Below are 70,030 nucleotides of genomic sequence, written 5' to 3'. Positions count from 1 at the left end.
ACTGGGGCACAGCATGTGAGACCTGTATGCCAACCAGAGATAGTTCCAGAGATAGACACGTGTGAATGACTTGAGAAATAATACCCAGCAGAGGCACTGGTATATTTATTGAGTGAGGGAGTGGGTGAGGGAGTGAATGAACAGATTTGAATCCTCTTGTAGCTCTTCCTGTGAGGACGGACCCAGGACATCTCCCCAGGCTCCTTCCTAGGGGCCTCCATAGGCCCAAGCTCTGGGTAACGGCCCCAGGGGGAGGGGCAGAGACCAGCTGCTGTCCCCCAGCAGGGAGGGCTGGCAGTGGGGCCAGGAGCTCGCCGGACCAACACTCACACAGCACCCCACAATCAGCATGCCAGGACCCTTTGTTCCCTCTGCCCTCTGTGCATACCCCACGCTTCCCCAGGGCTGCCTGTGCCCGTGCTGTTGCTAAGGAACCATCTCTTGGGGCACCTAGGGGAGGGGAGCTGTGCTCACCAGGGCTCCGGAGCCTGTGCCTGCACCCATCTCCAGGGCTTTGTGGTGGGACCAGATGAGGCCACACCTAGACCATCACCTGCACTCACTGGGTGATGCAGCTCCCTTCCCGAAGGGGAGAGAGAGGAGGTGGGCACTCCAGCCTGTCCAGTGAGGCAAGAGGATGATGGCGAGGCCACAAGCTCTGAAACGCTAGGAGAAGTTTGGGGGGCATAAGTTCTTTGGTGGGACGTCCCCGAGGGGGGCAGAGAAATGCCAGTGCTGCGGGCAAGGGGACAGGCCTGCTGTGTCTGGCATGCCCTCTCCTCTCTCCTCTCTGTGTCCAGCCTCCCTGCTTCTCCCACAGCACCCATCTTCCCCCTGCCTACAAGGCTCTTCCTTCTTTGTTAATTGCTGCTCATTCTTAGGATTTCCTCTTGCCCAGGAAGGCTTCCCAGACCTCCACGCTGGGTCAGTTGCCACCCCACTCCCTTCTTACTCTCTCGGGACACCCTGCACTCAGCAGCCGTCTTATTCATGGCGTAACCCCCAGTCCCCAGAACGGACAGACTGATGAGGAGCACATTATGTTCGGCATCCTACTCTCCTTCAAATCTCTCATTTCTTAGCACGGTTGTCCTGCCTTTTTAGACAAATGCCAAATGCCTCAAAGGTGCTTACTGAGACTCTGTGAGTCTCCATGCCCTCCCCCTCCCCACCCCTCAGCCCTTGGTCTAATGTCAGGCACAAGAGGGGGCAATCGAAAGCAGTTTGCTGAGTGCCTGCTGACTGCTCACTGCCGGGCCTGGGCCTCCAGGACACCCCTGCCAGGAAACAGTGAAGGATTCTTGGGTGTCTGTCTATAGAGACTGAGGGCCAGGAGCCTGGCCTCGGCCCCCAGGCAGCAAGGAAGGAATTAGCTCCAATTGCATTAACGTGCTTCTCAGGAAACGCTGCTGAATCAGAGGTTACAGCCACCACCAGCTGCCTCTGTTTTAATAGGACACTAATGCTCATTCTGAGCAATTACTCTATTTGCAATGGCTTCTTAATGTTCAGCCTCTGGAGCCCTGAGAGGAAGGCGTCTTGTGTTTCCAGTAACCAGCTCTCCACTGGGCAACACAGGAAAATGAGCTGGAGGAAATGCCCTTCCTGGCCAGTCCAGTGGACCCAGGCTCCAGACAGCCTGACAAAGGGGCGGGATGCTGGCTTCCCTACCCAGCTCACACTCCCGGGGCCTCAAAGAGGGTCGGCCTATATAGGCAGAGGCAGGCAGGTCTCTGTGCACAAAAAAGCCTCCCTGAGCCTTCTCTGGGGCTCCCTGCACAGTTGCACCGCTGTTGAAGGCGAGCCCCTGCTAAGTGCTCTAATAGCATCCAGCACCTCTCACAGTGTAATGCTTATCATGCTTAACATTTTGATTTTAATAGCATTTCCCATCTTGATTATTAGAGTAATTAAGGTTGGTTGGGGAGGGGAAAAAAAAGCAGGAAACAGATTCTATTACCACAGCACTCAAAGATCACACCTCTAATACATTTTCTATGCATAGGCACACATAAAGATCTGAAAATACCATTTAAAAAAAAATAGGGCTAATCATACCATCCACCCTGTCTTTTAACAACAGGATGGCCATACTTTATTGTAATTGCTTATGTAATCTCCTTGCCTTTTCAGTAAGTTTTTGGGGCAATGTGGACAGCACCTACTTGGGAGGAAAAAATTTTCCTCTGTCCCTCAAGATTCCTCTGGTTGACCTAAGAATTAAATTGACATAAGGACAGATTAACCAAGGAAAATAAAATTTAATTATGTACATACAGGGAATCCACATAAATATTAGATTCCAAAGACAGGCAAAATGGGGTATATTTGTCATTCTGGAATAAGGAGCAGGGGGGCAGGGGTCTGGGGCTACAAATGGAAGAAAAGCTATTCACAGGAAGAATGGAAATGGTGAATGTTTGGTAAACAAATGTTTGCTGGGCCATTGAAACAGGATTTTGATCACACCAGTCTTCCCAGTCTACCATACCTACGTCCATATTACACTAAAGTATTCTATGGTGAGAACTCCCTTCCCTGAGCAGGTCTTTCATCCGAATTCTTTTTTTTTTTTTTTTTTAAGATTTTATTTATTTATTTATTTGACAGGCAGAGATCACAAGGAGGCAGAGAGGCACGCAGAGAGAGAGAGAGAGAGAGGGAAGCAGGCTCCCTGCTGAGCAGAGAACCCGATGCGGAACTCGATCCCAGGACCCTGAGATCATGACCTGAGCCGAAGGCAGCGGCCCAACCCACTGAGCCACCCAGGCGCCCTTCCATCCGAATTCTTTTAGGCACTTAAGGGGAGGGGGAAAAACAGTCTTCTGTGTTTTCAAAATAGCCTAAAAAAATCTGCATACCAAAAAGATACATTTTGGGGAAGGAAATTTTGTTCCTCTTCATACCCAATTCCACCAAGTTCACTTGTGTTTACTGGGAAGAGAACCTAGCACATTGCAGTCACTCCATAAATGCTAACTGGTGAAGTGGTGTGTCATTCAGGAATCTCTGGGTTGCAAGCAACCCAATTAAAGTACCTAATTAAGCAACCAATTAAAACTGGCTAAAGCAAAAAAAAAATAAAAAAATAAAAAAATAAAAACCATTTTAGCTAAAAAAATCTTGGATGTTCAGAAAGAATTCTAACCTTAAATGAGACTTGATCAAGTAACTCATCGAAGACCTAATCAATCTCAGTCACCATGTCTCTCTCTCCTATCTTGTGTGGGATTAGTGTCATCTTTAGTTTCCTCATGGTGGTCCAGAAACTCTGGCTAGACAGCATGCCATGTCCTCATACCACATGGTCCAGGAGAAAGCAAATTACTTCCAATAATGGTAGCATATGCTCTCACTCCCAATAGCCCGTATCAGGGCACACACCTTTCTCTGAATTCACTCCTGTGGTCAAGGGGATGACTAGAGCGCTGGGTGGTGTCTCTTGTCACCCAATCCCCATGGGGGAGAAGAGAGAATAAATGAATTTGACAAAGGAAAATCCCAGTATTGAACAGGAAGAGAAAGGAATATACCCACACATACACACACTAGAAATGAATGATGGATAGATGGATGCACATGTAAGCAAGTATAAGAATGAATCAGCTACTGAGAAGAGCATTACGGTTCCCACTCAGAGAAAGGAGTTTGTGAGGCAGATGGAGTTCATGGGGAAGGTAGGTTCCTGCCCCATTGCATGAAGATGTTAGCACAGAGCTGGGCCATCATGTCCAGAAGCAGTCCAGCTGTCATCCAGTCACACAGTGACTTGTCAGGCATTTCCTCCTTTTAGGTCTTGGTTTCTCCATTTGAAAATGAACTGGGGTTTGGGGATGGACTAGGCTTTATCTCTTCCAGTTTTAAAATCCTATAGTTGAATCGTGTCAGACATCACTAGCTGGCTTCAGCACCCCACCCCGGGGTCAGGCAACCCCTGGGAAAGAGTGAGGGTTAGCTGAGTGGAAGGGCCCTGACCATCACTAATCGCCAAGAAACCTGAGTAACACAAGGGGAACCTGTAGATGCAGAAAAAGTGTGCTTGGGCCCTCTACCCCAGAGTTCTCTGGAACTTTGGTGATTTGTGTCTGAAACTGACGACTTTGGCTGACTCTGAGTGGAGTGGGAAGCCTCTGGAGGGTTCCAGGCAAATAAGGATGGGACGGTCTATTCTCAACACAGCAGAGTGAGTGACTCTTAAAAGGGAAGTCCAACCACATCAGTCCCTTGCCCCAAACCCTCCTGTGGTTTCCTATCCACTCAGAGTCAAGCCAAAGTCCTTGCAATGAGGTATGGAAACCATCTGTGTTTCTTACTTATCGAGTTTATTGTCTGTTTCCCCACTGGCATGTGTTCCTTCCATGGGGGCTGAGTCTTTTCTCTGTTTTGTTCACGACGCTAGTCTACCTCCAGTCCTGACACCCAGAAGATTCTAAAAAACTGTTTGCTGCCATCTGTTAAGTGCACCCTTCTCTCTGACCCTTCTTTTGGAGTGGGAGGCAGATGGTGGAGCCTTCGCGTGTGTACAGCAGTCCGAGGTAGGTATTTCCAAGCAGGGAGCAGGAGGAGGCAAAGTGGAAATGCAAAAAGTGGCTACAAAAAGCTTGCCTGGGTGATCTCATTATTTATAGAATTAATTCATGCAATTTTGTGTATGCTGAGGTCAAACTTTTTAGTTCATTTATTTCATTCTTTTACCATACTATCAAAATGGAGGCACTCAGGAATGAATAGAAAAACATTTAGCTGGTGCAAGAACTTGGGAATTTTGTTTCCTCAGAGATCTGTCTTGGGTAACTGGTTTCCTTCTATGTCAAGAAAGAAAGTGGAATGACGCCTCACTGAGCCATCAAATGTCTGGGTTTGCAAAACTCGCACTCAGGGCCATTTCATTTCCGCCAGAGCACCTGGCTTGGCTTGAAGTGAAGTCATGAGGTTGCTCATTGAGAGGAGGTGCCTTAGAGGCAGCAAGAGATTCGGACAGGAATCTGTCCCTAGAAGGAGACCTATAGACCTTCCCACTTCATTACCCTTAATAATAAAGGCAATTTTGCATTACGGAAGTCAGTCACAGGGGCGGGGGGCGTGGCTACCCCGCAGATGGTGTAAGGACAAGTGCCCCACCCACAGCTCTGGCTGATTGCTATGCCTGCAGGTTTGGTTCCAGGTGGCTTCCATCCTCCCTTCCCCACACCCCCCAACATCCCAGCTCTGCCAAAGCTGACTGGACAATGGTGGTCAGGTGGCCCACAAACAGCCGATCCTGGGCAGGCAAGCTACCTATGGTGTGGCCTGGGATGGCAAAAGGAGCTAGACAGATGTGCTCTCTTAGGAATGTGATGGGGGTGATGATGCTGTTAGCTATGGGAAAAGAGCAAAAAAAAAAAAAGAGAGAGAGAGTGGGGGTGGGGGTTGTGGGGTCGGGAGATGGGCAGAATGATATAGCAGAGAAGAAACAGAGTGGCTGAGTGAGTAAGCCAGCAGGGGCATGAGAACGAATGGACAGCAAAGTAGCTGAGCCCCGTTAAGGATGGGCCATTACTGCCAAACCCAACCCTGAAGTGGATGTGGATCCAGACCCATGTTCCACCTCCAGGTTCTGGGAATCATACCATAGTGACCTCGTCCAGGTTCAAGAATCCACCCGGATCCCACTCTGGGATCTGCTTTTCTCTTTTTGCCTGTGCCATTCTTAAAATAACCACTCTACCCCATCCCATTCTTATCTCTTGAACTAGCCATTGTGTTTTGTCTCTCTTCCAACAGAAAGAGCTCATTCAATCCAATGTCTTCATTAACTTGACCAAGCATCAGTATTAAAGGATGAAGTGGTTATGTTGGGAGAACTAGTCATTAAAGGGAATTCTGACTTCCCGATTGATGAGCAGTTAGCAACAGCTGCTTAATCTAACATGGGTTCCCCATCTCAGAGTTAAAAACAACTATCATTTATCGGGGTCTGACACAGAATGTGCCTTTTCTGTGTGCTTTACATATTCCCATTTGCTTAACATGCTATAGGGTCCTACTGCTTTCATATAGCCCTTTTACAGACAAGGACATAAACTGGTAGGAGGTAGAGCTGGGATTTGACCCACGTAGCCCAGCTCCAGAATCTGTGTTCTGATGTCTTCTAGTTTTCAGTCTGTCAGTGCACATGACCCTTTCTAATGCACCCTACACCAGCAGTTGTTTTAAACCTCTTTTCTCAGTCCGTATATTCCACAGTATAGAGAACAAAACTGGGTGGAGCTGCTCTGATTACAGATGGGGTGAGGCAGCTGGAGTCACAGCCACCTGACCCCCTGCCGCGCCCCCACCCTTTCACAGTGGTCCCCGGAGAATCACCACCTCCCTCCTCCCCAACATCAAGTACGGTTTGAAAATCTCCAGTGTGCGTGTTTCTGGGCAGGAGGAGGGAAGCCAAGCATCTGGGACCTAGGCTTCCAGGGGGGCTCTGCCCCCAACACACTCCATGACCGGACAAGTCACTTCACCTCTCAGATTTCAGGGTAACACCTGTAACTCACAAGGGGACCTGACTTTCTGCCCATCCCAAGCTGCTGCTTGATAGTTGGGCCAGACTGCTGCCAAAGCCTCTCTAGCAAATTGTGTTCTTCCCAGACCAGCTGGAAGCCAAAGACAAGAAAATGAAGGAAGGAAAGGGCAAGGCTTACTGTGCCCTTAACTCTCAGCTCACCAACCAGATGCAGAAGGAACTAGACCTCCCGTATTAGTCATCAACTTGAAACTTTGGGATTACTCCTTCTCAAATGGGAGGGGTTAACTCCCTCCCTTCCCCTTGGCCCACCTAGCCCCTGTATGTGTGTGTTTCTCAACCTCCCCTCTTTGTTTCCCGGCTTTCTATCAGGCATTTGGACTTTAATCAAACGCAAGTACTACATTATCAACCAGGAAAGCACTCAGTAACTATTTGATTGTAGAACTTAAAATGTCCTTTCTGATAAATGAATCCTGCTTCTTTCCATAGACTATGATGTCTTAAAAACACATTTACACAGAACATAATTCAATTTTTAAAGGAGCTATAAAGCAGGTTTCCCCACAGAGATCAAAGGCCCCACTTCCTGCAGGTTGTATGCAGGCCTGTATCTATTTGCAGAGATAAGAAGGGCCAACATCCAAGCTGAACTAATTTCAGAGCAGGACCAGCAGATCAGTGATAAATGTTTTTTAAGAGACTCTGTTGAAAAGTGCAATTGCACTGTCTTGCAGACACAAGAAAGCCATATGCTCTGTCTGGGGTGTAATTACTGAGTGGTGGTATGTTAGGATCATTTCAAAGAAATGTTCTCCAGGCAGAAACAGGGTTTGGGGCGCTAAATGAGCAAGGGGCTTAGGTAGGAGGACATAACTATTTACCAGAAAGGGGGTGGCAGTAATTTCTGGGTCATGTGACACACCAGCCTCCAGGTCAACAAAGCAACTTGTGACTCACACCGACAGTGAAACTGCCCAAGGGATTCAGGTATTTTCCACTCAGGTCTCATTTGGGACCAGAATCAGGTTTTCCCCCATTAATTCTGTACTTTTTCTCCATAAAGGGCCATAATCATAAAGGGCCTCGTAAAGGGCCATAATGAAAATTATTTTCTGAAAGCATTTTCTAGGCCAACACTGAGTTAGGTGTTTGTTCACTCGTTCATCCATCTTACAAATCTTTACTGTCAAGCCTACTGTGTGCCAGGCTCTATTTGGGGTGTTAGGGATACAGGGATGGGTAGAAAACAGAAAGTCTATCTTCTCATGGCTCACATTCAAGTGGGAAGAGTATTTTTAAATGAGCAAATAAAGGGGCGCCTGGGTGGCTCAGTTGCTTAGGCATCTGATTCTTGGTCTCAGCTTAGGTCTTGATCTCAGGGTTGTTGGTTCAAGCCATGGGTTGGGCTCCACACTGGGCACGGAATCTACTTAATAAAAAAATTTTTTTTAAAGAGAGAGCAAATAAATATACAATGTTAAGCAATGAGAAGTGCTTAGGAGAAAAATAAAGCAGGCTAAAGGGGTAGAAAGTGAAGAGAGGTACTATGTCAGATAGCAAGGTATAGTCTTCAGGATAGGATATCATCTGAGAGTAACCTAAAGGAAGTAAGACATCAAGTAACAGAGAGAGAAAGTAGTCCAAGTAGAAGAAATACCACTGGGAAAAACTACAGCAGGCATGTTTGGTATGTTGGAAGAACAGCTGGAAAGTCAGTAGGTATGGTATAGATGAGCAAAGGAGAGAGAGGTAGGACATGAAATCGGAGAGGTCATGGACCTTGTAGGAAGGATACAGACATGGGACTTTATTTTGGCACCAACGGAGAATCTTGATTTTTTTTTTCTTTACAACAGTTCTGGCTGCTAGGAGGAAAACAGAATTTAAGAGGACAATGGTGGAAGATGAGAAGTCATTTAGACAACAAATGGAACATTCCAGGTAAGAGACTTCTGTGCTAACCACAAGGGTGGAGAAGAATGGTCTCACAGTGAACATATTTCAAAAGTGGCAGCAACAGATCTGTTGCTGAATTGACTGTGGAAGAGAAAAATAGGTCAAAGATGATTTTAAGGATTTTGGCTTGAGCAAATGGGAGAACTGATGGTGCCATTTACAAAATGAAGATTTGAAGGGGGAGCTGGTGGGGAGAGATAAAAAATTTGCTTTACCACAGGTGGGCCCCATCCCCAGTGCTCTTTCTTGGCCTCACTAAAGCCAAGAGTGTGCATTGTCCTAGCACTCACACCTTGCATCAATAAAACTGTGGACAGGGGCGCGTGGGTAGCTCACTAGTTGAGTGTCTGCCACTAGCTCAGGTCATGATCCAAGTGTCCTGGGATCAAGCACTACATAGGGCTCCCTGCTCATCAGGGTAGTCTGCTTCTCCCTCTCCCACTCTCCCTGCTTGTGTTTCCTCTCACGCTGTGTCTCTGTCAAATAAATAAATAAAATCTAAATAAATAAAAATAAAGCTGTGGGCATGTCTCACCCTCAACACTCTCCCAGAACCTTGCTAAAGCTGGTGGGAAACTGCGTTCATTCAGGAAACACCTAGTGCTTGTCTGTCTCTGGTGGCCAGAGGAGGATTGTACAATCAGAAAGACAGGTTAGAGCACACTCAGGGCACTCACACACAGAGACTGAAACACACGCCCATTCTGCCTGTGAAAAAGGTCCATTTCTTTGTGGATAGGCTTTAGGTTTGCCACATATATAGAGGTTACAAAGGAACTCCCAGGGAATGTAGGCAGAAAGACATCATTTTTACAGTCTCCCGTGATCTTGCCAGCTTGCTGGCCCCTCCCAGAAAAGAGCTATGTGTTTGTCTGAAGTCCTGATTCTTTCAACTGTCATCCAGGGGATACCTCCAGACTTCCAGAGGTCAACAACTGCAGTTCCACAGGACTGTGTATGCCTACATATGTTAAAAGTGGCTGCCTGAGGACCTGGCTTCCAATCAGCCTGAAGCTATGTGCTTACTGAGATCACTCCCTCTGGAAAACACTTGACAGCCCCTCAACAATTAGAAGCTACTGGAACTGATCAAGAATAAATCAGACTACGTTGACCATAATGAAGGTACAAGAGACAACTAAGAGCTAGGGCAAGGTTGAAAGATAAGTTTCCCCTCCTACACAAGCCACTCCTTCAAGACTGGGAGAGGCATCTGTTTTGCATAATACACAGAAACAAACACAGAGAGTTGAGCAAAATTAGAAAACAAAGGAATATGTTCCAAGAAAAAGAACAAGACAAAATCTCAGGGGAAAAGAAAAAAAACCACAAACCCTTAATAAAACAGAGATAAGTAATCTGTCTGATGAAGAGGTCAAAGTAATAGAAGCTCGCTAAACTCAGAAGGATGGATGCACACAGTGAGAACTTCAACAAAGAGACAGAAGATATAAGAAAGTACCAAACAGAAGTCACAGAGCTAAAGAACACATTAACTGAAATGAAAAATAAACTAGAGGGGTTCATCAGAAGAAAAAATGAACAACCTGGAAGACAGGGCAATGGACCTCCCCAAATAGAGCTGCAAAAAGAAAAAGCTTTTTGAAAAGTGAAGATATCTTGGGGTGCCTGGGTGGCTTAGTAGGTTAAGTGTATGCCTCCGGCTCAGGTCATGATCTCAGGATCCTGGGATTGAGCCCCCCATCAGGCTCTCTGCTCAGCAGGAATTCTGCTTCTCCCTCTGTCTACCACTCCCCCCAACTGTTATCTCTATCTCTCTAATAAATAAACAAAATCTTTTTTTAAAAAAAGTAAAGCAACCTTAAGAGAATAATAAATAAAATCTTTAAAAAAAAGTGAAGATATCTTAAGAGACACCATTAAGCAGAATAACATTCACATGATAAATGTCCCAGAAGGAGAAGAGAAAGGGACAGAAAACTTACTAGGAGAAATAATGGCTGAAAACTTCTCTCATCTAGGGAAGGAAAGTCTCAGGGAAGGAAAGAGACATCCAAATTCAGGAAGCCAAGAGAGTTCCAGATTAGATGAGCTCAAAGATGTCCACACCAAAACACATTATAATTAAAATGTCAAAAATTAAAGATAAAGAATCTTGAAAGTTGCAAGAGAAAAACAACTTGTTATATACAAAGGGGTCACCATAAAACTAACAACTAATTTTTCAGTAGAAACTCTGCAGGCCAGAAGAAATTGGCTTGATATAGTCAAAGTGCTAAAAGTAAAAAACTTTCAACCAAGAATATCCTAACCATCAAGACTATCATTTAGAATTGAAGGAAAGATAAAGAGTTTTTCAGACAAGCAAAACCTAAAGAAGTTCATCACCACCACACTGGTCTTATAAGAAATGTTAAAGAGACTTTTTTTAAGCAGAAAAGAAGACATTGACAAGAAAACATATTAAAATAAAAATGTCACTGGTAAAGGTGAATATAAAATAAAGGTATGAACAACTTACAAAGATAGGATTAAGGTTGAAGGAAAAAAAGTAGTAAAATTAACTATAGCTATAAAAATTAGTTAAGGGTTACACAAAATAAAAAGATGTAAATACAACATCAAAAACATAAAACATGTGAGGGGAAATAAAAATGTAGAGGTTTTAAAAATGTATTAATATTCAAACTGCAATTAACTTAAGATACCATATAAATAAATAATATGTAATACCAACTTATTATTCATAGGCTGCTCTTTGTGAACTTCATGTTTCTTAAAAAACAAACAAAACAAAAACAAAAAAACCCCACAAAGCAAAAACCTACACAAAAGATCATCAGAAAGGAATATAATAAGCATAATACAAAAAAAAATGTCATCAAACCACAAAGGAAGAGAACAGGAAAAGAAGAAAGGAAGAGAGAGGAACTATAAATAAATGTAAATGGACTAGAATCTCCAATCAAATGATACAGAGCAAAAACAAAACAAAACAAACAAAAGACTCATCTACATATTGCCTATAAGAGACTCACTTCAGATCTAAGGACGCACATAGACCAAAAGTGAAGGGACAGAAAAAGATATTCCCTGAAATAGAAAGGTAAAGAAAGCTTGTGCAGCTTTACCTGTGTCAGACAAAATAGACTTTAAAACAAAGACTGTGATAAAAGACAAGGGCATCCCATAAAGATAAAAAGGTCAATCCAATGAGGGGATTTAGTTGTAAATATTGATACATCTAATACAGGAGGACTTAAATATATAAAGCAAATATTAACAGACCTAAAGGGAGAAATTCACAGCAATACAATAATGTAGGGGACTTTAATACTCCACTTACATCAATGAATAGATCATCCAAAGAAAAAATCAACAGGAAAACACTATACTAGATGGAATTAATAGTTTTATATAGAACATTCCATCCAAAAGCAGTAAAATATACATTCTTGTCAAGTGCACATGGAACATTCCCTAGGATAGAGCACATGTTAGGCCACGAAACAAATGTCCATAAACTGAAAAAAACTGAAATCATATCAAGCACCTTTTCCAACTACAATGGTATAAAAGAGAAGTCAATTACATAAAAACTGAAGAAATCACAGACATGTAGGGGTTAAACAACATGCTACTGAAAAACGAATGAGTCAATGAAGAAATCACAAGGAAAATTCAAAGAAAATCCCTGAGACAGATGGAAATGGAAATAATCCAAAATTAATGGGATGCGGCAAGAGCAGTTCTAACAAGGAAATTTATAGCCATACAGACCTACCTTCTGAAACAAGGAAAACTCAAACCATCTAGCTTTACACCTAAAGGAACTAGAAAAAGAACAAACTAAACCCAGAGTTAGTAGAGGGAAGGAAATCATAAAGAGTAGAGCAAAAATAACTGAAATAGAGACTTTAAAAAAAAAATAGAAAGGATCAATGAAACTAAGACCTGGTTCTTTGAAAGAATAAACAAAGCAGACAATCTTTTAGCTAGATTCACCAAGAAAAAAAGAGAGAAGGCTCAAATAAATACAATGAAATGAAAGAGGAGAAATTACAACAGATACCACAGAAATATGAAGGAAAGATCGTAAGAGACTAATATGGACAATTACATACCAACAACTAGATAACATAGAACACATGATAAACTCCCAGAAATATACAATCTTCCAAGACTGAACCATGAAGAAAGAGAAGATCTAAATAGACTAATTACCAGTAAGGAGGTTCGATCACTAATCGATATTACCCAAGTGCCCCAATCTGTCATTTTTTTAATGAGTTTCAAGTAAGATGCAGACATTAGGACCCTTCACCTGTAAACACTTCAGTGTGTGTATCATTAACTAGAGTTTAATATTTGCTTACTGCTTTCCTTTTCTGAGATAAAGTTTGCAAACAGAGAAATTAACAAATCTCAAGCTTTTGTATGCTGAGTCTGAACAAATACATACACACCCGGGAACTGAAACCTCCATCAAGATATAGAGCATTGTCATCACCCCCAGAAAGTTCCCTCCTGCCCTTTGCCCCCTTCACCCTATAGACAACTGCTGATCTAATGTTTTTCCCCATAGATGATTTTGTCTATTCCAGAATTTCCCGTAAATGGAATCCTCCAGCATGCGCTCTTCTGTGCCTGGCTTCCTTGGCTCAGCACAACGCTTTTGCAATTCACTAACGCTATAGTGTGTTATTAGTAGTTCATTTCTTGGTTTTTTTTTTTTTTTTTTTTTTTTTTGCTAGTAACATTCCATTATGTGCATATTATCACAAGCTGTTTATCCATTCTCCTGTTCACAGCAGTGATTATTTTGATAAAGGAAATGATTCTTTAACGATTTTCTAGTTGGAATGCTTCTGCTTTTCTGTTAAGAATTCTCTCATTATTTAAAGCAAACTGGGTCCGAGTCATGGCTTTTAGGAGCCATGTCTCTGACATCAGAAAGCTGTGGGTTCCGATTTACTAACAAGGTGATCTCTTGCCAGTCACCTCGCCACCCTGTGCTTTGTTTTTCCCAATTCTGGGCATGAAAATATCTAAAGGATGTGAGAGCTTATCCAGATGAGAGCAGCTAGTTCATTCCTTGTAACAATGTAACCATAAGTAACAGGTGCCTGCTCTGTTCTGACTAGGCTAAGCCAGCAGGAAACAAAAGGAGGCAGGTCTTCAGGAGGCTATCAGACCATGGGTTACACAGAACACCAGACAGCTAGCTGCACAGTTAATGATTTAATTGTCATTGTTACCAGCGCTGCAGGGGGAGAAGAGGCAGCTGGGGGGAGCCTGTAACAGGGTTACTCAAGGGCAGAGCTAAGTAGGGAAAGGAAGGGGAAGCCTTCCAGGCAGAAGGAGCCACAGAGCTACAGGCTCTCTGGAGGGATGGAGCAGCGCATATTGGGAGAACTGGAGAAGGCTGTGTCAGAGGAGAGCACAGGCAGGTATGGGAGGTGGAGGAGAAGCCAGAAGGGCCATGGATGAGGGAAGGCTGGCCAGACTGAGTTTTGTAGACAGTGTTCAGAGCTCAGAGCCCTAGGCAGTGAGGACAGGCTGGATTGGATCCTTCACATGAAACTATTAGCTGGGCGCTGTCTGCTTTGTTCACTGTTACAGCCCCAGTGCTCAGAACAATGTCTGGATGGATCTGGGGAAGGGAGGGAGGGAGAGTGGGAGGCTTGATTTGAAGCCAAGGTTTGGGATTTGTGTCTGACACAGGTCGCTGGCTGCAGTGCAGAGACTGAGTGGGAGGAAGCTGGCAATGTGCTTGCATTTGCTGGGGGGCCATTAACAAAAGAGCATGGGCTGGGTGGCTGTAGCCACAGAAATCTATTTTCTCACACGTCTGTAGATGGGAAGACTGAGACCAGGGTACCATCAGGGTGGCTTTCTGGAGAGATCTCTCCTCCTGGCTTGTAGGTGGCCAGCCTCTCACTGTGTCCTTACGTGGCTTTCCACCGTTCCTGCCGAGAGAGATCTCTGTATCTGTTCTTACAAGGATGTCAGTCCTATCAGATTAGCGCCCTACCCTTGTGATTTCACTTAACTTTATCTCACGAGAGCCCCTGGTATCCCAAAGCAATCACCTCTGGGGTCAGAGCTAAGATACAGGAGTTGGGGGGGGGGCGGGGCCACAGTTCCATCCACAGCAGGATCATCACAGGGAAACCAGGTAGGAGGTTAGGGAAGAAATGCTGATGGCTGGAGTTAGGTGTTGGCATTGAGCCAAAAAGTCTGCTAGCGTCAGTGGTGGACTTTCACAGGGAAGGAGGAGTTGGAAGTGTCCAGGAGAACATGGAGGTTTCTGCAGTGAGTGTTAGTGAATTGAATGGTGGCCCCCGAAAAGATCTGTCCCCGTCCTAACCCCTGGAAACTATGAATGTGACCTTATTTAGAAAAAGGGTCTTTCCAGATCTCTAGGTGAGATCATCCCAGATTACCCGGGGTGGGTGGGGGGGGCATACATCCAACAAGCCAGTCCATCTGTCTCTATATAAGAGAAAAAAGAATGAAGTCAGGGACCAAAGAAGGTGCTGTGAAGGGACAGTCATGTGACCACAAGGAGCCCCACCCCCCCAAAAGCTGAAAGAGGCAAGAAAGGAGTCTCCCCAGAGCCTTCAGAGGGGAGTGCATCCCTGCTGTCACCTTAATTTTGGACTTCTGGTCTCCAGATGGTGGGAGAATGCATTTCTGTGGGTTTAAGTCACCAGTTTGGTGATAACTACTAAGGCAACCCTTGGCAGCTAACCCTAAAGAGTCAAACTGAGTCTCGGGTGAAGAGGTCACCTGGGAGAGCCGGGGCCTGTAGAATGGGAGGGAGGGTTTAGATGAGGAAACGGCTGCTCTGTGGTGACTATAGGGTGCGAAGGACATCCAAGGGCAGAAGCCCGGCTCATTGTGAATTCTCAACATCTGACCGCTAGTATCATTATTATTTACTTTCATTGTGCCCTGGTGTTCGAAGAAGTGATTTCTCCCCTTGGACATACCTGATCTGCCCGGAATCTCAGAGTGGCAAACAATCTGAGTTTCTGCCAGGACACGGTGGAGCTCAGGTCTTCCCCTGCAACACTCCCCTTTGGACACCAGTATTTCCGGGTACAAAGTTCTGTTTGTACCTCTTCGCCTTGGGCTGAGCCCGGCTCCGCACCCTCCAAGAAAGTCTAGGGCACAACCAGGCAGGCGGAGCCAATGGAAACAGCTGGCCTGCCCCGCCCTCCTTCCCTTCTTCCTCCCACAGAACAGCCGCCAAGCCCTGTGGACTCCATTGGTAGCAGGAGTCCGCCATCTTGTGGACACCCACCGTCCTAACAGCCTGGTCCTAAATCAGGTCAGGATGAGAGAGAAGGGGGCTCCAAAGTCCCTTCACTTTTCTCACCTCCAAGTACAGCTTCATGGAACCAGCCTCCAAAGGCCAAGGGTTTGGGTGAAACCATCTTTCTGGTCGTTAAAAGAGCTAAGATGCAAGCACAACGGCATCGAAGCAAGCCATGAAAGACTGTCCCTTTGGCATCTGGTGGGTCTGCAGCAGGCTCTCCTTTAGGCCCCTGGCTCTCCAGTTAATGGGGCAGGAGCGGCTGTTTGGTGGTAGAGAGAGAGTGATGGGCTTACTCGCCTCTCCGCTTTCACAAACCTACAGGAGGCCTCTCTATGCCCCTGGAGAGGTCCAATTCTGAGTCACAGGTCAGACAAGCTGGGGTCTTTCTCAAGGACTGTACTTAAGAGCTGGCACATGTCTCACTGTCTTCATCCATTAAATGGGGATCATAACCCACTTGCCTGATTGATGTGTTGTTGGCATGAAATGGGTTCCTCTACACACGTGCTTAGAATATTGCCTAACCCTGCAGGCTCAGTACATGTTAACTATCACAGTCCACACACACACACACACATACACACACACACACCCCAAACCCAACCTTCCAGCAACTTCCTGGATGATGGCTACAAGGTCAAAATTAAGTCATGCTTTAAAGCAATAAGAGTAAAGTATAAGGAGAAGCAGGAGAAGCTAGGTTCCACCTGAAGAGGCACTGTCCCACGCCTTCTCCACCAGCACTCACCCTTCCCTCTCCAGGAAGCTTCTCGAAGCCCTTGGATAAAACCCGATCCCCCTTGTTGCAGACATCCCCATGGTGGTCCACGCTTACCCACAGTTCCCTGCTGGGGTCACATGCCTGTGTATGTGATTACTGTTCGGTCTTCCCATGCCACAGGGCAAGGACCATGTCTGTCCTGTGCACAGTCACAACCTTGGTTATCAGCAGAGTGTCTGACACATAGGAAGTCCTGAATAAATATTTAGTGACTGTGTGATGGGGAGCAGAGTGATGCACAGAAATACATGTGGAGGGTACACTGAGCTGTACATATTCCCCCTCTGGAGGTATAAGGGAACATCCAGGATTTCAAGGAACACTATTTGAGCCTAGCATCTTTCATTGTCAATCAGGATGATTAAGCCTTAAGGCTTTCACAACATGGTCTGAGTTTTGCTAACAGTAGAAACCAAGTCCTTTACGGAGACCAGATGGGTTTTGCAAAAGCAAATCAGTCCTCGTCACAGTGAGATGCATGTCTGATTTCAGAGAGCCTGGGAGGGAGCAGTCTTCATAGCTGGGAATAGGATCCTTTCCTTGTCCCATTCTAACCCCACCCCCTGCCAACAACAGGAGATTCCTGACACAGACTCGGCAGACTGGAGGGAAGGGTGGACATCCAGCGTGGTGGATGGAGAAAGGTGGATGGGACAGTCTCTGGCACAGGACAGGACTCCTGTTCCCTGTCATCTCAGTCCCCAACACGTCATCCAGGGAGCATCACCAACACCCACATTTAGGACACTCTGCAGAGCGAGGGTCCCCTCACTGATGAGGATCTGGCCGCAGACCCTGTCTCTCCCGCTCCATCCCACTCCAGAGTGGTTGACCCCCCTTGCAGGAATGATGAGGGGGACGGCTACAAGGTCAGCGAGTCTAGACAAGAGAATGGCGCTGTCAGGATCACACCTGAACACTCAGAAACCAACCGATGGTTGGCGCCGCACGTCATCTCCTTCTCTACTCTGTAGGCCGGGTGGGTGTGAGGCCGTTCTCTCTGGATCTAGAGCTCTGGAACCACAGCAACAGGAGGAACAGAGCTTGTGAATCGCCTCTTGGTCCACACCAGCCCCCACAAGGATGGCTTGAATGGGGAAGTGTGAGCGTCCACGGCCAGGGGAGAAAACCACCTCTCTGGCCTGGGCCGGGATGGGCGGTGCCTGCCCTTGCCCCCCGGGCAGACAGGACTCTGTGGATTTCCACAGCCACCAATTCCCCTCTGCTGACGCTCTTCTTTTAGATTTGTTTGAGCCTTCCCCAGCCCTCCTTCGCTCCCATGGCCGCGGAAGTGGGTTTACCAGTGTCTGCTTGGTCCCTTGGTGAATTCATAACCTCACTTGCAGAGAACAAGCAAGCCCCTCTATTTGCAAGCCCTCTGAGGACAGATCCCTGTCTGCTGCCCAGTCCCCTTCACTCGACACTGGGGGCTCTCGCTGATCTCACGACGCTGTCGCTGACCTGGTAGCTGGGGGCCAGCCTAGCAAGATGAAGGCCTTTGGAGCCGGTTCTGCAGAAGCCAGCGGAACAGGCCCCTGCGGCGGTGTGACACGGCAATTTAAAAGGATAGCTCTCTGGGAGACTGGATTCATTTAGACTTGTTTCTCATCACTTTTCAGACCAGGCCTTCTCTTCCTATCTTTGCAAAATTGGACTAAAGGATTTCAAGCATCAGCTTAACTACTGAATCATGATTTTGCAAGTCGCCATTTGGTGTCACGGGGGACAAAAACCCAACTCACACAGGTTTATACATAAAAGCGGGACTTCATTGGCTGACAAAACTGAAAGGTGGAGAGGCCGTTCCCAGCGACCCAAGGGGATGGTTCTGGAACCTCAAGGGATGGCATCAGGTACCCACCTGCCTTCTTCATCTCGGAGCTCAGATTCTTCTATGTCAGTATACCCTCAGGAAAGGCTTGCTTCTGGTAGCGTCGGCCCATAAGCCATCAGCCCATCATAATCAGCAGAAAAAGAAAGCCCTTCACTAATAGTCTAGCTAGGGTTACCAGTCTTTGCAAATACTGGGCACAGGCTTATACTAAAAAAACATTCCCTGTTGATCCGAAATGCAAATTCTGTACTTTGTCTGGCAACCTCAGTCCAGCACAGGTCCCAGGACCTGTCTGAACCACTTGGCCAGTTTGAACCACATACTATCCCAGACCCCAGTCACTGTGGTCAGGGGGATGGGTTACGCCAAGCGGCAGGCCAGGGTCACCTCCTTATCTTTGGAAAGGGGGCAGCATGGTCAGCCCTCTGAGTATCTATGCCCCAATAGCGGGAGGTGGATCCCTTCCCAAATAACTGGGATGCCAACCCTAGAAGAAGGGGAATGAAGCTGGTACAAGTGAAAAGAACCCATGTCCACATAGTGATCCGGAAGGTCCCAGACAACAGGGAAAAGTAAAAAACTCCACAGTGGCTTTATGGCACACCATTTTCACACCGTTCCTTCCTTGCCACGCACACTCCTATCTGGTTGGCCGAGCAGGTATTAGAATCCCTCCCTGCATGAGTTTGCTACGGCTGCCATGACAATGCACCACAGACTGGTGAGCCTAAACAACAGACAGCTATTTTCAGATTATAATTCTGGAGGCGGGAAGTCCACGGTCAAGGTGTCAACAGGGCGGCTTTCTTCCAAGGCCTCCCTCTTGGCTTTGCGGATGGCCATCTTCTCGCCGTGTCTTCACGTGGTCCTTCTGCTGTGTGTGTTGTGTGTCTGTGTCCTAATCTCCACTTCTTAGAAGGACACGGGTCATATCAGATTAGGACGCACCCTATTGGCCTCATTTTAACTTAATTACTTCTTTAAAGACCCTCACTCCCAGTGGAAGGTGAAATAAAATGGAGTCACTTATGGCAAGGGGTTTTATAAAGGGAGCCAGGGGACCATTAAGGAGGTGGGCATTACACACATTCTCACTGGGTAGAACTTAGGCACTGGGCCAGACCACAGATATCCCAAGGACTCTGCGTGAACACCTGCAGCGGGCTACAGTAACAGACTTTTGCTTAGTGATAGCCTTGGCAACCAATTATATCTCGCCAACATTTGCTTTCTGCCACCAATGCCAATCCAGATTCTTTGTAAATGACCTATGCAAGCATTTCCTTTTGTCTTTAGGAACCCAACTCCTATTCTCTCGTGAGACACAATTTGGGATGCTACCTAAAACTGTGCCCCCCAAATTGCAATTAGGGTCAAGACTTCAACGTAGGAATTGGCATGGGGATGCTACCTTCTCCTTCATTTATTACTATTTTTTTCCAGGTAAGGAATAGGGCAGTGAGGGTGGTCACGACTTGTCCCCAGTCCCAGGGCTGGCTGAGCAGTGGAACTCACTAAGAAGCCATGTCTTCTGACTGGCCTTTTTCCCCAACACGTAGCCAGCCCTCCACTGGCCTGCTTGATCTCTTCCAGAAAAACACTGGGCAAATCCACCCTCCTGGGCTTGGCACTCAGCACAGGGCCAGGGCCCAGCAGGTGATGTTCTTGAAATAAGCATTCCTTAGGAGGACTGAAACTGAAAAAAAAAAAAAATCCTTAAAGCATTTTAGGAGATTAGCTAAAAGGAGAGGAGGACAGGAGCACGTGCTCATGATTTGAAGTGATAAAGACTCCTTAGAACAGCAAAAATGATGAGGCCTATGGATGTGTAAATGAGCCTGGGGAAGACTAATCAGAGGATAAATTACAAAACAAAACAAAACAAAAAAAGACTGTAAAACAAGTAAGAGGGAGAACAGTGAATATTTCAGTGTCTTTTAGTTCATAAGAAATTCATGAGCAATGTGTGTGGAAATTTTGTTGCTTTTGGTAGTGGGAAAGAATTGTAAATATGTATAATATGTAAATACCTTTTATAATAAAAGCCCATGAAGATAAATGAGGCTGTCTGCAGAAAAGCTGTGAGCTGTGTAAGATGCCAGAATTAACCGTCATCACTAAGAAATTACCATAATGCTTACAGGGCACTGAAAGTTCTTCCCGCTCTGGAAAGATATGCATAAATACTAATCAGAAAATGCGCACAGACCCAGCGCCTCTTTCTTTCTCCACCCCGCTCTGGCTCTCCATCTCTCTCTCTCTCTTTCTCTCTCTCTCTCTCTTTTTTTTTTTTCAAGTGAGGAATGCAGTTTTGGTGACCAGGCAGCAGAGATGGACCTATAGAGTTCAAGTATGACCTCCTTCCGCCACCCATGACCTGCGCTGAAAGTGGACCCTAACCACCTCGAAGACCACCTCAAACTTTCTGACTCTTTTCCAGCTTATCTCTCAACTGGGGCAAAAGACCCTGCTGGCAAAGCACCCCCTGATGGGAACCAGACCTCCCCTTCAACCAGTAAGGATTTCCCCGCAGCCAGCAAGACCCCACCCATGACTGACCCCAAGACAGTGACACACCCGACCTGCACGCCCACCTGCACCGCCAGCAGAGCGCACACACGCATCCCTGTCCCTCATTTTCCTCATGGAAATCTGGAAGTATTTTCAGCACTTTGGAGACAGTCTTTGAGCAGCCGTCTGCGTTCTTCCCTGGTATCCGCCTCCCTGAAATAAATTCCTTTCTTGTTTCCCCACCACTCCTCTCCCTGCCTGCGGAGTTTGTCAGCGGAGCAGTGACCAGATCTGGTCTGTTTGGGGCGCGCGGAGCCAGGTGCTCTGCGCCTCTAGGCACTGCAATCTTGGCCAAGCCATCCAATCGCTCTGGGACCCGCTTCCCTCATCTGTGAAATGGGGACACCACGCCTTCCTTCCTCACGTTTTGGGGAGAACCTAACAGAACTAGTAAGGCTCTAGTAGTGCCACCTCCTTATCCGGCGAGCGGCAGCCAGCGGCCACTCAGCACCTGGGGATCAGAGAAAACGGCGCAGGACAGGTCGGTCCCAGGGGAAGCAAAGAGCACTGCGGGTGGGCCCAGTCCCCGCCCAGCCCCCGCCCCTACGCCACGCCCCGCTCAGGGCCTTGTCCCGCCCAATCCACCCGCCTCCAAGCCATCGCCACGCCCGGTCCCCGCCCCACGCACCTCCCCCCACCCCCCTGCTCTGCGCCGATGCCTCGCCCGCGCCAAGCCCCACCCCGAGCTGGCGGAGCCCATGGCGCCTACGACGGGCCGCTGGGCCCCGGTCCTGTGGCGGGCCTGCAACTGGCTCATGGCCGCGTTCTTCGCGCTGGCGGCTTTGGTGCAGGTCAGCGCCCCGGCCCCGGGAGGCAGGAGGTGGGAGGCGGGCGAGGGGCTCCGCGGCCTCTGCAGGACGCGGGACTAAGAGCTCCGCCCCCGGCCTGGTGCGCTGTGTAGACTTATGGGGCGGGCAGTGTACACCGACAGAGATTGGGGATTACGTCCCGGGGCCCCTACCCAGTTCCCTCCCCGAGAGGCAGGCGTGTCCACGTGACAGCCCGACCCCTCTGCCGTGCCACGTGCTGGGAGCCAGAGGAGCCTGGGATGGGACCCAGCGTGGTTCCGGCGAAGGCGAGGAAGCAGACAGAACCCGCTGTGGGACCCCCTTCATAGGAGCTGTCTTTGTTCCTTAAGACTGGAGGCCCGTACTGTACTTCGGTCAGCCTGTGCAGTTCTGTGCCCAGTCGTGTGTGTGCTCAGCCAGAGCCCCCTCAACCGCTGTGACCTGCCAGACTAGGTCTTAGTCCCATTTTGTACCCTCGCTGCCTAGTGCAGCGTCTGGCACAAAACACATCGCTGCGGTGGATCCCAGAGCAGGCCAAAGGGAGGGCGGGAGCACCACAGAATGACTGCTAATGCCGCATGTTTTGGCGTTCCAGGTCAATGATCCCGATGCAGAACTGTGGATGGTGAGTATAAGCTGCTTTCCAACGTTTCCAGGAAATGCGCAAGGACACAAAACACGGTTTTCTCTATTTGTTCAGCCTCCCTGCCTTATATACCTAAAAACTTAGAAACCAAATCATTTCCCTAAAATATCAGGGGAGAGGAATCAGAGTGGTGGGTAAGGTAAGGAGTGTGAGCATTCAGAATTTTCCAGAGACATTAGGGGCATTTCAGCAGTACTCCCTTTGAATAAAAATGGGCCAAACAACGACACATTTCTGAAGACACACAGTAGACCTCCGAAGGTCAACTGAGCCCTTCCTCATGAGTTTCTACCCAGAAACTCCTACAAACATTCGACCATAAAAATGGTAGGCTTAGGGTGTGCGGTTCTTGTAATTCAGTGAGTTATGTTTATAAAAAGTAATTAAAGCCCATAAAATCTACAGAATACATTTAACCAATGTTCTTGGTTGAGTTATTTGGAGAAGAGGGAGATCATTCCACACATTTTCTGAAATGTGTGGATTTTGTCTGGTTTCTTTCAAAACAGATACATAAGACTGTGTGGGATCACCAATGAGATGATTTTCGGCTTTGGAATAATATTGACGATACAGATTAGCAACAAATGAAAGCATTTGGATCTGTAATGTAAAGTTCTGGTCAGTGTTTTTAGTGCAGTAGAACTCATTCCGACATTGCTTCTTGTCCAGACTCACATGCCCTTGCACTGAATCAAATTGCCTATTCCTCAGCACTCTGGTCTATATCCTGGGTTCCAAATGTTATTTCCCTGCAGACAAGTCTCCAATACCCAGCTTAATGTTGAATTTCCAACACTGACTTCTCGAACACACCAAGGTCCTACAGCATCTTTCCCTCCTAAACCGCCACCTCCTCCTGACTCAGTCATTTCTGTCAACAGCAGAATCATCCCCAGGGTCATCCTCGTTCCAGACCACAGGCATCCCTAACGTCTCTTGGTTCCTTATTACCACCTTAGAGATCCTTTTAAAAAATAAAATGAAGAACAAAGCAATCCAGCAAAGTCCAGTCTAGGTCTAGCTACTTATCTGTGAGGTACGCGTGTACTTGATCTCCCACTCCATGCTCAGGTGTCACAGCATGAATAATAATAGACACTGTGTCCCCACAGACATCCTCCCTCCTCACCAGTTTAACCCTCTGTCACCTCCCACATGGACTTCTGTAGTAGCTTCCTAATTCTTGGAGCTGCCTCTTTCCAGAATGGTCTTGGAAGCCCAATCCACCTATAATACTGTGTCTTGCCCCTAGAATTCCTGTATGTCATACCCACACTTTGAAGTCTGTCTCAAATGCTCTGTCCCTCAAAAAGTCCCTCTACCTCTGTACCATAGGTTCCAACCGTCCTTCCTTTGAACCTTCTAATGCTAACACATTCTATTGTGTATTTGATTTGGTTCTGCACACTCCAGCTCCTTGGAGAACAGGGACCACTTCTTCTTGGTGGTACTTAGGCAACCTAACACTGAGCCTCCCTAGGGCAGCCCTTCTGTATTGACTCTTGAATGAAAGCATGCACATATGAGCCAGTAGAATGTCATGGGGCTTGGGGACTTGAGCCATGCCTGACTCATTTTCATGTCCCCTACTTCCATCTTGCTCATGAAGAATGCCTGTATCAGGATGCATATGGGAGCAAAATACAGAAAATCTGACTAGCATCAGGTTAGAATAGAGTCACTTAACAAGAAGTCCAAAGACAGCTGCTTAATGCTGACATCATCAAAGACTTGGGCTTCCTGGGTTTCTTCTCTGCCACATCCAGTGTGTGAGTGATATATCCCCTCATGTCTAAAGAATGGCTGCTGCAGCTCCATACATCATGTCCAGACAAGAGCATCCCAAGTAGGAAGGAACAGGACAGGAGCAAAACGGTTTTTCCTCCTGAGCTTTCTCCCCTTTTATCAGGGCGGAAATGTTACCCAAAAAAGGCCTTCAGACAGTGTGTGCGTACCAATATGGTTTATGGTCTAGGACCCATCCTGCTTGGTCAGTGTCCACATATTGGCTGTTAAAATGTTCTGAATATCAGCCTTGCCCCTGTAAGACTTCTTATATTTCATGGCCAGAGCATGATCACCCCTAGCTGAAGACACTGGGAAAAAAATATTGGCTTTTTCAGTTTTTATAATGGCAGGTAGACAAAGGAGAGAGACGTTAAGAATGAATGCCATGGCGGGGGTGCCTGCCTGCCTCAGTGGGTAGAGCCTGTGACTCTTGATCTCAGGGTATGAGTCTGAGCCCCAGGTTGGGTGTAGAGATGACTTAATAAAGTCTTGGGATGCCTGGTGGCTTAGTCAGTTAAGCATCTACCTTAGGCCCCTACATCATGAACCCAGGATCCTGGGATCGATCCCCCCATCAGACTCCTTGCTCAGCAGGGACCTGCTTGTCCCTTGTCCACACTGCCTGTCATTCCCCCTGCTTGTGCACACCCTCTCACACTTGCTCTCTCTCACAAATAAAATCTTAAAAATTAAAACAAAATCTTTACAAACAAAACAACAACTACAAAACAAATGCCATTGTACTCAAGAACTATATAGTGAATGAAATATTGTAAAATGATACCTGGGTTTAAAAAAAATACACCAACATAAAAATAAAAGATCATGATAAGTGGGTTCTACTGAGTTCATTATTGAATATGTTGTGTATTATTTTACCTTATATACTAGAAACCATTATTTTCAGTCTCTTGGTCCTCAAAAAAATTTATCTTATTTGAGATAGAGAAAAGCATTTAGGGATTAACATGGCACAACTCCCATGAGAAACCACTGTTTAGTTCAAAGGGTTATTTTGTTCATGTGGTTATAACATAAAAGATTTAAGAAAGTCTCAGATCCCTTAATCTGCTAATGACAGATATCTGATACATTTGAGTACACACTTTTAAAAATCTCTGCCAAACCTTTCTTACAGAGAGCACAGTTAAATGTTGTATGGTGTGTGTGTAACTTCTCTCTCTCTCTTTTTCTCTCTCTCCCTCCTCTTTCTCAGTGGCTAGTCATGTAGGTTTTCATTAGGAGAAAACTACCCCCTTCCTGCTCCAGCTGTGGCCCTCAGAACAACGGCAGCAGCGCCCCGTGGGAGCTTGTTAGAAAAGCAGAATTTGGGCCTTACCCCAGACCTCTAGAATCAGATCTACATTTTGGGGGTATAGCTCAGTGGAAGAGCATTTGACTGCAGATCTACATTTTAACAAGGTTTCCAGGCAATTCACATACATACTGAACTTTGGGAAGCCCTTGTCTTACCCCTCAGTAGCATGAACGCCTTCCTGTAAGAGATGACCAGACTTAGCAAATGTCAGTCCTGGCCCTCATTAGGGATGGAGCAGGAAAGATGGACACAGCATCTGTAATCCAGAAGCCCTCTCCCCGGGATCCAGACAGACATGTTTCTGGAGTGAAAACCAATCATGTAACGTGTGTAGCTCTGACAATTCCCAAATAAGGGAAGACATCATATGTGCGTGTCACCGTGGATACAGTGAAGCGACTGCGTTTCTTGGAAACCCACCACGTCTCTTACTCTGTTTGCTCTCGACCCACAACATGCTCGCCACAGCAGGTCTGGCTGGAGCCCATCTGCCGAGCATGAGGCTTGAAAACGGCCTCCACAGGGCCCGTCTTCCCAACTCCAAAACAGCTTGTTGGCAGTTCCAGAATGAAGAGCCCAATCTAATCTAATGCAGACACTGTCGGTCAGTGAGTCTGGGGTCTCACCATCATTCTGGGCTTCCTGGATCCCTCTGCACACCCCCCAGATCGGGCATACTTCTAACCCGTCGTCTCCCTCTTCGCTAACAGGTGGTGTACATGATACCCGCGCTGCTGAGCCTGCTTGTGGGACTTAATCCTCTTGTCACGGGTATGGACCCTGGATTCTGCACGGACACCGAGCAAATCCAATTTCTGACAATAAGGACAGAGTCCGGGAGCAAAACGGGGCCCTCCAGGTCTCCTCATTGCTGATACCAAGAGGCACTAATCCTATATTTAGATCACCCTCACCCATCTTCAGGCAAACTTCACAAGGACCTGTCACACCAAGACAGCCTTTTTAGCAGCTCAGAACCTGAGATCACTTGTGCTGGAGTGGAGCGGGGGTTTTGCAGTGTAGCCCACGAGAGAGAAGGGCTCTGGTCACCACGCTGATTTCTCACGCTAAGGGAAAATCAGCAGCAGAGCGCAGACCATGTGTCTCTCTAGTCAGTGGCCATCAGGGTCCAATACCACTCCCAGGGACCACTTTCTTATTTTGAATCCATTCAATACGTGCGTATATGGCCTGCTACTTACTTAGAAAAGCAGTTTATAATGTCCATCACAAATGTCTAGGTTTTTCATTCGTCCCTTTGCTCTCCCTAACCTCCCTCTGTACCGTCATAGTACATACAGTGATTTACTGCATGCTTTTGTGTGTGTTTCCCCTGCGAGGCTGTAAGCCTCTTAAAAGGGGGTCCATGTCTAGCCCATCTTTGCCCAAGCCTTGCTGAAATACAGCCAGGAAGATGGTAGGTACTTAATGCTTGTTGAACGTGAATGAACGGCTATAAGAGGCTTTATCACATATTTTCCTGCTCCTTGGAATGAATATATTTATCTCCATCCATCCATCCATCCATCCCAGGTGGGTGTACAGGTTTAAAAAAAAATTGCTTAAAATAGCTGGTATGTACTACCTACAGGCTGCCTACCTCAACGCTGGGCGAAACATAGTGGCTTTAATTTTAACAGTCCTAACTAAGAACTCTCAACAAACCTTAAGTTGGACAGTTTTATACCATAAAATGGTGTTTTATAACCCAAAAAAGTACATTTTACACTGTGTGCTAATATTTTCTTATTACTAGGGACTGTCAGTCCTGACAGGTTACTCTCCGCTGTCAGGAAAAGAGCACCCTGGCCAGTGGGGCTGTCAGAGTTCTCAGGGCCTTAGAGGAAAGACCAGTGATTCCCAGCTGGGTGGGGAAAACTCCTGTCCCCTGGATGCACGGGCTTAGTTCGGGCTCCGTTAGTTGCAGGCAAGGAAAAAACTCAAATGGGCTGTGAGCTACAAAGGAGATGTACTGGGACACTTGAGGGAGAAAGTCAGCGGTGCTGGCTTCACATGCTGCTGGTGGCTCAGAACTTGAACTTCCCTGCACCTCGCAGCCCTGCCATGTGCTGCTCTGACTTCAGCCCCAGGCCCCTAGATGGTAGCCTGGCAGCAACAACACTTCTGAGTGACACTCCATCCAACAGAAGATAGAAAATGCTCCCTAGATGTCTAAGCAAAAGTCTCAGAACTGAGCTGTGGGCCCTGATTTGTCATCTGCTCATTTGGAGCCAGATCACGCTTGCCACAGGAATGAAATGCATTGGCTGATCAAGCTAAGGTTCAAAGGTCGGGGACACGTGACCTGGGTGTGTGGGAAGGGTGGATCCCCAAAGAAAATAAAAGGTAGTCGTCACAGAAAGGGGACACATTGGGCAACCAAAACACTAAACGTTCACCTAAGTTTATTGCTACTGCTTTAAACTCTGTCATGTCCCTCAACACAAAACTTAAAGAAACCTAGCTTTTTTTAAGGAGGCTCTATACCCAGCATAGGGCTTGAACTCATGACCCAGAGATCAAGAGTCGCACGCTCTGCTGACCCAGCCAGATGCCACCCCAGCTTTTTCTGAAGGTTTACCTGAAAGCAGACTATGGCAGAGCAGGTACAAAGAGATCGTTTTTCTCTGGAATGTGATTCCAGGATTAACAGCTCCAGAATCTCTGTTTTTAGGCAATTTTATTTGGAAGAGTATCTCCGCGATACACATATTCTTTTGTATCACGTGGGCTGTCGGCTTGGTGGGCCATCTCTGGCTTCACTCCCAACAGAGCATCTTGCATGAGGAAGAAGGCAGGTGAGCCGTGACTTTTGCTCCTTGGAAGGGGTGGGGTAGAAGGGAGAAATCCATTCCTCTGTAACCCCTTATCCACACCACGATGACTCAGCTCCCCCAACTGCACTGTGAGGATCAGGGGAGGTATTACCTTCTTGATAAGCTGAAGAAGCAGGAAATGAACCAGGATTCACACCCAGCACCGTGTACCACGTTCTGCAACCACAGCCAGAGGCAAGTCAGCACGCACGTTATGTTACTATCTGGCAGTTGACCTTAGCTCCCTTACAATAAACGAGCAAGGACGCCATACAGTAATACTCCATCCAGTCTCATGAGGTGAAAGCTGTCAGCACTCTGATTTAGTTGTGGTTCCGGCCAAAATCTCTACAAGTGTGATCAGCCAAATCAGAGGTCAGTATGTTAAGTCCACCTCTGTCAGCCTTGCCCTGCCACGTCCCATGCCATCTCCTCCTTTGTCAAGGCCATGTGTTCATCACCTCTTTGCTCCTGACTCCCTGGCCTCACACATAGCCCCTTGTCCTTCCTGCCCATCCTACTGCTAACACTGAGATCTAGAGATGTGGAAGGTAATCAGCCCTGGTGAAGTGTTACTTTGTTACAGGCCCGAAACCTTGGGAAACTGGAGAGCAAATCAGGTTGGATCTGCCCATGGGACCATCAACCCAATGGGCTGAATCACCTCTACCACCTTGAGGCCCACGAGTTACAGTGGTACCAGGGCCAAATAGGACTTTTCTACTCTGTGTAAAAGGTGTGTGCTTTTAACACACACTTCTAGAAGCATAGACCCACCCCAAAATCATTAGCCTGACTCATCTTACAAATCATTCCTGTCCCCTAAGATGTGATCCAGTCTTTTGCAGCAGGCGCTCCATTATTTATGGATCTGAGCTCATCCTGACCAACACAGAACACTCTAAAACAATGTAAAATTGATGCCTGATAAATCTGGGATAGTTTTATTGGTTGTACTATACTCCTCCCAGTGACCTGAAATAAGTGATTTATTTGTGTTTTCATTTTGTTGGTTTTTTGTTGTTGTTGTTCACTTAGAAGTTGGGGCAAAAGGATGGCATTCACATCTGTCTCATAAGATGAAACTTATTTTCATATAAGCCTTTAAAGTATCTGAAAAAAAAGGTAATTTTTGAGTCATAGCCAGACTTGAGAATATTCTGTAGATACTGTGTATCTTGAGGGAAGTCTTCCAATAACCAGCAGAAGCTAGTGGTCATGGAGAGAATGGGAGGATAGGCATCTCACTCATAGCTACTCCAAAAATCTGAACTGTGTGCTATTTTACAGGGAGCTGTTAGGTCTGCTGATTGTCACAGTGTGGATGGGCCTGTGTCACAGTTCATCCAAGTAAGTTTTCAACTTAATAGCTAAAATCAGATGTCTTCAAGGTTGGTCAGGTCAGACAGGCAAGTCAAAAGGTAGCCTAACTGGAGAATTATACCTAATATTTAAGGGAAAAATAATGCCAACCTTTAACAAACACCTCCAGAGAACAGAAGAAGAAGAAACACTTTATAATTCATGTTATAAGAACAGAATAATCTTGGGTGCCTGGGTGGCTCAGTTGGTTGGACGACTGCCTTCAGCTCAGGTCATGATCCTGGAGCCCCGGGATCGAGTCCCGCATCGGGCTCCCAGCTCCATGGGGAGTCTGCTTCTCCCTCTGACCTTCTCCTTGTTCACGCTCTCTCTCACTGTCTATCAAATAAATAAATAAAATCTTTAAAAAAAAAAGAAAAAAGAAAAAAAGAACAGAATAATCTTGATACTAAGACTTGACAGGAACATTTTAAAAGGGGGAGGGAAAGCAAAGAAATTATGAGGCAGTCTCACTTATGACTCAAGATTGAAAAATCCTAAACAAAGCATTAGGGAATCAAATCCAGCAATATATAACCCAACCACCAAGTTTATTCTAGGAACACAGTTTAACATTCAAAAACCAACCAGTGTTTTCTACTACATTAACAGAAAATAATAAACTATCAGGAATAAACTAACAGGAAAAAATAAACTATCTTCTCAATCTATTAAGAAAGAGCGTTTGGTAAGATTCATCATCTGTTCATAAGAGCTGTTAGCAGGTGTAGAAAGGAACTGAACCTGGGACATGGTGTCAGCACCAAAGCCTGAGACTCAGTGGTGAGCAGCTGAAAACTTTCCTTCTGAGATTAGGATCAAGAAAGGGTTAGCCCCCACTGCCACTTCTGCTCCACACTGCTCTAGCTACGATGGTAGCCAGTCCAATAAGGCAAGAAAAACAAATAAGAGGCACAACAACTGGAAAAGAAACATGTTCATTATCCAAGGCTGACATGATTGCATATGCCAAAAAATCAAACAGGGTCTAAAAAGTTACAGAGTGAGTGAGTTTAGCACGATTGCCACACACCGGGTGAATGTACCGAAATCAGCCACATTTTTATCAACAAGTAACAAAATGATTAAAATGATAAAAACAAAAAGTTAACCAGAGATAATAACATCAAGAAATCAGCTCCCTAGGAGTAAACCTAGAAATGGGTAAAATCTCTATAAATAAGACTGCCAGACATTGTGGGAGAAATTAAAGAAGATCTGAGTAAGTGAAAGGATAAACCTGTACTGGTAAAAGGATAAACTAATGAAAGACTAGACTCTAGGAACAGGTCCACACACAAGCAGACCCTTGACTCAGGACAGAGGGAACAGGGCAGGTACAGCAAAGAAAGGCAGACCTCCGAACACTGTGCTGGATCAACGGAAGCCCACAGGGACGAACTTCCCTAGCTCACTTTCATAAACGTCAGTTCCAGGTGGATTACAGCTCTAAAGTGAGAAGCAGAATGGGAAGGCTTTTAGAGAAGATAACCCCATATCTCTAAGACCTTGGGGAGGAAAAGCTTTCTTAAACACGACACAGAAATCATTAGGAAAAGATCAATTTTAACACTGCCCAATCAATCAGTGACTTCAGTTCCTCAAAAGACAATCATGATGCGAGTGGGAAAAGCTATTTGCAACACATCCAAACAATAAAGATTTGGGCTAAGAAGGAAGATCTCCTGGGGCTGCCTGGGTGGCTCAGTCGATGGATTTTTATTGATAATAATTCCTGTGTGTCTTTATAGGAATCCAGTTGGTGGAAGAATTCAGTTGGCTACTGCCGTGGTGATCACTCTCCTCCCATTCATCTCTTGGATCTACATCTACATAAACAAGGAGATGAGGTCCTCCTGGCCAGTTCACTGCAAGACAGTAATTTAAATGAAGTCAAGAATTCTCCTCTTCAAATGAGTATTGTTAATCAATTGTTTACAGACATGGTTGTAAAGGGGCAATTTCCTAGGAGTTTATTTCAGGTAATTTGAGTGAATATTAGAAGGGATTAAAAAAAAAAATTCCCAAGAACTTTTCAAGGATGCCTGCGACACAGCACGGGGATTGCATGGGACTGGGAAGAGATGGGGTCTGACATTCCGTCGTGTCAGTGTAGTAGAAAAGGCAGAACACAGTTTCAGAAACAAAAATTCTAACTCAGCTTAATCACTATCTAAATGACTTGGGCAAATATGGGAACCTCCCGCTGGATGTCTTCGTCTGTAAGACAGGGTTAATGCCAGATCTCCTACTCACTTGTGCTGTTGCAAGGATTAAACTGCAAGTGCTTATAAGGGGCAACCATTGATTAAAACAGAGCAAAGTGGGGTTTAGGTGACAGGACAGACACAGAGGTTCAAGAAAGGGCTGTTACCCCTGCCCTGAATTCACTACATGGGACCAGCGCCATGCCACGAACTAAATTAGGATGTAAAATGAACGAGCGTGTCTTAGAAAGAAAGGAGAGGGTAGGTAGAATAAAGGAATTTGAGACCAAAAGGAAAGGGAATATAAGCTACATTGTAAATAAAAAATAAGACCAAAATCTATACACATTTTTTTTGGAAATGAGTGTCAAAGGTAACCCTGGGGAGAAGACCATATTGGAGCTGTACTCTCCAAAGTCGTAACCGGCAAGACCACAACCATGATGTGCGCGCACGCGCACACACACACACACACACACACACAAACATGGGAGTGTCACGGTGGTGCAGACTCCCACACAGAACATGGGAACATCACTATGGTGCTTACATATGACATGAGAACATAATGTGGTAACGTATCATGTTGCACTGAGCACCTGAAATGTGGCCAGAATAAGGAAGTAAAATCTTCCTTTTTTCATTTTAATTTTAAAACATGTCAATTCAATTATTAGAAAACATAAATGTGTTTGGAACACTGAAGTGTGTTTGGAACTGGACATGCGAATCTACTTCTTTAACTGCAAGTTTTATACCCCAGTATAGATCAAGTATTTCCAGTGAGAATGTAGTATCAATGGATGGCTTATTAAGTATAAAATACATCCTGCATTTTAACAACATTGTACAAAAAGAATGTAAAATATTCTTATGTTGATTACATGCTGAAATGATATTTTCATATATTTGACTTTAATATAAAATATGTCATTAAAATTGTTATGTTTCTATTTACTTTATAAAATGTGACTACTTTTAAATTACTTCTGTGGCTCATGTCGTATTTTTGTTGGACAGTGATTGTTTTACATCTGCTAGCATCCACCTCTGGAGTCAAGATTCCATTCTATAAGATTTAGGAAATATTTCGCTCAAAAACTATGACTAACCAACCATATATCGGGTGAGTGGAAATAAGTTAGGCCATTTGTCTATTTTTATAGCCTTTAATATGATATTAAGTATTCTATAAACACTTGCTAAAGGAGGTATGTGTGGTTTTTGTTTGTTTTACACAATGGCCACTGGACAGGCAAAGTTCTCTATTAAGGTTTAGATGAAGGAAAAGGAAAGAAAATTCTAAAGCAAGTAATGTGAAATTTATTTTAAGGGTCAGTCAAGTACAGATAAAAAACCCCGTGTTCCAGGGAACATTTAGCTTCCATGATACCGTTTGTACATTTGTTTTAATGTAACTACTAAACTCACACGTGAAAAAAAAAAAAAACGGATTCACTTGCAAATTCTACTAGAATCTACCTATCCTCCAAGTAATGCGTGATTCTGTGCTTAAAAGACAGAAATGTTCCAATTTTTTAAAAAAGGGAAAAAAAGGATGTTCAAAACATACTTTCATCTGTACCTCCGGAATCACACTATGAATTCTGTGATTCTAATCATCACAATCCCTTTGCTACATCCCAAGCACTGCCTCCTGAAAGGGTCTCTGTTGCACAGATTGTTGCACACTCCAGCTCCCATCTGAATTCTGGTAACCTCGAGGTCTCTGTTATCCACGCCTCTGCCTCGCCACCCGTCTCTCTTCTTCCCTCTGGCACTCCTCTCCGTCAGCCTCTCGTTATATGCTGCCGGGCCTGAGACACAGATCTAATCAAAGCTTCGCCCGCAGAAGCGTTGGCTCCTTGCTGTCTGACAAGCCCAGTCCTAATTGTGGGCTCATCATTCAAGGCTCTTTACCACACAGGCCTGCTTCTCGCCACAACCGCAGGCCCCTTTCCATGATTCTTCAGAGCTAGCTGTCACTCCTAAATTCACATGCCCTTTAACCTCCGCTCACACTGTTCTGCCCGCCTGACAAAACCATTTTCCTCCTCCTCAACTCATGATCAATCCCGTTAAACTTAAACTGCCCCCACCACCCCCTCCACACTCCAGGCCCTTCTTTACACATTCAGGGTCTATGCATGGTAAGGTCGGTGAATGCAAGGAGCATGTGACAGTCGCCTCTCTGGTGGAATCACGACCCTCAAGGATCTCCAGGCCCTGGTCCCCAGAACCAGGACTGTTACTTGCATCACAAAACAGACTTTGCAGATACAACAAAGCTAAAGATCTTGAGATGGGGAGATGAGCCTGGAGGTAATCACAACTGTTCTGATAAAAGGCAGGCAGACACAGAGGGAGGTTTAAAGAGGATGCCTTGCTGGTCTGAAGATGGAGGAAGGACCCCTGGGCCAGGAATGGAATGCAGGAAGCCGGCTAGGAAGCAGATTCTGCCATGGAGGCCCTGCAGGGGGGACCACGCCTTGAGCTCAGGGAAAACCATTCAGACTTCTGGCTTCCAGAACTGTAAGAGAGCATGTAAGGGCTGTCTGAAAATACCAAAGTGGTGGTCATTTGCGACCGCAGCCAGAGAACACAAACACACCTCTGCTCCCCCAGGGCTTGGGCACTTGGCAGGCACGTGGACACTGACTAGTACTGCTTTCACCTCTCCTGATGTTTTTAGGCCCTGAATCAAACCTTCTCTACATTCCAACAGTCCCTTTGCTATCTAGTAAGTGGTGCCACAAATAAGCCTGAGCACATAGGACTACCCAGTTAACGGGCCCCATTTGTCTAAAAAGGGAGTCAAGAGTAAATTCATTTACCCCTGTTGTCTCTAGCTGCTGCCAAACGGACCACACACCGGCAGGCACACAGCCGCACTGGCCCTTGGTTCTGCTTTGCTTAGAATCACAAGGCCACCACGTGACTTCTCGGGAGGCCCTTCTCATGGCCTCACGCGGGAGACCACACGTTCACCTGTGAAAGAATTTCTTTGTGGTTTACACAACAGGGATACAAGCCTACAAATGCACAAACAAACACGACAGGTATTTGGAGCAAAAAACGTCCAAAGTTCATTCACATGGCAGGATACACAGAGAAAGCTTACCTGAGCTGGTTTTATTTTTTTATTATGAATTTTAAGGTACATGTTAATACAGGGATACATCCTCCTTGTAAAAAGTAAAAAAGTTTCAGATAAGGCTAAAGGAAGTCAGTTTCGAGAAGTACGTCACCCCCTCTCCTCCCTGGGTGACTCAGGCGGCTTGTTTTCATTCATTTTGTTTCCAATCCTCCCCGCTGGATAGATTACCCAGAAGTGACATTTCAGAATATCTCATGAGCATGAGCTAGTGCACACTGAGGCCATAAATACATTTTGTTATGCAAATAGAAAACTACACAATCAGCCTGAGGACTGGGGGAGGGGAGAGAGAGACACAAACACAGCGCTCAGCCACCACTCTCCTTCTACAGCCGTGTACAAGATAAATCAGACTAAAGCTGGATTTCCCGCTTATAATTCATAATTCTGTCTGGAACTCTGCCTCTACCTTTCAGCACCATTTTGTCAGGATAGACATAAACGGTGCCGAAAGCCTGGCTGTCGGGAGCCGTTTCAATAACCCCTTCTAGATTGATGTGGTGCACACCGAAGGGGTCCTCACAGTAGCCACCATCGTGAGTGTGACCGGCGAAGAAACACACCACACACTTGTGAGACCAAATGACTGCCAGGGCGTCTCTGTAATTCCAGGCCAGGCACACACTGTCGGAGGCCTCTGGGTAAATGGGAAGATGGCCTGTTAGTTAAAGAGAAGAAGAGTTATGAGCTAATGAGGAAATGTCTCTTTCATCAAAATAAATGGCTAAAAACTAGTACTTAGGAAAAAAAAAAAGGGATATTGCTACTTATTTCAAATAGACCTGAGAGAAGAACTAGATCATCTCCAGCCACGTCTCTGTAGCATACGGAAGGGGGAGGCAGCCCACGTCCACGGGGAGAGGCCACTGTCCAGGCAGAACCCCTGAGATCCCTATGGCCTAAAACATCCAAAGAGGCACAAACATTGAGAAAAACTGAGGGTATCCCATGCACAATGGCGAGCGAGGGCGGCTAGGAGCCAGGCAGATACCATGCTAGAGTCTCTTAACATGAGTCTCTTAAACATGAGTGCGGGTACACAGAAAGAGGTACTCCTAAATTGTTTTAAATTTAGTTTGGAGGTGGGTCATGGGTTATAGGTCATTTAGACACTCAGTGCTTTAAAACGGATTTAAACACCTCCGGGAGCCAGAGCCATTTTACAGATGAGAATGATGAGAACAGCGAGGTAGAGCAGGGAGGTTTTATACTTGGACCCACAGGACATACATGGAAGTAGAACAAAGAGGATTTCAAATTCCTGACGCCAAGACACACAGGAGATCACATCATGTCTCACTGTGGAGCGCAGGCACAAAGCTCCCTCCCTCGGCTTTGCTTCTTGCCCTGAAATCACTTTCCTATTTTGGTACTATTTATTTGTTACCGACGTTTATTCTGAATTTTTCTTATGAGTATTTTTACTGTTTAGTATCAGTTTGTAATACAAGTTACAAAGGAGGGTGTTAGCAGATCCCTAAAGAGTCAAAGGCACCAGAAGAACTTATGAGTATGCATGAGCACGCGTACATGTGCGCACACACACACACACACACACACACACCATGACCACACTTGAAGCCGTGATGATGGCTCAGAGTTCAAAGGGGCCTGTGACTCTCCAGATCAAAAGGTTACACTGGACTCATCTGACACAGTGACCTGCTCCCCGCCGCTCCTTGAAACACTGGGCTGCAGGGACACCACTAGTCGCCCACGTCTTCCTCCAGCCTCAATGGCCACGAGTTCTCATTCCCCTCCATGGGCTCCGTGTCTCTCCACTTCCTACTGGAAGTGCCTGAATGCTTGGACCTTGGGCTCCGCTTCCCTACTAACCCCTAAAGGTGATCTAGTAATTTCTCAAATCTAGTAAAGTGATTGGTGATCTAGTGAAGTCTCGAATGTCTTCAGGATTTTTTCCACTCCCACATGTTTATACCCAGCCCAGACTCCCACTCAATTTCAGACCCAACATCCAAACTGCTTTCTCAGCATCTGCACGGATGCCTGACAGGCGTCTGACTTAACCTTTTCACAGCCAAACCCCTGAACTCCCCACCACGCACCCACTCTTAAGGCAGCACCCCGTATGTCAGCGAACAGTGTGCAAGCCTTCCAACTGCCCAGACAAAACCCCAGAGGTGGGGGCAAAATGACCTCTCAATCCCCAAAACGCAAAGTCAAAGTGCAAAGTAAAATGAAAGAAAATTGCTATCAGCCATTTAAAACTTTGCTACAGATAACCTGACACACCCAGTTGTCAAAGATTTGTTCATCCAGGTTCTGAGCTTATAGTGAAAGAGGAATTTAAGAGGTGGCTAATGTAGACAGGGGTGCAAACGGAAGAGGAGACGGGGGAATCCAGGACAGGGTAGGAAATGAGATGGGAGGGACTCAAGTCTCAGCCAAAAGCATGCGCTGTGAGACTACTAGGTCGTTTAATCTCTCAGTCTCCAGATCTCTGAACTGAATGGGTTGATGGTACGACCTGTAGTCCCTCTCAGCTCTAGTATTCTCTGAGGTGACAGGCGCAGCCTGGCAGTGGGAAGCCAAACAGCAGAGACAGGTTGGGAAGTGTTCTGCTTTCAGGCCATCTACGGTAGACTGCAAGAGGGTCACATCACATTAACACCTGCTGGGCGTCCCGTACTCTCCAAGCCTGGAAGGACACTTCAAAGTCCCACGGCAGCACACACACTCCTACTCCCATCTACCTATTTGCCCCACGTCAGGGAAAGACTCACAAGTATTTATGGAAGCGTACTTTTAGATCAACTATCAGAAGAGCTTGTCGCTTTTAAGGGATTTTCATGTTCGTAATTCCATTTGTGCCATCCAGAGAAAAACCATGGTTGGTAGGCTCCACATTTACCCAAACTTACTCAGCTCACAGAAACAAGTGTGCACAGGAGGGCCTCTCATCCTTGGGACCCCAAGCACGGTCTTCTGTGCCATTTGGCCACATCAGTTCTAAAGCGAGGGTCTACACTCTGCCCAAAGTGAGGACACCAGCTACGCTGCAAATCCAAATTCAGTGCCCCGTGTGCGTGCACACACACACACACGTGTGTGTGCACACCTGCAGCTGAGTGAATGTTAAGCACCTCCAGAGTCCTATGACCTGTGATGACAGCATGTCTGCAAAAGACGATTCTAGGTGGAAATAACAGCAATCTCGTTTCCTCGCAAACACATGGCAGAGAGTCTAGAACTGAAGTTCTCACTGCCAGGTTAGTCGCTAACATGGGTCCCATGACCAGCGTCGCTTCTAATTAGACAGCAGAGGCCCCCAGCTGGCGGCCACCACGTTGAACAGCAGGTCTCCTGAGGCTGAGGCCGGGTATGGGGTCTGGCCTGAACTGCTCACTCACGTATCACACTTGACCCATGAACAAGATTGGAGACACGCGGGTCCATTTATCCACACATTTTTACAGTAAACACAGAAAATACGGTGAATGTGTTTTCTCTTCCTTATGATTTTCTTAAGACATTTTCTTTTCTCGAGCTTATTTATTGTAAGAAGACAGCATATAATACACATAACATCAAAATATGCATCAAACAACTGTTATCTGTAAGGTAGTAGTAGGCCATTTGGAATTAAGTTACTAGAGAGTCAAAAGTTGTACGTGGATTTTCGACTGTGTGGGGGCCGGGGGGAGCACCCCTAACCTCCCCCATTGTTCCAGGGTCAACTGTACTACATGAAACGGTTCCATGTACTGAAATTCTACTCAGAAACCTAAAAGGCCAATGCACAGGCACTAATACATGGCAAGATGCTTTTTTTCTATTTTATGGTTCTTTCCTGACTCAGCTGTAAAAGTCACCCTCATACTTAGATTCTCAGTAAAGAAAGGTAAGCATTCACTTGACAGCAGAAGGACATCACGACATAAATACCATTAGTATACTTTCGGGCCTCACTTTTCCGTTCTCTAAAAGGCTGGCATGATCAAGTAATTCAAATACTTACTCACAATCACCACCTTTTCCTGGTTTGTGTCAGAGAATGTGAGAACTTCATTCAACCAGTTCAGCTGGTCTTGGCTGAATCCTCCATTAAACTGGACAAACTGGGGCTCAGAAAGTCCTGAAATGAATGCAATATGTCAGACCCACCAGATGTCCGCTTTTTCCTCCTTTGGGCACACACACTTGGCTAATGGGGGCACGCCTGCACTTTTCTGTAGGAATGTGTGGCAGCAGCTGACTTAAAATAGGAAACCACAAGAATTTAGAGCAACAGACAGATAAATGGCCTGTATCCCACTCCCCTGCTTACCCCACTAGCTCCGTGTTACACTGAGAACAAAACACAGGCTCCTGGCTGTGTCCACAGGGCCCCACAAGTCACCCTGCGCCTCGCTGGCCTTTTCCTGAGCCCTTTCATGATGCTAACGTGTCACTCTGCTCAGCACCTTTCCATCTGCCCCACCTCTGGCCTGAACACTCCACCCGCCCCGCACTTCCTGAGGATGACTCCTCCTAATCATTTAGGTTTCTGCTTAAACGTTTTTCTCCCTTGGGGAGGCCACCTCTGACCGGCTAAGCTAAAACACTACCCTGAGTCTTTTACTTTAAAGTTACACATCATTTTCTTGGTAGTATTGATTACTGTGGACGGAATTCTATTGGTTTCATTTATGGTCTGTCCTGCCCGCCTACTTATCTTGCTTTCTCCATTCCTTCCATTAAAAGAAAAACAAAGGTGACGCTGTCAGCCTTGCTCTGGCTCTGGAGAGCCAGCCCCTGAAAAAGGGCCTGCTCAAAAGTGGCATTCAGATGCCCATTAAATAAATGAATCTTGAACTAACAGCAACCAATCCACGTGCCATGAGGCCTGTGAGAAATCCTGACCCTGAACAACAGCGACAATATACTTTTACCTTAATCATCCATCTTCCTGCTGAATAAAAAGTAGCTGAAGAATGGAAAGACAATGTATTAGACTCTCAGCTCAAAGGAATAATTCACCTTGCGGACTATTCAACTCCGAGTTTGGATTGTGTTCCCTCAGTATCTTCAGACACTGCTGGTATTTCGGAGAGGACTGATCCACGCCTAAGACGCTCAGGTCGTAAGCATCCAGTAAAATGAACCGGAACTGGGGGAAGGGGACAAAGTGATAAGCATAGTAATCCTCCGAAGGCACAGTCTTGGGATCATGCACAATCCGGTCTTCTAGAAACTTTGTGTTAAGTTTAGAATTTGTTAGGTAGTTTCTGCTGAAGTTATAGAACTCGTGGTTCCCCCACGTGTGATGAACAGGGACTTTGAGCATCTGGAAAGTGTTCATAACAAGTTCGAGCGACTTTTCGGACACTTTGTATTGCGCATTATATCCGTCAATGATATCTCCCAGCTGAAGCACGCAGCGGGGCGGGCGGCCCTCCGTATTCCAGTGTTCAATAGCACCCCGTAGGTGAAGCAGACTGTGTCTGTAGTATCTCCGTCTGTTTCCTTGGAAGTTATAGCCATCTTCTAAATCAGCGTATTGGATATCTGCTATCACTCCAAAGGAGAAGAGAACTTCCGAATTCTCACTCAGGGTTCCAGGCTCGGGCTTAACGTCCATAACCTCCAAACGGGTTTCTAAACAAAATAGAGAACATAACTACACTATAAACATCTTACTTTTCTAAATGGGCTGAAGAGGATGGTAAAGTATTAACAGTTAATCCACCAGGTAGTGTGGTAGAGAGAAAAGCACATGGGTCTTAAAATTTAATTGCTCTACAGCCGAAGTCCCAAGTCTTTGAAAAAGTTCAGTTTTCTCATCTGTGAAATAACCTCTATTCTTCAAAAGAATCATTTACAATTATCTTGTTAATGAACAGGCATTCTGTCAAATTCACATCCAGTAGAACTTGTAATGTTTAAGAAATATGCATGAGTTTTTTACACATACACACACACATAGAGTATTTTCTTCCACAAATACCAAAACAATTCTATCAAAACTTCAGGATTCTTTTTATAGAAAGTTATGTATTATACTCATTCACTGTACTTTATACATTAGATTCCTGCTACAGATTATTTCAGGCTGGATCTTTTGTCTTCTTTGGTAGGTAGGTCACTTGAAAGAACTTGCTTATATTTTATATCCGGGATAACAGGGGGAGGAAATGAAAAAGGAGGAGAATCATTTTAAACAAACAAAAACTAAAATATTGATGTGACTATCTTCATTTCTGACAAATAGTTCCTGGTTCTTCGGTGGTTAGATTCCCAACTGAACCAGCTTTTTGTTTTATTTTGTTTTTTTAAAGATTTATTTATTTGACAGACAGAGATCACAAGCAGGCAGAGAGGCAGGCAGAGAGAAAGGAGGAAGCAGGCTCCCCGCTGAGCCGAGAACCCGATTAAGGGCTCGATCCTAGGACGATGAGATCATTACCTGAGCCAAAGGCAGAGGTTTTAACCCACTGAGCCACCCAGGTGCCCCTGAACCAGCTTTTTAAAATCTGAATATTAACTACTCTGTCCCCAAAACCAAAATGGAAAATACATCATCTTTTCTTCTCCCCCGTGATCTGCCACACTGGCCAAGAACAAGGGATTTGGACCTGAAAAGCTATTATTTTACTAGACTGTTTACAATCTAAATTTATAATCATTTCTAATGCCTCAAAAGAGCTAAGAACACTAATGACTAAAAATAAAAACCAGGGGCGCCTGGGTGGCTCAGACAGTTAAGCGTCTGCCTTTCGCTCAGGTCATGATCCCAGGGTCCTGGGATCAAGTCTCATGTCATGCTCCCTGCTCAGCAGGGAGTCTGCTTCTCCCTCTCCCTCTGCCCCTCCCCCTTCTTGTTCTCTCTCTCTCAAATAAAATATTTAAAAATAAACTAAAAACCATGAACCTAAACGATCAACTATTCTTACAAAATCTAGAGTACTACACTGTGCTGTGGGATGGTAGCATATTAAACCCTTGTTGTTTCTGAAACAGCTTCATGTGGCATTTCTAAAATTAATTCCTGACTCCTGGTCTCCAGTAGCCCACTACAGCTCCCAAGTTCTCTTCAATCATCCGCAGATACGTGAAATGCCTGCTGACAGAGCATCACTGTCCTAGGCGGAGGTGACAACTCCACAGCCAGCAAGAGGGCCAGATGGCAGTATGACTTCCTTGAGAATGAGAGGCTTCTTTTCATTCCAAAACTGTTGTCACCAGGGATCCACCCAACTAGGAGCTTCGGCGACTTTCCTTTCTTCCTTAACCAGGTTGGGTATTACTAGCCCTAGCACAGGAATAAAGCAGCATTAGAAAAAGGCTGGAAATCCCAAAAAATGGCTTGGTGTTCTGACACTTTTTTTTTTTTTTTTCCATTTGCTTGTTTCGTCCTGCAGTCCCCATCTGAAAACCCAGTAGCTATCATGCCAGCCAATATGCCTGTAGGGTGGCTCAGATCATCTGATTTGAAACGTGGAGAACTCAAGATACAGTAAACTTAAGACTCATCTAAGTTAGATGAAAACCTGTAGTCTTACTAGGTTTCAAAAGTTTGTGATTCAAAGTACAATTAATAAGAGAGTCCAACCAGAAGATAATTGGGTACATGTATCACTGGAACATTATTACCAAGCTTAAGAGAAAACAGTTTCTGGGGAGGCTTTTATCCTTTGCCAAATGAGCTTGCTTTCGTCTGTAAACTCATGGCTTTAAGGTGATAATCCATACTGCGGATCTCCTAAGGGGAGCTTTTAGTCCCAATTAATTTGATTTTCTAGGAGAAGCTATTATTTGTGCCTGCCTAGCCAGTATTCATTTCCTGTTCTTCTGGTAACAGCACCTCTGGCCTCTCCAGGCATCTGCACATCTCCGTGTAGCCACTGTGACCTTCACCCCCCTGGCTGCCAAAAGGGCACACACGTGAGCCAAGCCTGGCCCATAAGCACCCAGTTTCTCTCTGGTCAGTTGGGGGTAAGCATAGGACCCACACTGGAGACAGTGAGCAACAGCTCAGGGACTTTTGCAGCAACGACTCGTGCGAAGCTGACGACAAAGGCCAGAGCCGCTGGGGAAGGTTACCTGAGAAGAAACCCAACCTGGAAGGAAGCACATTTGAATGATGCAAAGAAGTCAAGTCCTGGAAACATAACTTGAACACCTGGATCCATCCACCTGTCTCTGCTGGAACTGTTCTCAATCATTCGGTTCTATTGGCTGTTAAGTTCTCCTCTGGGGCACCAGGTGGCTCAGTCGGTTAGGCATCCCACTCTTGGTTTCTGTTCAACTCATCATCTCAGGGTCATGAGATCGAGCCTCGCATTGGGCTCAGCAGAGTCTGCTTGGGATTCTCTCTCCCTCTCTCCCTGACCACCCCACCGCGTACTCCTACACACTCTCCCTCTCTCAAAGAAGTAAAATCGTATATCAATCAATCAATAAACTCACTCTCCTGTGAGTCAAGCCAAACTGAATTGGCTCTAAGATTCCTGTTGTGTTATGCAAGAAGTCTCATCAGATACACTTTCCACTGGAACACTGTTCAATTTAGAGAAACTCAGGGGTAAATGAAGATACGCCAACCTTTTAAAGAAAATTAAGCAATGTGCTGAGAAGCAGCCAAGGCCGTACACTTCAAAACAGTAATGTGTTTTGGGGTAGAAAACAGATCTGTAATGTCAGACATATGGCTTTTGAAAGTAAGGCTAAGGACAGGGAATATACAGTTTTATGAAATAAAGAAATTATTTTTTAATATAGAAGTGCAAACTGATACCGCCAACTGTTAAGAGAAAGACAGGAAGCAAGGACGAGGTAAACGAATTAAGGATAAAGCTGGTAAAAGAATCACTTTGGCAAATGAAACTTAACAGACCAGCTAAAAACAACACCGTATTTTAATTTATATGACTGGCATCATTAACATCCAGCGGGGGCAATGACAAAGGTGGACAAAAACTGCATATGCCCATTGCCTGAACGGCTAAGACATTTTGGCGTCTTTCTGGCAATTTGAGGGAAATCTTCTCCCAGGACAAAGAAATACACAGATACTATTTAAAAAAAAAAAAAAATCTCACCCCCGGGTAACCTCAGGACAGAAAAATTCGTTTGAGAACGATGTGAAGTGCACCATGTACTTGGGGCAGAACTTCCAGAAAATTCCAGCTCAACTCGGGAAGGAAGAAACATGGGTCTCAACAGAGTCCAGCTCGACTGTTGGGCAGGGGTGCACTTCCCTGGCCAGTTATGCCAACTCAGAGACAACAACGGGCTCCGGTCCCACAAGCACCGGGGCGCGAGCTGCTTCTGCTCACGGGAAGCTCCCTGATCCTACCGAGCCACGCAGGAGCGGAATCTGAAGTTAGGGAAGAGAATTAGAAGGCCCTTCTCCTTCCCCGCAGCCTCCCACCCTGTTTTTGCTCCTTGCCAAGCCAGCGCGGAGGTGGGCAGGGGAGACGTTTAGGGTGCAGAGACGGGGAGGAAAACACAGGCAAAGAGGATGCGCGTGCAAGCTGCACCTTCCCCAGCCTGGAAGGAGCTGCCCGCGGATGCTCCGCGCCCACGAATACGGGGCTGTCCCCGGGCGAGAGACGCGGTCCCAGGGACCTCATCCCCACACCTGAAACGGCGGCGCGGAGGGGAGCCAGCGAGAGCGTCCAAGGACGCGGCGGCCCAGCCGACAGACTTGGGGAGGGGACAGGGCGCAGGACCGGCGAGTTCGTGGGCGCTGCTGCTCCCTGCGAGGTGACAGCGCGATGCGGGAACGGCTGGAAGCTCACCTCCCCAGCCCCTCCGATGAACCCGGCGAGCGAGTCCCGAACGGCCCGAGACTGCGTCAAGTGCAACAGGCCCTCCTGCACCCCGGGAGGGAGGGAGGCAGCGGGGTTCGCGCCCTGCGGCTCCGGGCGGACAGCGGGGCGACGCGGGTGGGGACGGGGAGCGGGGTGGGGGAGGGCGGCTCTCCCGCCGGGGTGCCTCTCGCGCCCGCCCGCGCCGCCCGCGCCGCCCGCCAGCCAGCCGGCGCCGCGAAGCCCCCGCCCAGCCCCGACTGGGCCCGCCTCCAGCCGCGAGGAACCACCTACCGCGCGTCGACTCCACAGCCCAGGGCTCCCTGGCTACCGGCTGGGCGACCTCGCCACCAACGAGTGGAGCGCAGAGAGCGGCCCCCGGCGACTTCCGGAGGAAGTGGGAACGGCGCCGGAAGTCGGGGGGCGGGCCCAGGAGGCGCGGTTCCCCCGAGTGCTTGGCGGGGTTTTGGGTGGACCTCGGCCCCAGCATGCTGCTTCCGGGGGGCCGGCTTTGGCGGCTCCTGCCCTACGGGCTCAGGGTCTGGGGGTCGGCGGAGGGGGCAGCCGGAGTGTGGCTGAGGCAAGTCGGCGCGCGGCGAGGGGAGGCGAGGCTGACCTCGCAGCTCGCTCGCTGCGGCTGGGGAAGCCGGTCCTGGAGCACCGGGGTGCCGCCCCCGCCGAGGTCGTCCGGCCCGGAGCCGAAGGGCGGCAGAGACCCCACGCGCCCCTCCAAGCCCGGGGTGAGTGTACACCCGCAGCCCTCTCTTGACTCGTCGCCTCTGCACGGTGCCTCGCGGCCTCCCCGCCCCGTTTGGTGGTGACCTCGGAAGTGGCCTCCGGCTCAGCCTTACCCGGGTCACAGACTCCTCTCCCGCCGTTCCCTTGCTTCGTGCCGAAGTCCAGCCAGAAAGGGAGAACGGGAGAACCGACGTCTTCCCACACGCGGCTGGATTTTCGGGCTTGGTTTTATATTTGCGCCGCCTCCTCCCAAAATAACCCCGAAATAGGGCTCGGGTTTTACGTTGACCAGGTTTGAGGACCCAGAGCGTGTTTGCTTCTGTCACTTGAACCCCCTTTAGAGGTTTGGCGTATGTGTTGAAATTGAGCAAAAATGAGGGGTCGTAGTTGCGTGCAGGGTATGCCTTTTTCCTTGGTTTCTCTTGGGTTCTAGTTCTGACCCCAGGAGAACGTGAGAGCCACTACCCACTAGTGTTGGGTAAGAGAAATGGGGTCTAGAAGCTGGGGGAGGTAGGTTAATGAATGAGGCCGAGGCAATCGACATCTTACCTTGGGACTTGAAAAAGAGCGCAAAGAAATAATTTGCAAGAAGCTCATTTATGCTTTCGCTTTGTTACTTCTGGAAGCCAGAGTTAGATCTACCTCCCGAATTTCGTTTGGTTGATTTATGTTCCCAGTGTCAGCACAATCACATCATTAACCGGTTTTGAAATCAGCATTTGGTGTCAGGGTGACCCTAGTAACAGTCATGGGACTTGAGTTTTGGGTCGTCTTTCACATGAAATGCGCTTAACGACTTTTTTTTTTTTTTTTTTTTTTTAAGATTTTGTTTATTTGTCAGAGGGAGAGAGCACAAGCAGGGGGAGCAGCAGGCAGAGGGAGAATCAGGCTCCATGCTGAGCAGGTAGCCGGATGTGGGTTTGATCCCAGGACCCCAGGATCATGACCTGAGCTGAAGGCAGACGCTTAAACCAACTGAGCCACTTGGGCGTCCTGCACTTAACCACTTTCCCTTTAGAAGTGAATGGCCCTGTCATTGTCATCACAGCCCAGATAGAACCACCCACTGTCAGTACTTTCTCACCCCAGAATCACAGGAACTTTCTGTGTATTTAACGGGATCAAGACCTGTGTTTATGTACATTAAACGCCATGATAGTAAATTTAGTATGGTTAAATGTTTGCATCTTACTAGTATTTTTATCTGAAATCTCTGCCCCAGTAGCCTGTTTCCTGGAAGTCTTTGGCATTCACATTTGCAATCGGTGGAGCTTTATTGGCTGGAATGAAGTACTTCAAGAAAGAAAAGACACAGAGTAAGTAGATCTCCTCTGGGCAGCTCAAAATGAAATCCTTTTCTAACATCTTTTCTTTTGTTTTTAAACTGCTTACCTTTAAATAATTTTAGATGAACAGAATAGTTACAAAGTTGGCATAGAGAGTTCCTATCTATGTACCTTTCACCTGGTTTCCTCTGTGTTAACAAATTATATAACCACGGCTCATTTATCAGAACTAAGAAATTAAAGTTGGTGCAGTACTATTCACTTGAATTGGAATTCACCAGTTTTTTCATTGTCTGTCATCTGGTCCAGGATCTAGTCCAAGGTACCAGTGTCTAACAATCTAAAAAGACTTAATGTGGACTGAATTGGAGGAGGGTGGTATGAAGCCCAGAGGGTACAGAGAGGACTAAGATGTAGTCCAGCCATTGAGGTGCACAGGACAGGGGAGCAGACACGGAAGGAAAGTATTTCACTAGCTGAGGTTCTGCTAGGCCAGGGGCAAGGGCGCTCTGAGGGCCAAAGAAGGGCCAACCCCTAACCACTTTGAGTATCAGCAGAAGGAGAGGCCGGACAGAGGCTGACCACAGATGATGGACAGAGATTGGGAGAACCTGGTCAGTAGGTGCCAGGAACGGGTCTGGATTAGCACAGGAAATGCTTAGAAATTGTTTGCAAGAACTTTATATTTTAGTGAATGTTCCAGGCTTTTTTTTTTAAGATTTTATTTATTTGACAGAGATCACAAGTAGACAGAGAAGCAGGCAGAGAGAGAGGGAGGAAGCAGGCTACCCGCTGAGCAGAGAGCCCGATGCGGGACTCAATCCCAGAACCCTGGGATCATGACCTGAGCTGAAGGCAGAGGCTTTAACCCGTTGAGCCACCCAGGCGCCCCAGCACCCCATCACTGGACTACATCTTAGTCATCTCTGTACCCTCTGGGCTTCATACCACCCTCCTCCAATTCAGTCCACATTAAGTCTTTTTAGATTGTTAGACACTGGTACCTTGAACTAGATCCTGGACCAGATGACAGACAGTGAAAAAACTGGTGAATTCCAATTCAAGTGAATAGTACTGCACCAACTTTAATTTCTTAGTTCTGATAAATGAGCCATGGTTATATAAGTGCCAGGCATTTAAGTTTTGGGTTAGAAGTTTCCAATAAACCTTTAAAATATCACTTAAATCTGTTTTGGTTCTTTAGAGTTTCTTTTGATGCCATGATACAAAGAATGTGTTTAAATCTGCAAGGATTCATAGGCTTTACATCTTAGCAATATAAGATCCGTATCGATATGTAGACTTGTTTCATTTGTATCATATATGTATGTGATCATCATGGTCTAATGAGAAGTTAAGTTCCTTTAGTTTCACAAAGAAACAGGTCTGAGAAGCTGAGGAAGTAGTGGCAGAGACAGTTCTAGGATATGCAAGCCTTTGGCTTTAGTTTGGAATTTCACCTGCAGTAGTAGTTGTTTTATTAAAAAAAAAAAAACTATCGAAAGTATTTCTAAATTATCTGAGAGTATTTGCCGACGTGATGCCTCATCAAATACCTCATTGTGTACTTCTTACAAACGAGTACATTCTCCCGACATAGTCATAATGCCTCCATCCGATCAGAAAATTAACATCGACGTGTTAACTGCCGTTCAGCCTTCAGACCTCATTCAAGTGCCGCTCCCTGATGTTCTGTGTCGCAGAAGGGTCGGGTCAGAACCATTCCCACTCCTGCAGGTCTCTGCAGTCCCCTTCCACCTGTCACAGTCTCTTCAGTCTTCATGTGACTTCCATGACCTTGAGAACTGTTATTTTGTAAAATGTCCCCTAGTTTGGGTTTGTCTCATTTCCTCACAATTTAGATTGGGTCCTATCTTTTTGGCAGGAATGTCCCCAGAGTGATGCTGTGTTCCCACTGCTTCTAGTCCGGCACCATGTGATTTCATTCTGTCCCATTACTGATACTGCTCAGATTGACCTTGTGTCTGTCAGGCTTCTCTACCGAAAATCCAGTTAACATGGATTTTGTGGTGTGTGTTTACACACGTAAATACTGTAGTCCGCACCAAACTCTGTGTACGTGTGCCCAGAGGCCTGCTTTCCTACGTATTCCGAGAATTGTAATCCGTATTCTCTTTATTTAGAAGCTCAGATTGTCCCATATTGATCCTTGGGAGTCTGAGCAATTTACTGTTCCTTTTCACCTGCCTCCAACGTTCTCTGAGTTATTCCTAAAATCTGGCTCATTTTGCTCGTCCTCCGTTTCTCCACAAAACCCTGTTTCCTTTTGGTGGAGGATGATAGAAGTCAGGACGGGCTCGTCGCTGCTGCGCTGTGTCTGCTCCAGGGTCCTCTCTGGAGACCGAGCTAGAAACTAGACTATGTACTTACGTGTCTGTTTCCTTCTCTGTCTGTATGTGTCTCAGCCCTGAGGTTCACACCGGCACCCGCAGTCTCTGCTCCATGCTATGGGGCACGTTCTGATTGTCTCTGTCCATCTTTCTACCTCTTCTGCTGGGTGTGACTCTTACCTTTAATATGCTTATTTATGATTCATCCCTGCGTGTAACTCAGGTCCCATTGCTGCTGTCCCCACCCCACTCAGATGCCCTCCTCAGGACACTCAGGCTAACCCTGCAGATGCCAGGCCACCCAGCTTGCCACACTTGGGCTCAGACAGTCCGTTCTGGGCCATAGCAGCCCCCACCCCGCCCGGTCCTAACGACTGGACTGAATTGTTCCAGGAGAGGAAGCAATATCTTTACCACTTGGTTTTCTTACTGCCCTTACTACACACCATAGCATTTGATTTGATTTTGTTCATTGCTGGATCTTATTTTTTTTTTTTTTAAAGATTTTTTCTTTATTTATCTGACAGAGATCACAAGTAGGCAGAGAGGCAGGCAGAGAGAGAGGAGGAAGCAGGCTACCTGCAGAGCAGAAAGCCCGATGTGGGGCTCGATCCCAGGACCCTGGGATCATGACCTGAGCCGAAGGCAGAGGCCTAACCCACTGAGCCACCCAGGTGCCCCAACTGGATCTTATTTTTTAAAGAGACTTCTTAAGCTGCTTGGAAACAGTCTGTGCTGCCATAGTCACGAGTGTAGAACTGACTGTACCTCAGGCATTTCGGTGCCTGTGGCTAGACTGACTTTTGTAACCTGCGTGTCTGAATCTCTTCCAGAGCTGGAGAAGGAACGGCAGCGAAGCCTGGGAAAGCCTCTGCTCGGGGGCCCATTTTCCCTCACGACGCACACTGGAGAGCCCAAAACCGACAAAGACTACGTGGGTCAGTGGGTGTTGATTTATTTTGGTTTCACTCATTGCCCTGATGTCTGCCCAGAAGAACTAGAAAAAATGATTCAAGTCGTGGATGAGATAGGTAAGCTCTTGCTGACTATAAAAGTACGTTTGCTTAATGTTACCACGATTTTCATGTTCTTACATTTCTGTCGGGTCACGTGTCGTGATTATTCGGGCTCCTTGTGAGAACATAAAATCTCCGCGTCGCATTGTTCGCTGCTTTGATTCCTGTGGCCGTATTGTCTACCAGAGAGAGCTTGTTCTGACACTAAACGTCAGATTGCTTAAAGATGCCAGGGAGGTCTGGTTTCCCATAGCTCTGTGTTGTGTCCCTTCCCTGATTGTGGACGCCCGCCACTGACCCTTCCCTCGTCCCCATGACACACAGACCCGGAAATCACCAGTACAGTTTGTCATGTGGTCAGTCAGTGGTAGTTACTACCAGTGAGGGCGCAGTCTACGTCCTTCTTAAAATAGATTGTTTCAGGGGATTTGGGCCTCGTTGATGGCTACTTTGCCCTTAAGATACAGTGAGGGGAGCAGACTGCGAACATCAGATTGGATCAGGACACGAGATAGCCACACGATGTGATCTGGGTAACGTGCACGCGCTGGTGCTGGCGTTAGGTGGGATAAGGACCTAGTTCCGCTGCAGAGGCTGTGGACATCTCCTCCTCCCGCAGGCCGTCCCATTCCCTGCCCCGGCCTCTCCGCTGGAACATCCGGTGTCCATCTATTTCCTGAACGCCTTGCTGTAGCACTTCCTGCTCTTCATTGTTCATGCTGCTGTCCTCTTTTCCCTAGAGTGTGAATACTGACCGACCAGAACTTTCTTTCAGATAATATTCCAACTCTGCCAAATTTAACTCCACTTTTCATCACCATTGACCCAGAAAGGGACACAAAAGAAGCCATCGCAAATTATGTGAAAGGTATGTTTTGTTAATAATATTTACATCTCGGGGTGTCTGGGTGGGTAAATGGGTTGAAAACATCCAACCCTTGAGTTCAGCTCAGGTCATTTTCTCAGGGTCGTGGGATTAAGCGTCAGGCTGTCTGCTCAGCGGGGAATTTTCTGGAGAGTCTCCCTCTGCTCCCCCACCCTACTCATACACGTGCCTTCTCTCTCTCTCTCAAGTAAATAAAATAAAAATATGAAAAGAATAATAAGACTTTACATCTGTTTAAGCTCTTAAAGTTTCTGAAAGATCACGTCATTTAACCTCACGTGCCTCGTGGAATAGGGAGGGCACGTGACAGATTCAGATGAGAAGATGCGGCTCCGCTGTAACTTGGGCTGATCAGCAAATAAACAGGTTTCTCAATTCCTAATGCACGGCTCTTTTTATTTCATCCCAGGAAAGGCTGAACTTGGCCTTCACATATCAACAAAGCTGACAGTGTTGAGTAGAGAGTGAGGGCACATGGCTTCTAGTTCCACCTCCGCATCTCACTCTGTAAAATTAGGACAGACGTATGTCCTGGGGGCATGCAGATTGGGAGATGAGAGACTATACACAGTTTGTGTTCCTAACACGTGTTTTGTAAATCCAGAATGTTTATTATGACAGAGACATGTGTAACTTTCCATGGAAAAGTTGAAACGTCTCCACATGCAGGTTAAAACCTATGAGGAGGCACTTTTACAGACTAAGTTATGACAATTAAGGATGAGTACCTAGATTCTTATGAGCTCGGGCAAATTGCGTAATTTCTTGGGATTCAAATTTCTTTAGCTGAATAATGACAGTAAATCTGTCTTGTTATAGGAGTGACAACATGGGTGCTAAAAAATCAGGAATTGGAATTTTCTTTTACGTTATGTTACTTTATTTATTTGAGAAAGAGACAGTGAGAGCATGAGAGAGGAGAGGGTCAGAGGGAGAAGCAGACTCCCCATGGAGCTGGGAGCCCAATGCGGGACTCGATCCTGAACTCCAGGATCATGACCTGAGCTGAAGGCAGTTGCTTAACCAACTGAGCCACTCAGGCGCCCAGGAATTGGAATTTTAATTATGGTGAAACTGGCTAAGCTACTGGTCAAAAGAACTAATGAATAGTTTTACATTTAATGTTACATATGACGCATTATCACACATACTGTCTAAAGCTTTGACGTTATTTTAGTGTGTTTCATGGAGGATCTGCTGTGTCTTCTGTCGTGTGACATATTTATTGAGCTATAACAAACACATGCTAACACGTACATGTATGGAGTGCGCGGTCTGTTAGCTTTCATCGTGTGTCCGCGCTTCTGAGACCATCACTGCAGTGGAAAACTGGACGTTCCTGTCTGCCCCAGCGGTTTCCTTGCACCCTTGCTTCTCCCTCCCCTTTGCCCCCACTCCGGTCTCTGGCACCCACTTATCTGCTCTCTGTCAATGTAGGTTACTTTGCATTTTCTAGAAGTTGATGTGAAAGAATTGTACACTTTGTACTCTTTTTTTTTTCTTTTTTAATGGCTTCTTTCCCCATAAAGAGGCTTTTGAGACTCGTCCATGTTTTCGCCTGTCCGTGTTCACCCTTCTGTTGCCGAGCCTTGTTCTGTTGGTGGACACGGGTTACTTCTAGTTCGGGGCTGCTGCAGAGCAGTCAAGTCCAAGTCTTTGTACGGAGATGGACTTTCCATTTCTCTGGAGTAAATGCATCCGAGTAGGTTGTGGGAGCATATGCTGGGTGCACGTTCATCTTTTTTAGAAACTGATGAACAGTGTTCCAGAGTGGTTGTACATTTTCACACTCCCGTCAGCCATGTGTGAGAGCTCCGGCTCCTGCCCACTCACCCACACCTGATGTGGTCAGCCTTTAATTTTAGCCATTTCACTAGGACTTCGGTGGTTACTCATCGTGGATTTGATATGCTTTACCCTAATGACCCTTGGGAGTGGGCGCCTGGGGTGCCGGGGTGGCACGGCTGCACAGTTGATTGGAGTATCTGACTCCTGGTTTCCACGCAGGCCTGATCTTGGGGTCATGAGATTGAGCCCCTTGTCGGGCTCTACACTCAGCGGGGAGTCTGCTTAGGATTCTCTCTCCCTCTGCCCCGTCCCTCCCCCCACTTGCTCATTCTCTCTCTCGAATAAATAAATGTTTAGAAAAAAATACTAAGCATCTTCTCATGTTCTTATTTATGATCCTGTATGTCGTCTTTGGGGAAGCGTCTTTTCACAGCTCTCGCTCGTTTCTTTGGGGCTGTTTGTTTTACTTGCATTTCTCACAGACATTTTCTCCCAGCCTGTGGCTTCTCATCTCAGTCTCTCAATGTGCCTTGAAGAGTGGTTTTCAGTTTTGATGAAATCCAGTCTATTAGTATATTCTTTTGTACATAATTCTTCTGGTTTCATTTGCAAGAAATTTTTGCCCAAGCAGAGGTTAGGTTTATTTTTCCTTGAAGTTTGGAGTTTCTATTAGATATTTAAGGCGAATACATATTCATAGTGTGCAGGCTCAGCAGGAATGTGAACAAGGACAGTAGTCACTTCCCAAATAAGTAAAAAGCAGGTCTGGCTCATGGGTGATAGACGATCTCTATTGTAGGTGTGTCATGGTGGCAGTGGTTTGTTACTGCGGGTTACCCGAATCCTAAATGTCCCCAGATGAGAGAGCTGAGTTCTTGCAATGGAATTGCAAAACCCTTACAGTAATCTTCTTCACTGGCACATACGTACACCTGTTTAAGCTTTTAGAGTTTTTGAAAGCTCCATTCTTTCAAAATTCTTTACTAGGCTCAGTGGGTTAAGCCGCTGCCTTCAGCTCAGGTCATGCTCTCAGGGTCCTGGGATCAAGCCCCGCATCGGGCTCTCTGCTCAGTGGGGAGCCTGCTTCCTCCTCTCTCTCTGCCTGCCTCTCTGCCTACTTGTGATCTATCTGTCAAATAAATAAATAAAATCTTTAAAAAAAAAATTCTTTCCTAGGTATGTAAATAGGGGGAAATGTAGAAAATTATTGCAATTTCAACAATTTTTCCTTAAAAATGTCTGGACTTGCAACTAATTTAGACGCCATTCACTTTTCTCTCTACTCAGAATGGGAAGGAAAACCTTCTTGCATTTTCAGTATCTGAGCAGTTTTTCAAATCAGAATGAATTAAGAAATGACAGTAGGCTTTTTTCCTCCACTTCTGGAAGAAGGTCCTGCTGTTAGGTGTTGGACTGTCATCTCTGTAGTCTGTTGAACCCAGGTGTTTAAGTGACTTCCGCCAGCTCACTTCCCTGAATCCCAAAAACCAAATAGCAGCTGTGTGCCGTGAGATTGTTTGCTGGACAATGAGATACAGCCATTGGCGTGGGATGACTGAGTCGTGGAGCAAACCTTTTTTTCAGAATATGATGAAAACCTGTCCTGCCTGATTCTTGACAATATCTGTAAACGTCACATGTCTCGGAAGTATATCTAAGTATTTAAAAACAACCAAGTTCTTTAAAAATGTGATTTAAAGGGACGCCTGGGTGGCTCAGCTGGTTAAGCAGCTGCCTTCGGCTCAGGTCATGATCCCAGCGTCCTGGGATCGAGTCCCACATCGGGCTCCTTGCTCAGCAGGGAGCCTGCTTCTCCCTCTCCCTCTGCCTCTGCCTCTGCCTACCACTCTGGCTGCTTGTGCCCACTCTCGCTCCTCTCTCTCTCTGACAAATAAATAAATAAAAATCTTTAAAAAAAAAAATGTGATTTAAATAATTAAAATCCATTCCCTCCTGGGTCTTTACAAGATCGTTTTGAAAGGATCTGACTTACATGTTACAAAAAACCAGCTTTGGGTTTCCTTGGTTTATCTCTACCTATTTCTTCTTTTCAGTTTCATTGATTTCTGCATTCATTCTTTTCTTCTGTTTGCTTCAGATCTAATTTGCTCTTCTATTTCTAGCTTCCTGTGGGGGATATTTAGGCCCTGGTTTTAGGTCTCTCATCTTCTCCAGCGTACCAGTTTGGTGCCACAAATGTCCCTCGGAGCCCTGCTCTGACTGTATCCCACAAATTTTGATAAGTTGTGTTTTCATTGATTTCTGCTCGCGGGTTTTCATTTTCACTTAGTTCATAATACTTTCCAATTTCTCTTGAGATCTCTTCTCTGATCTGTATTATTATTCAGAAGAGCATTTCATCTCCGTGTGGTTTGGGATTTTCCACTTACTTTTCTGTTACTAACTTCTCGGTTAACTCCACTGGGGTCTGCAAGCACATGTCATACGGTTTCTGTTCTCTGCGCACTTGATGGCCCAGAAGGTGGCCTGTCTTGGAGACATGACATCTTTATCAGAGAGGAGAATTTGCATCTGTTGTTTTCCTGTGGCTCGCGAGGGCAGGTGGTCAGGGACCCACAGAAGAAAGTGGCTTTAGAACTGAGACTGGTTTTTAAAGTCGAGGTGGGGAGGCGGATTTTGCTTGCTTCTCATCTTTCACTGTGTTTCTCACTTTTTCCCCCCCAGAATTTTCTCCCAAACTGGTTGGCCTGACTGGCAGCAAAGAAGAGATTGATCAAGTGGCCCGAGCGTACCGGGTATATTACAGCCCTGGCCCCAAGGACGAGGACGAGGACTACATAGTAAGTAAATGCTCGGGTCGGCCACGGCCGGCTCTCAGGCCCCACATGGTCGTACAGCTCAAGTGACTGGCTTCAGAAATGAAAAAGAGGCTGAGATCTGCACGAATTCCTCAGGAATTGGGGATATTTGAAAGGACAAAAGAAGTATCACCTTTTTAAGGCTGCTTGTTTAATGTAGAGTCACTGTTCATGTAACTTCATTGCCCATTACCTTTCTTAGTGGCCCATAAAATTATGGGAAAGTACACAGCAAGTTATATTTTAGATTCAGTAGAACCTGCTGCTTGGATACCACTTTGGAAATAAAGAGAAGCCATCGTTTGGGAACGGTGGTTCTTTGAGTTCAAAACATAGTGTAGGCCAGTCAGAATGACTAAAATTAACAAGTCAGGAAACGACAGATGCTGGCGAGGATGCAGAGAAAGGGGAACCCTCCTACACTGCTGGTGGGAATGCAAGCTGGTTCAGCCGCTGGGGAACACAGTATGCAGTTCCTCAAAAAGTTGAAAATAGAGCTACCCTACAACCCAGCAATCGCACTACTGGGTATTTACCCTAAAGATACAAATGAAGTGATCCGAAGGACACGTGCACCCGAATGTTTATAGCAGCAATGTCCACAATAGCCAAACTATGGAAAGAACCTAGATGTCCGTCCACAGATGAATGGATCAAGAAGATGTGGTATATATACAATGGAATACTATGCAGCCATCAAAAGAAATGAAATCTTGCCATTTGCGACGACGTGGATGGAACTAGAGAGTATTATGCTGAGCGAAATAAGTCAAGCAGAGAAAGATAATTATCATATGATCTCCCTGATATAAGGAAGTGGAGATGCAACGTGGGGGGTTTGGTGGTAGGAAAAAAACAAATGAAACAAGATGGGATCAGGAGGGAGACAAACCACAAGAGACTCTTAATCTCACAAAACAAACTGAAGGTTGTCGGCGTCAGGGGGGTGGTAGGGAGAGGGTGGCTGGGTGATGGACATTGAGGAGGGTATGTGCTATGGTGAGTGCTGTGAAATATGTAAATCTGGCGATTCACAGACCTGTACCCCTGGGGCTAATAATACATTATATGTTAAGGGGGAAAAAAAAACATGGTGTAGATTCTCCCTGTGTCCCCAGGGAAGAAGTGTAAGCAGCAGTGTGAGGGCCCGGGGAACTGCATTTTTGGAATGCCTCAGAGTTCTGAAAAGCAAGAGAAAAGATTGAAAGCTGTGAAAAGGTAGACTTGCTGTAATGTATGCTTTTCTAGGATTGGTATGCCTTGCACTGTTCTGTGTTTATATTTGCCTCCTTGCCGAGGAAGGACAGACAGAGCCAGTGTTCAGTAGCGCCGCCCCACGAGCCTGGGGAGGATGGTGTGTTCCTTGTGCACAGCCCCGCCCACCCAGGTTTCTTTTCAAACTGGACATTTCTTTCTGCCGATGAATAGTTGACCTTGTAGGAGTGGTTCCATTTTTCCCCTCGTGCTCTGGCTTCTCTGTCACATTGGTTGGGCAAAGCGACTAGTCATGAGTCTGTCTACAAACCGTGGTTTGGGTGAGCCCACTCTCAGATGGATGCCCAGCTGTCCCAAGCTGCTCCCCATGTGTCCTGTAAAACACCTGGGGACGTCGGGCTGTGTGGTCTGCGTTGACTGGTTGGTCTTGGCTCAGCAGGAACACGTCATTTTCATGGTGTCTGCCTGTAACCAGCAGCGACACCTAGTGCCCTGTGGGTCGTAAACGTGCCTTTGGACACTGAGGCTTGTACTCAGTCAGAAGGTGGTGCCGCACAGAAATCAGAATGGCAGTGGCCACTTTTTGCATTTTAAAGATTAGAATGCAGATATTTAAGTCTTTTTTTTTTTTTTTTTTAAGATTTTTATTTACTTAGAGAGAGAGAGAGAGAGAGGCTGGATCCCAGGACCCGGGAGATGGTGACTAAAGCTGAAGGCAGACACCTAACAGACTGAGTCCCCTGGGGACCCCTGTAGACACTTGAGTCTTATAGAGTAGCTGAAGCCCCTGGAATACATGCTGGACCCTGTCTGAGACCTGCTAGTCCACTGCTCTAAGAATTTGACCTTTTGCTCAGACACAGTGAGTTAGATGCCTGAAGCTAATGGAAACCTGCGTGGTACTAAGTGCGCCGGAATTAACAGGTACAGCAGCAAGAACCAGTGAGGTGGTTGTACACATTCGCTAAGCCAACCAGTAGGGGGAGGCGCTCTCCAGCTTGTTGGGTTTCTCACTGCTACGCCTTCTGTGCCTTGAGGTCATAGATCTTCCTCCACAAAACAGTATGGGAAGCTTCCGTCAGGACCTAATGAAGGGCCTGCGGGGAGTGAGGGAGTGTCTTAAGAGCTGGGGTGTAACCGAGTAAGGTTTTCTCAATCTCAGGAGCTGCAGAAGGGAAGCTTTCTGGCCCGTGGAGTCTTTGGACAGATAGGACGTGTCAGGTGGGCACACCAGACACTGAGGATGCCGTCGGAGGCTGAGCGTGTATGTCGCCGTGTTATATATTGATGGTCCCTCCATCTGCGTTACGTACCAAGTGTTTCTGAAAAACACTGCTACTTGGGGTACCTGGCTGGCTCAGTCCGTTAGGCGTCCAACTCTTGATTTTTGGCTCAGGTCATCATCTCAAGGTCGTGAGATGGAGCCTCTGCCCCTCGCCTCCCCCTTACTCTCTCTGTTAAAAAGAGAGAGAGAGAAAGAAAAAAAAATCTACAACTGGCTTTTGAACCCCAGAAAAGATGTTCTGTTCCACTCAAAAGAGTGGGAACTATACGATGTAATGCCACTTTCTACCTATTAGATCAGCATAGGTCAGAGATTTGAAGTATTGTCAAAATCTATTGTGGGTAAAGGGAATACACTGTCGGAGTGCATTTGGAAGAATAGGCAGGACCCTGGGTGGATGGTAGGAATTTAAGCAATACACCCTGTTCGGGCGGCAGTCCGTCACATTGGAGGCGGAATACTTTTTACTTTAGCGATTCCACTCTGGGGGATTTGTCTACACCTGTACCCTACAGCACTGTTCTTGAAGACTGAAAACCGGAAGCCACCGCATACACACTCCGGGAACAGTGTGCGGTTCCGTGTAGAATGGGGAAGCAGCTGCCCGGTGCTGGTACTTCTGCACGGATGGTGCTGGTGGTGAAAGAAGTAGGCAGGCGCGGGCAGTTTCTCTGGAAGCATCCAGAAGGAACTGGTGGCAGTGGTTCCCTCTGGGCACAACGGAGGGCCCCTGGGTGTCTGGAACGAGTGGCAGATCTCCAGTGCGTGAGTTCACTGTTGTGCTCATTTTTATGTGTGCACGTTACCTTTTCAAAACATAGGGAATGTATACGTGTGTCCAGAAAACTCACCCATTAGAAAATTTGCATTGCTGGTCCTCAGTAGGACGCCAGCATGAGCTGATTGGTAGGAGCGGGGACTGTGAAAGTGGACAGACCCGGGTCCTAAGCTTAGCTCTGGCGCTAACGACTTGGCTTACTCTTGAGCCCTTTGGGTCATCTGTAGAGAAGCAGGGTACCAGACTCCCAGGACAAAGGGCGCGTGAGAATGAGTATGTCCTTCCGCACAGCTTCCTTCTCTCCTAGGAGCTACTTACTCCCACCTTCAAGTCCTCTGTGTTAGAAACACACAGTGATATGCTGTGCCCACGGGTCACTGGACATCAAGACTTAACAACCACCGACAAGTTTCGCAGATGCAGATAGAACAATATTTCCGTTGTATATTAGAAAGTAACACATTAAGAACTCTCGTCAAAGAAATCCACTGGAGTTTAGTCTTCTAAGGAAAGAGGGAGCATAGAGTAGGGAAAAAGAAGAAGTCAGGAGAAGGATGTAGGCCACAGAGTCACGCTTGCACAGCAGAGCCTCCACTGGCCCTCTGGCCGACGTGCAGTGCAGAGAGGCGCAGCTCCTCGTCCTGCTCCCCGTCCTGCTCCTGCGGCGGGTTATTCCGAGATGCGTGGAATCACCAGCTGTTGGAGCCCTTGGCCTACATTCCTTCCTTATGTGCTCGGGCAGGTGACTCTTTCCATTCACTCTGTCTTTACGAACATGAGTGTATAAAGAAGTAATAAGCTCGCAGACCTGTGTTGCGCAGCGCCTGCATTCGGAGGGTGGCCCCAGTGTGGTATGTGTGATCACATTTCTGTCTTCCTTTTCGTCTTGCCAAATAGCAAGTCAAGCCTGCAGTGAATTCCAAGGACGCCAGGCGCCACGTCTTCTGCTCATTTAAACTTGGATTTGGTGGAAGCCTATAAATAAAAACATTGAGGACTAATCTAAGCCTCACTTAGAGCTGGAATGTTTTCAGAGCTTTGCCTGAGAAAGAGATAATACATTGAAGATGACCCCTTGGAGACATAGCATTTATGGCTCCTGAGAAGTTTCCAGGTCATCTGCTTCTGATGGGATCATTCTGCATAGTATAGACAAATTTCCTAGGGGAGGAAACCCTTGTTTTCACATTTCCATTTGCATCGCTAATATCAGGACTAAATATTGTGCTGGAATTTATAAATTATAAACTCAGAGTAGGGGTGAGTTTTCTGGATTCTTCTCCTAAAATGTGGTAGGCACCATTGAGGCGCAGTGCACTAACCAGTGCTTCCGAAAGCCCCAGCCGGTTTGTCGAAGGAGATTCTCCGAGATTGTGTGGGTACGCATGGTACAGATAGAACCAGAATTCCAAACCCTCCCTGCTGTTCACGGCAGTAGTCCATGCGGAGTTCTGGAACCCAGAAGATTTTAGTTATTTGTCACCGCGAGTTTATTACAGCAGGCTTCGAGCCATTCTACAGATGACAGATAGGCTATTGAAGCATGAGCGTGGAATTCTCTACTGCAGCACTCAGTAAAATAAATGTATTTCGGTAATGTTTGTGTCCGCTCTCTCCCCCCTTCTCTGCAGGTGGATCATACAATAATCATGTACTTGATTGGACCAGATGGTCAGTTCCTAGATTATTTCGGCCAGAACAAGAAGAATGCGGAAATTGCCGGTTCCATCGCTGCGCACATGAGGGAACACAGGAAGAGGAGGTAGCCCGGGCCGCGGCCGGCGGTGTGTTCTCTTGCGAAAGAGAAGAAGAGCTTTGTCTCCCTTAGGAGCCACTTGTGTATGCACACGCACTCATATTTGCAACCCACAGAACGTCCTTCGCACCGCAAGAACACCTGTCTTTGGAACAGGGCATGTCACTTTGGGTTCAACCAGGAGAGTTCTTGGAACCGTGAAGATTCCTGCCAGGCAGGCACTTGAGCGCAGGGGACCAGGTCAGCGTGAAGCTGGAGGAGTGGACCCCGGGAAGTGGGGGAGGCTGGGCAGGTACGTTTCCCCACGGCAGCAGGGCCCTCGGATCAGCGTTGCTGCCTCTCCGGTGCCCTGGACCCTTGTCCAGGGTGTAGGGCTGAATTCCAAAAAGGGTGACATTTCCTTAGTGCCCTTGCTGTTCCTCTTTGAGTTCTTGGTGGCGGGTAACAGTCAGATCAGGCCCTCGGACATTCGTCGTGAATCTTCAGACATGAAAGCATGCATGTGTACAGTCCTGCGTGCTGGCAGCTCTCACGGTCACGTCCACATTGTGTTCCCTTGTCAGCTGCTGAGTTTACTGATGAAGAGGAAATCTGTTGTTTGGGGGAAGACCGTTAGATCAGTTTCTCTAGGGATCTTTTATGTGATTTTAATTGAAACGTGCTGGGTTTTCCATGACCTACCAGATGGACAGAAGAGGATCTCGATCATGACTGTGACTCAGGGCGCTTGTCTGCCGAGACCGGGTTGCAGTGGGTATGAAATAAAGGTGTGTGCAGTTTTGCAAGCCTGACCTTTATCTTGGGTGCGCACAGCCCTTGGACTCAGGGAGCCTCCTGGGTGCTTGCTACAGCCTAGGTTCCTGGCCAGGGCTGGATCTGCAGGCTCCAGAGTGGGATGCAGACCCCTGCACTCAGAAATCACCTGTAGGAGCCTTAGGTGCCATCGGCCTGGGGCCCAAGCCTGGAGAGACTTGTGTGGGGAAGCAGGGGTTTGATCTGGGCGGGTGAAAACCTGACCAGCTTTTGGTGGGACCATCAGAGTGCGGTGCATACAGCCATCCAGGAAAGTGACTGCCCAGTCATGGGATGAATCTTCTGTTTGTGAAGTCAGCTTCCCTGGGTGTCTGGGCCTAACCGTCTCTCGCTTCCACCTGGAGCTGCTCCCCAGGGCAGCTCTGGAAGGTTCTGTAAATCCTAACACAGCAGGTATCATTTCTAGTCAGACGACAGTTTTCTTAAACGGCGCTTGGGTTTCACATGCACGCGATACAGGCCGGTCTGTCTGTGGAAAAGAAAAGCTGTGAGCCCTGTGGCAACTCTAGGGCTGCACTGTGTCCCCACCCACCAAAGGATCCATCTGGTGAGGCACAGCGCCCCAGTACCTCAGAGTGTGAGGGTGCCGGGACAGAGGGTCTTTACAGGGGTGACTGAGTGAAAATGAGGCCGGGAGGGTGGGCCCTCGCCTGGTCGGACAGGTGTCCCTGGAGAAGAAGAGACACCAGCTCCACGAGAAGCCACCTCTGCTTCCGCTGACACCTCGCTCTCCGGCTCAGAGGCCCCAGCGCCGTGGGGAGACGGTCTGTTGAAGTCCCCCGCATGCGGGGCTTTGCACCCACGACTGGTTTTCCCCCCTCGGTGCAGGCTCCCTGAGAAACAGCCACAAGATGGAGTTTATGGAAACTCCAGGTGGGGGGCCTTTGCTGGGAACCTTGTCAAGAAGGCGAGGGACTTCACCGAAGGACTGGTCTTGGGTGACAAAAAAGATAATAAATAGGGATGCATGGGGGGCTCCGCCGTCCAGGGCTCTGACTCTTCATCTCAGGATTAGGAGTTCAAGCCCTACACTGGGCTCTGCCCTGGGTGTGGAGCTCACTTAAAAAAGAAAAAAAAAAGAGATACTAAATATCTAAAATACCGGACCTCAGAAAAGAGGGTCTGTTTTAAGCCCCAGAGCATCTGTGTGGATCGCTTTGCCACAGGCTGGCTCCCGGATAAAACGGTCCTCGTTCTCAGCTGTCACAGGTTGGAGCTGCTGTCATGATCCCAAAAGGGAACGGCAGCTTTTGAAGAAGCATATTTGCTCCTCATTCCAGTGTCAAGTTTAAGGGCTTATCATCCGGATGTTAGCAGCAGGGAAAGGGGCCTCAGGGATGACGTCCAAATCTCTTTTTACTCGTGAGGGGACAGTCGCAGCCCTTCTGAAGCTAGATTAGAACTCGGGTCCCGGTGTCCAGTCAAGTCCCAGTCTGTTCCCCTGCCATGGGGGAGCTTACAGTGGCCCCAGGAATCCAACCACACCTGGGGGTGCTGGGAGGCTGGGAAGCGTTTAATGGACCCGGCTGTCCACGAGGCTCCGAGGTCTGGGGCTCAGGTGCACCGAACCACCCATCTGGTCCACGGGAAAACACCCACGAGTTGGGAGGCTGACGTGGACCCAGTAACGCGATTCAAAGTCGCAAACGCACCTGCACTGAAATAGTTAAAAATAGTTCTTATTGTGTTTAAATGAGTAAAAACTGACACGTCTCACATCATCCATGATCCCTCAAATAACCTCTGTTTTTTTCACATAGTCCAGTTTAAATCCCTGTGTGCGAGAGCTGCCGTTGCAAGAGCGGTCACCCACGGAAACCTCTGTTCCTTAACGCCGCTAGAACTTAGGAGGTCATCGTTGGTTCTTCCACAGCTTCACTACATCCTCAGTAAAGAACATTTGGAATATACAGAAAAAGGGAACTAACAGTGTTGGGCTCCATTTCCCTTGAATCATCAACATTTTAGAATCTCTTCTTAGATCAAAAATTCACAAGTGGATCCCTTTATAAAGTGAGGCAGGACGTGGCAGGCTCGAGCCCCTCTTGCCCACCACTTCCTGTCCCCCCGTGTCCCCGCCACCTGCGGCTTACCGTTGGACAGGTGTCTTCCAAGAGCCCCGGGGCCCCAGTCGGGCTCAAGTTGCGAGCCTGAAGCTAAATGTGTTACTACCATGACTGGCAGAGATGTTCCCGGTTTTTATATAACTGGTAATGGTTATATTTTTGTTCTGTTATTGCATATTTGTTGTATTACTGAGTTTGATAAATACTGAAATTAGCCCAGAATGCCTGCCAAGGTTAGGGGGTAGATTAGCTAGAGGAAAAATAGTTTTCAGGGTGATCTTCACTTGTCCTCTCAGTGCTCCCCTGACCCCCCCCCACAAGCACACACACATGCACACACACGTGCACACACACAGGTGGGCACTGTGCTCAGTCTGCACGCTCCGTCAGGGCACTGTTGCTCAGGAACACGTTGCACTGAAACCAAACCTGGTTTCAATACTGACAGTGCAGGGGGGTGTCCGGGGGGCTTAGTCGGCGAAGCGTCTGCCTTCAGCTCAAGTCATGATCTCAGGGTCCTGGGATCGAGCCCCGCGTCGGGGGGTCCCTGCTCAGTGGGAGGCCTACTTCCCCCTCTGCCTGCTGTTCCCCTTGCTTGTGTGCACGCTTTCTCTCTCTGTCACACAAATAAATAAAATCCTCGAGGCCGTGCAGTACACCAGCACATGCCTGGCCGGTGAGGGCTGCGGTAATTTTGGTCCCGGTGCCAGTGCCAATTTGGGGACTTGCTTGACAGATGGTGTCGATAAGTGGGTTTGGTTATAAGTGCTTCCTGCCCTCCCTTGGTCACCGCTCCGCTTCAGCCTGCCTGGGGTGGGGGTGCTGGTTTCTGCCCCCTACGCCCACGCCAGCCCACACCTGAGCCTGGAACTGTGGTCACATCATTTTCGTGATCCGTTCACACCTGCTTGCTTCAGTGGCATTTGAATTTAGAGACAGTTTCTTGAAACAATGGTGAGGTTCGAACCAGAAACTTGGGGCATTTGGTCTTGATACAGGAACACCAGGGCTCGATCATGTAAGAGGAGGCAGCCTGATGGGGTTCTTGCTCTAAGGCCGGTAGGCACGGAGGCCCATGAAGCCCCCTTATCTTTAGTGAGGCAGACTGACTATAAACAAATATGATCAATGATGTCAGGTAGTAGTAAGTGTTGTGAACTCAGAAACTAAAGGTTTGGGGATTGATGCGGAGGATGGGCATTAATTGGTCCTGGGAGGATCCTTGTGGGGGGGGTGGCCATCTGAAACCCGGCAGTGAGCCACATAGAGTATCGTGGGGGTGGGGAGGGCTCCCAGGACCAGAGCCCTGACCCCAGAATGTGCTTGGGAAGCAAGAGAGGCAAGAGCCCGGAGCCACAGCAGCTCGCTGAGTCAGGGAGGACAAGAGGTAGAGGCTGGAGGAGGGGCTGGGGTCACACCTGGAGCACAGCCAGGACTCTGGCTCTACTGGGAGTCTGGGGGCCCCAGGGAGCTCTGGAAGGGTCGAGAACAAGAGCCTGGCCTGACCCACCCACACAGGGCCCCGCTGTGATTGCTGCTTTGGTTCATGGAGGAGTCGGGGTGCTAATGTCTCCCCTCACAGGGTCTTAAAAGTCACACACCCTGAGTACTATTTCAGGAGAAATCGCTGGCTATTTAATCGAAAGAAAACGAGTTTTCTTTTCTCTTTTTAGTGTGGAAATGCTAAAACATGATCACAGCGTAGACTAGTTCAGTGAACTTGACCGCCAGGCTTCAACAATGATCCGCGTGGCCGAGCTTTCTCTCCACCCACCCCAATCCCACATGCGTACGCGTCTGAAAGGTACCAGCTCTGTCTTCTCAAAACAGTCACCATTCCGTCGTCACCTCCGAAACGAGCTTGTGCGTCTTGTTTCTTGCTTTATCAGCCAGTACCGGTTGGTGAAAGCTCAAGTCCACGCTGGATCCTCTGTCGCAAGAAGCCACGACACCGTTCGTCCTGGCATGTTCTTTCCCTGTGGCACGAGGGACTCCGTGTCCATGCCTACGCTCAGCGTCAGGAGGACACGGGGGGTTTCGACGCCACGGCCCCTGCGAGCCTCCCTGCCGTTCCCACCTAGCAGCGACAGTATTTGGGTTGGACTGGATTAGAATGACCCCTGCCCCCCGTCTTAGTTGTTTTATTTGTACGACAGGAATAACTGGGCACGAGGGGAGGCGCTGTGAAAGCGGGGCAGACTGGCAGATGATGGATGACAGACAGTCATCGCTGGGAGCTGGGCGGTTATGGATGGCAAAGCTCGAGGGGACAGCTCGGTCCTGGTGATGACATTCTCATCTAAAGTCTATTGGGCTATAAACTGAAGGGGTAAGTGGTTGATTGGAGGGAGGGAAAGCGAGTTTCCACGAAGGCAGCCTCCAGAGAAGACCGTGATGTGGAGAAGCATCTCGCGGTCCCAGGGGTGGTGGCACAAGCTGACGGCCAGCGCCAGGCGGCCGGGTGGGCGGTGGGCTGCACAGAGACCGCATGGAAGGCAAAACCCCCCAGAGCTTCAGCAAACCCAGAGGAGCGACGTCAGCAGGGCCGGGCCCTCGTGCTGTGCACGCTCACACAGTGTCCCTCCTCTCCTTGCCACCAAAGGTACCAGAAGGAGCCTGGTGACTGCCCCCCCACCGGCCCTCCAGCTGGCAGAGAGGCAGAGAATCCCACTCAGACCCTTCTGGAGGCTCTCTGGCCCCGGATGCAGGGGGGAGCAAGCAGAAGGAGGGAACAGGCGTGCTCCTCGCTGGCTGTCCCCAGGAGCGGCAGCTGGCCCGTGTCAGTCAAGCCCGGAGGCCACTCTGATGATGCCAGTGCCGGTCAAATCCCTTTTTAGGGACTAACCCGGCGACACTGCCCTTATACTTGAGCCATCTGAAGTATTCTTGGGCAGGTCTGCAGTTGGCACCCGTTACCCGTTTTCCACTGAATATGGCGCCAGGGCGGGGGGCCAGGCTGAGCTCTGTGCTCCAGGAGGGCCTTGCTGTCTCCAGGAGTAGCACCAAGAGACTTGGGCTCTGATCCGCTGGGCGGCAAGGTCTCAGGCTGTTCTGCCCCCACGCCGTCGTGGAGGGGAGGAAGGGCCCAACTGGAGCCCCTCTGCCAGTCTGTAGCAAGACCAATACCAGAACCTCCTCTCCAGTCTCTCCCCATGCGCGGCCCCGGCAGCCAACAGCATCGCATCACCTGGGCTTTCTAGAAACACGGGGTCTCGGGCACCACCCCAGCCTTCCCGAATCAGAAGCTGCATTTTTACCAGCTCCCTAAGTGACTCCTACACACATTAAGGTATGAAAACCACCGCTCTGTGGCACATTGACTTTTCCCCAACAGGAAAGAGAGAAAGTAAAAAAATAACAAAGTAATTCATCCCACCCCCCACCCCGCCGCTGCCAGGAAGCTCTTTCTTTAATTAATTTTCCTTCCGTGGAACACATAACTTGAAAGTTGTCTCTCAAGCAAACAGATTCCATTTCCTGGTAATGGTTTGATGGCTCCATTTTTCAAAATTTAATCAAAGACATCAATCACTCCGTCAAAACTTCTGCAGCGCAGGATGCCAAGGGTTTCTCGGGGGAGAGAATCACAGCAAAAAGCAGAGAGATGGGCTCTTTGGTTAACCTGAGGCCGTATGAGGGTTAAATGCGTTATTTCCATTTGGGCCTTCGGGAGCTGGATTGAAAAATACTGAGGGCCATTGGCCCTGCAGTCTGCCCCGGGGCTGATGAGAATAGCTACTGCGATTAAGTGGGACTGGGAGCTGGGCTGGGAGAGGCTGCACGTGCCCATGTCCTGGCCAGCTCAGGCTCTGTAGGACTCTTAGTTATAGAAGACCGCCAGCCGCGGAGCCTGCGGCTTTCAGTCTCAACAGGGTCCGGCGTTTGGTGTGTAACTTGAGACACGTGACCTGCGTCTCACCCACGTATCTTAATAAGCCTTACTTTTAAAAAACTGCAGTGGCATTTTTGGGGAGCTCAACAGAAAGATTCAGAAATCAGTCTGGAAAAATGCAAGTAGGGAGTGAAAATAAGAGCCAGGAGAAAGGACTTGCCTTCCTACTGGTCAAATTATATCACTGAGCTGTCATTTTTTAAGAAGTGGAGTTAGTGCGTGTACAGCCCTCACCAGATCAAATCACAGAGAGAAGTATGGAAACAGACATGTTTTGTACAACTCTCTAACGAGGGTGGTACACTGGATTGGTGAAGGTCCCTTCCAATCAGTACTGGGACTCAGTGAACTTCATGAAGAGAGGAAAGGGAGCTGGCTGCTCTGTATCCTCCATTCACATGGGCATAGGCAGATTAAGGATTTAGGTGTAAAAAATAATACAGGCACTAGCAGGAAATACGTGTGAATAGTTACCCTACGGGGGGGGGGGTTCCCCCAGGTGTCATGGCACGCGTCCTGCCCACACGTGCCTAATGGCAGCAGCGACCCAGGTCCTGTACCACACGGCCACACCCGTGCGGCCCAGAGTCAGTGGCCAGTTCATGGGCCAGACCACTCAACTCCTGCCCTCAGGAGCAAGAGCAGGGGAAGGCTGAGCTGGTTGGCCTTGGGAGCTGCCACACGGCTGTGGTAAAGCCGGCCTCCAGCCAGGCCAGAGGTGGGGGGCCCTGAGCCACTGAGCCACGCACACACGGAAGTAACGCGTGCACAGCAGTGAGCAAAGGGAGCCTCCCGGCAGGCAGGGGGAAACAAGCAGGAACCCCAAAAGAAAGATTTCCTTGAGTGGCATTCTCCAACCTTTTCAAGTAACATTTTTTAAAGATAAAAAAAGGTGACAGGCATCCTCCCAATATATACACTTATTATATATAAATTATATACACATACTACTGCACAAGTACACCTGGCAAGTGGTTGCCAGATGTAGTACATTATAAAGAAAAAAAAAAATGAAAGGCTGAAATAGCAAATAAGTGATACTTTTAGACTGGGTGCTATATACATCAGTATTTATTAGTCTATAAACTGCATGTGTGCACGTCTGTATATCTTATGTATGTTTGCTCTATTTTCCTATAAAAATTTAAAATGTATATCTATGGGGATGCCTGGGTGGCTCAGTGGGTTAAGACTCTGCCTTCGGTTCAGGTCATGGTCTCAGGGTCCTGGGATCGAGTCCCGCATCGGGCTCTCTGCTCAGCAGGGAGCCTGCTTCCTTCTCTCTCTCTCTGCCTGCCTCTCTGCCTACTTGTAATCTCTCTCTGTCAAATAAATAAATAAAATCTTTAAAAAAAAAAAGTATATCTATGTATCTAAGTAGAGGGGCTACTATCTTCCCAGTGCCAGCGCTGCCCGTGTTCCTGACCTGGAGACCAACGCTTTAGAATGCCTGGGGCTTCCTGTCTTAGGTCAAAGCTCCACCTGTCCTTACAATGCCCACCCTCACATCCCACTTCCTTTCTCCGGAGGTTCTGAATGCACCCGTTTTTTGCAGGCATAAAGATGCCGACTAAGATAGTAGAAAAAGCTTTTGTAAACTAAGGGCAGCAAGCACAGAGTACTTCACTATTAGACCTCATCAGAAACATCTGAAACAGAGTTACCTTTGCTGATGTATAAAGAATGTTTCCAGATCCCTAAGGAAATAGAAGGGAACACCCCAAGGGAAAGCTGAGCAAGGGATATAAACGGGCAGCTCAGGAAAGGGGAATATCAAAGAGTGACTCACCATACCAAAACGAAAACAAAAACAAAAACCATTATTAGTGATCAAACAATGCAAATTTAAGGAGTGGAATTTCTGTCTCTCGGGATGACAAAACGCTAAAAAGAACGTTACTCGCTGAGTGTGAGGGTATGGAGAAAGGGACCCTGCCACGGAGCTGGGGGAATAGAAAGTGTGACACGTCCTCTGAACTTGTCACTGTAGTACAGCAAGCCTGCTAGTCCGTGCATATGCATTTATCCACAGAAAGAATCGTAGATGACGCACAAAGATGTGGTCACTGCAACGTTTTTGTAATGGTAGATGATGGAAGGTGTAAGTAACAGAAAGCAGCCTAGGTGACCAACTCTAGGGGATCTGGAAGGTGCCCAGCTCCAGGGGATAAATAAACCATGGTCCATTCTGAAGGGAAGCACCACGGACCACTGAGAGGGAGCAGCTGGTTCATGTTTAATGATCAGGAAAGACATCCAATATGTACTGTAAGTGAATAAGTAAGTTGCAAAAGCTTGATCTCATTTTTTTTTTTTTAAGATTTTATTCAGAGATCACAAGTAGGCAGAGAGGCAGGCGGCAGGGGAGGGGGTTGTTGAAGCAGGCTCCCTGCTGAGCAGAGAGCCCGCTGCGGGGCTCGATCCCAGGACCCTGAGACCATGACCTGAACCGAAGGCAGAGGCTTAACCCACTGACCACCGAGGCGCCCCTTGATCTCATTTTTTTGTATAAACCCAAAAATACATACTAAAGTGATATTAACAATGATGGTCTTACGGATTATTCTCATTTTCTTAA

At 47.3% G+C, this 70,030-nt stretch overlaps 3 protein-coding genes across 12 annotated transcripts; 2 read left to right on the top strand and 1 right to left on the bottom strand.

Moving 5' to 3' along the window:
- Positions 1-19,727: 19,727 nt before the first annotated feature.
- On the bottom strand, positions 19,728-45,165 carry ADPRM (ADP-ribose/CDP-alcohol diphosphatase, manganese dependent). 8 transcript variants are annotated; one of them, XM_032320916.1, is made up of 5 exons: positions 45,058-45,130; positions 44,053-44,140; positions 39,992-40,609; positions 38,991-39,107; positions 34,805-35,669 (listed from the first exon to the last, which is right to left on the bottom strand). In XM_032320916.1, the coding sequence occupies exons 3-5, from the start codon at positions 40,590-40,592 to the stop codon at positions 35,365-35,367; spliced, it is 1,023 nt and encodes a 340-aa protein (XP_032176807.1). In that variant the 5' UTR covers positions 40,593-40,609; positions 44,053-44,140; positions 45,058-45,130; the 3' UTR covers positions 34,805-35,364. The 8 variants fall into 8 exon arrangements, with proteins under 8 accessions (XP_032176809.1, XP_032176808.1, XP_032176807.1 ...); XM_032320919.1 differs by lacking the exon at positions 45,058-45,130 and adding an exon at positions 44,759-44,918 and having other exon boundaries at positions 44,053-44,143; XM_032320915.1 differs by lacking the exon at positions 45,058-45,130 and adding an exon at positions 44,595-44,751.
- On the top strand, positions 21,572-32,824 carry TMEM220 (transmembrane protein 220). 2 transcript variants are annotated; one of them, XM_032320922.1, is made up of 6 exons: positions 21,575-21,717; positions 22,310-22,339; positions 26,180-26,240; positions 28,144-28,267; positions 29,576-29,635; positions 31,399-32,824. In XM_032320922.1, the coding sequence occupies exons 1-6, from the start codon at positions 21,625-21,627 to the stop codon at positions 31,532-31,534; spliced, it is 504 nt and encodes a 167-aa protein (XP_032176813.1). In that variant the 5' UTR covers positions 21,575-21,624; the 3' UTR covers positions 31,535-32,824. The 2 variants fall into 2 exon arrangements, with proteins under 2 accessions (XP_032176814.1, XP_032176813.1); XM_032320923.1 differs by lacking the exon at positions 29,576-29,635 and having other exon boundaries at positions 21,572-21,717.
- Positions 45,162-61,466, top strand: LOC116577553 (protein SCO1 homolog, mitochondrial). 2 transcript variants are annotated; one of them, XM_032320920.1, is made up of 6 exons: positions 45,162-45,503; positions 46,727-46,817; positions 49,972-50,169; positions 50,930-51,022; positions 55,514-55,629; positions 60,557-61,466. In XM_032320920.1, exons 1-6 carry the CDS (start codon positions 45,252-45,254, stop codon positions 60,689-60,691), a joined length of 885 nt encoding a protein of 294 aa, XP_032176811.1. In that variant the 5' UTR covers positions 45,162-45,251; the 3' UTR covers positions 60,692-61,466. The 2 variants fall into 2 exon arrangements, with proteins under 2 accessions (XP_032176811.1, XP_032176812.1); XM_032320921.1 differs by having other exon boundaries at positions 45,413-45,503; positions 46,724-46,817.
- Positions 61,467-70,030: the final 8,564 nt, after the last annotated feature.

Source organism: Mustela erminea, chromosome 18 (genome assembly GCF_009829155.1).
Source record: "Mustela erminea isolate mMusErm1 chromosome 18, mMusErm1.Pri, whole genome shotgun sequence".
NCBI classification, from domain to species: Eukaryota; Metazoa; Chordata; class Mammalia; order Carnivora; family Mustelidae; genus Mustela; species Mustela erminea.
This window is presented reverse-complemented; position numbering and strand designations above follow the sequence as displayed.

What these genes read in the sequence shown, in the direction of transcription:
- LOC116577553 (XM_032320920.1), top strand. Translation starts at nt 45,252, where the DNA reads ATGCTGCTTCCGGGGGGCCGGCTTTGGCGGCTCCTGCCCTACGGGCTC. An exon ending in TCAAGTCGTGGATGAGATAG is followed by an intron (nt 50,170 to 50,929) that starts GTAAGCTCTTGC and finishes ACTTTCTTTCAG; the next exon opens with ATAATATTCCAACTCTGCCA. An exon ending in CATCGCAAATTATGTGAAAG is followed by an intron (nt 51,023 to 55,513) that starts GTATGTTTTGTT and finishes TTTCCCCCCCAG; the next exon opens with AATTTTCTCCCAAACTGGTT.
- TMEM220 (XM_032320922.1), top strand. Translation starts at nt 21,625, where the DNA reads ATGGCGCCTACGACGGGCCGCTGGGCCCCGGTCCTGTGGCGGGCCTGC. An exon ending in ACTTAATCCTCTTGTCACGG is followed by an intron (nt 26,241 to 28,143) that starts GTATGGACCCTG and finishes CTCTGTTTTTAG; the next exon opens with GCAATTTTATTTGGAAGAGT. An exon ending in TTGCATGAGGAAGAAGGCAG is followed by an intron (nt 28,268 to 29,575) that starts GTGAGCCGTGAC and finishes GCTATTTTACAG; the next exon opens with GGAGCTGTTAGGTCTGCTGA.
- ADPRM (XM_032320912.1), bottom strand. Translation starts at nt 40,592, where the DNA reads ATGGACGTTAAGCCCGAGCCTGGAACCCTGAGTGAGAATTCGGAAGTT. An exon ending in GGAGTTGAATAGTCCGCAAG is followed by an intron (nt 39,108 to 39,991) that starts GTGAATTATTCC and finishes CATTCATTTCAG; the next exon opens with GACTTTCTGAGCCCCAGTTT. An exon ending in GGAAAAGGTGGTGATTGTGA is followed by an intron (nt 35,670 to 38,990) that starts GTAAGTATTTGA and finishes TTTAACTAACAG; the next exon opens with GCCATCTTCCCATTTACCCA.